Raw genomic sequence first — 72,089 nt, forward strand, 5'->3', positions numbered from 1 at the left:
GCTAAGGATTGATTTGTCCAGAGCGTCCATGTGGTATAGTTGATGCAATTCTTTGAAACTAATATGTAAGATGTCATCGCCACGGAAGTAATGATGGTCTCTAAATCTGACAAAGATCCACACCTCACCCCTGCCACACGCCTGCATGTACCACTTGTTGAGCAAGTACATTTACGTACCCAATTCATTCAGAGCCGCAGGGTTGTACAGACTTTTGCCAAATTTATAAGCCTTCCAGGTATCAACTTCTAGGTTCTGGATTGGAGCTTTCCCTGTCAATTGATCCAAGGTTAAACCAGTATCTTCAAAAAAGCATTAAGGTCTTGAACCGACACTTCTCCAGAGTTGTCTGGTCGATAGACTTCTATGTTGGAACCATATTCATTTGCAACAACAAGATTTTGCATTGGTTGCTTCTGTTGTCCGAGCTGTGGGACATCCTTCCCTGATGCTCTTTTCCTTTTCTTATCTGCATCATGTGATTTTACGAGGGAGCGGTCATATTCTGATAGTGGCGAAGGCTTACGAATTTCAAGCATCTTTTTCTTGTGAGCTTCGACCTTCTGCCTCAGCTGATCTCGTGGTATGTAAAAGTATGGCTTCTCCTTAAGCTTCGCTTGTCTCTGCTTTTTTATATCTATAAAAAAATCTTTCACTTTTTTGTCTTCTTCAGCTGCTATTTGCTCATCAATCTTTTCAGGAAGTATTTCTTGAGAAATAACTCTTTTCCCAGGGTCTTCTTTGCCGCCGAGACCTTAGACATCTCTATAGTGCGTCGCTGTGGAGGGGGTGGGGGTGGTGTTGGAGATCGGCGTGGAGGCGATGAGGCCGGTGTTGGTGGAGACCGGCGTGGAGGCATTGGAGATCGTTGTGGAGGCGGTGGGGTCGGTGTAGGAGTTAGAGATCGTTGTGGAGGTGATGGGGCCGGTGTAGGAGTTGGAGATCGCCATGGGGATGAAGTCGTCTCGCCCCCCGCGACGCTGTGATGAGATGGGGAATGAATGATTGGGCTAGGCTGGGGGGAGACCCTGCTACAAAAACAAGTTGTGAGTCAATTATTTTTGAAGCCAATAGAAAATTAATGGAAAATAATATTTCATTCACTTTCATTCGTACCTAGGGTGAGGTAGGGGAAGCGGTGGCGCCCTAGGAATGATGATGAAGCGTTTGCGCCATTGAATAAATGTCTTCTCTCCTTCTCCTAGTGTCTTCTCCCCATCACTGCCTTCAATGTCAAGAGGAACATTGCTGTAACCTTTGAGCACTCTATCGACCGAGACGCTAGCATATCCAGGTTGAATAACTCACCCATGGATTCTTGGTGTCTTCGTTTGGTCTATTGGAGATACAACCCTGACAGCCACCATGATTGATGTATTATTACCATCTGGAATGTGCAGCTCACATGTTGTTAGAGGCTCGGTAATGTCATCAATAGGGAAGCGCAACCCAGCATCACCTTGAATAACTGGCAGCTCCATGGAAGCACAACTGCTTTTCATCTGACCAACGAGGCTAATGGTGACTCCCGGTGTTGATTGCGATTGCATTTGACTCATTGCTAGCTGCACTTGCCTCTTGATCTCCTCCTGCATTCTTGCCTCAAGAGATTTTTCCCGTTCATGTGATTCAAGCAATGCTTGTCGTGACTCATTAACAAATTGCTCCAATACACGGATTTAGTCTACCTCCTCATCCTTCTTTCTCTGGCGGCTTCTGTAGGTATCCCTGTCTGCTGGGAATGCTTGTAGCCACGGAACCGCCCCATAGCCTCTTGTTTGACCACCGTGTTCGGGATTTTTTAGGGCATATGTCAATTCATCCTTTTCCCTGTTGGGCTTGAAAACACCACTATCAGCTTCTTCCCTAGCACGAGCTAGTCTCTGTGTTGCTCTCTCAATTTTTTGGCCAAAAATTAGCTTGCCAGTGTCTGGGTCTAGGCTTCCCCCATGAGCGTAGAACCAATTCTTTACGCATTGAGGCCAGTTCTTCTCTATTATTTCAGGTATGATTCCCTTGGCAGTAATCTCTGCTTCTAGGTTCTGCCACTTGGGAATAGCACTCCTATAACCACCTGATCCCATGCGATGATGGTATTGCTTCTATCGGGCATTCTGCTGATTCCTCATCATACGTTCCTCACTCTCTCGAGATGTCTTGTATTGTACGAAGTCATCCCAATGGGACTCCAACTTGACAAACGCCTTAGCATTGAAATTCGGCGTTTCATTCTTCAAGATAAACTTTTTATACAATGTCTTCTTCATTCTCTGGAACAATGTTGCCATCTTCTTCATTGTCCAATCCCTCACTAGCTCCTTCAAAGCATCATCTGCTTGTAATGTGAAATGTTGAGTGATATCTCTCCAAGCTAGGTTCTTGTCACGATCAGATACAAAACTAACATTAGGAGCGGATATCTTCTACTTCCATTCACGAGCACTAACTGGGATCCTATCCCTTACAATGAACCCACATTGATTGACATATGTCTGAGCATGTGGTCCCAATGGTTTACCGATGTCGGTGTCGAATTCTGATATTATGAAACGGCCCTCTAATGGCTTTTTTGGCCCTCAGACTTTCCTACTCTTGCCGGTGGTTGATGTAGATCCAGAGACTGGCTACATGAGTAGAAACACAACGATTAACAACAAATATACGTACGCATGCATCTATAAGAGATGATAGATAATCGAATATACCTCGCCAGTATTTTCTTGCGCGATAATTTGTTGATCTTCAACCACCGGCATATTCAGGATATCCTCATAATCTGCAAAGTACTGACTCATGTCATCTACATCCACATTGGTGCCGGCGTTGATAATATTCGTCATTATGTCATCATTCAAGTTATCATCCAGAGCAGCCATTTGTATCTTCAAGATAACACATAGATAGAATTACTATAGCACATAACATAAGTACAAGTGATAACACATATAGAATTACTAAATCCAATTAAATATAATAACACATATATACATAGATAGAGTTACTAAATGAAAATTAAATCTAACACATATAGAGAGAGAGAGATAGAATAATAATTACTAAATATATCAAAAACTATAATAAAAACTATCTAAATAAACTATCTAAATAAAGTACTAATTAAATTTTAATACATTTAAATCTAATTAACATATATCAAAAACTATCTAAAAACTAAGAATAAACTACTAATTAAATTTTAATATATTTTAATCTAACATATATATCAAACACTACCTAAAAAACTATCTAAAAAAGTATCTAAAAAAATATGGCCGAGCGCTATATAGCTAGCAACAGGCTATGGATGGCCATGGCGGCTGGGCGTGCTGGCCGGCCACGGGGCCGAGCAGAGCCGCGCGAGGACGACGTACGGTGGAGACTCGACGGCCGCCGGGCGGGGCTCGACGACGACGGCGGCGCGGGCGCGGCAGAGACGACGAGATCGAGGTCGGGCGGGGCTCGACGACAACAACGGTGCGGGCGCGGTAGAGACGACGAGATCAAGGCCGGGCGGGGGTAGACGACGATGGCGGCGCGGGCGCGGCAGAGACGACAAGATCGACGTTGTAGATCAAAAAGTATAAGTTGAACATAGGAACCGTTCGATATATATAGGCCGGGACCCTTTAGTCCTGACTTGTAACACCAACCGGGACTAAAGATCCTTTAGTCCCGGCTGGTAAGCCGAGCCGGGACTAAAGGGTTGGACCTTTAGTCCGGCTCGACTTACCAGCCAGGACTAAAGGATCTTTTGTTCCGGTTGGTGTTACAAGCTAGGACTAAAGGTATTTTTGGGCAGGCAATTCCACCCACCCTTTAGTCCTGGTTCCTGGCCTGGGCTGGGACTGAAGGCCTGAAATTTTTGCAGCCCGCCAAAGTGTTGTTTTTTCATTAAGGATTGCAGATCTTGATGAGCTGCTCAAATGAGACACTAAATGACCTCAGATGAAAAATCTCTGAATACCAAGTTTGATCATCTCAGTAAGATCTACAATTGTTACATAGCTCATTTTCCCATTTGAGAAAGTTTTATCAAACACTAGTCACAAATTCTTGAATCTCATATAGACTTTCTAAAACTATGTCACACACTTGTGAAATTTGAACTACATTTTGTTCAAACTTTCTCAAATAAAAATGACCTATATAAGGATTGTAGATCTTGATGAGCTGAACAAACTTGGTATTCAAAACTTTTCAATTTGAGACAATCTAGGGTTCCGAAAACTAGTTTGTAGGCGTCGAAATTTAAAAATCACAAATTTGAACCGTCCAAACTATCTCAAATGGAAAGTTGACCAAAACAACAATTGTAGATCTTGATGATTTTAACAAACTTGGTATTCAAAACTTTTCAATTTGAAGTCATTTAGAGTTCATAATACTAGAGTCAAAGTGTTGTTTTTTCATTTGACCAAATTTGACTTGGTCAAACTTGCTCAAATGAGACACTAAATGACCTCAGATGAAAAATATCTGAATACCAAGTTTGATCATCTCAGCAAGATCTACAATTGTTACATAGCTCATTTTCCCATTTGAGAAAGTTTTATCAAACACTGGTCACAAATTCTTGAATCTCATATAGACTTTCTAAAACTATGTCACACACTTGTGAAATTTAAACTACATTTTGTTCAGACTTTCTCAAATAAAAATGACCTATATAAGGATTGTAGATCTTGATGAGCTGAACAAACTTGGTATTCAAAACTTTTCAATTTAAGACAATCTAGGGTTCCGAAAACTAGTTTGTAGGCGTTGAAATTTAAAAATCACAAATTTGAACCATCCAAACTATCTCAAATGGAAAGTTGACCAAAACAACAATTGTAGATCTTGATGATTTTAACAAACTTGGTATTCAAAACTTTTCAATTTGAAGTCATTTAGAGTTCATAATACTAGAGTCAAAGTGTTGTTTTTTTATTTGACCAAATTTGACTTGGTCAAACTTGCTCAAATGAGACACTAAATGACCTCAGATGAAAAATCTCTGAATACCAAGTTTGATCATCTCAGCAAGATCTACAATTGTTACATAGCTTATTTTCCCATTTGAGAAAGTTTTATCAAACACTAGTCACAAATTCTTGAATCTCATATAGACTTTCTAAAACTATGTCACACACTTGTGAAATTTGAACTACATTTTGTTCAAACTTTCTCAAATGAAAAAATGGCCTATATAAGGATTGTAGATCTTGAAGATCTGAACAAACTTGGTATTCAAAACTTTTCAATTGGAGACAATCTAGGGTTCTGAAAACTAGTTTGTAGGCATCGAAATTTAAAAATCACAAATTTGAACCATCCAAACTATCTCAAATGGAAAGTTGACAAAAACAACAATTGTAGATATTGATGATTTTAACAAACTTGGTATTCAAAACTTTTCAATTTGATGTCATTTAGAGTTCATAATACTAGAGTCAAAGTGTTGTTTTTTCATTTGACCAAATTTGACTTGGTCAAACTTGCTCAAATGAGACACTAAATGACCTCAAATGAAAAATCTCTGAATACCAAGTTTTATCATATCAGCAAGATCTACAATTGTTACATAGCTCATTTTCCCATTTGAGAAAGTTTTTGTCAAACACTAGTCACAAATTCTTGAATCTCATATAGACTTTCTAAAACTATGTCACACACTTGTGAAATTTGAACTACATTTTGTTCAAACTTTCTCAAATGAAAAAATGGCCTATATAAGGATTGTATATCTTGAAGAGCTGAACAAACTTGGTATTCAAAACTTTTCAATTGGAGTCAATCTAGGGTTCCGAAAACAAGTTTGCAGGCATCGAAATTTAAAAATCACAAATTTGAACCGTCCAAACTATCTCCAATGGAAAGTTGACTAAAACAACAATTGTAGATATTGATTATTTTAACAAACTTGGTATTCAATACTTTTCAATTTGAAGTCATTTAGAGTTCATAATACTAGAGTCAAAGTGTTGTTTTTTCATTTGACCAAATTTGACTTGGTCAAACTTGCTCAAATGAGACACTAAATGACCTCAGATGAAAAATCTCTGAATACCAAGTTTGATCATCTCAGCAAGATCTACAATTGTTACATATCTTATTTTCCCATTTGAGAAAGTTTTATCAAACACTAGTCATAAATTCTTGAATCTCATATAGACTTTCTAAAACTATGTCACACACTTCTGAAATTTGAACTATATTTTGTTCAAACTTTCTCAAATGAAAAATGGCCTATATAAGTATTGTAGATCTTGAAGAGCTGAACAAACTTGGTATTCAAAACTTTTCAATTGGAGACAATCTATGGTTCCGAAAACTAGTTTATAGGCGTCAAAATTTAAAAATCACAAATTTGAACCATCCAAACTATCTCAAATGGAAAGTTGACCAAAACAACAATTGTAGATCTTGATGATTTTAACAAACTTGGTATTCAAAACTTTTCAATTTGAAGTCATTTAGAGTTCATAATACTAGAGTCAAAGTGTTGTTTTTTTATTTGACCAAATTTGAATTGGTCAAACTTGCTCAAATGAGACACTAAATGACCTCAGATGAAAAATCTCTGAATACCAAGTTTGATCATCTCAGCAAGATCTACAATTGTTACATAGCTCATTTTCCCATTTGAGAAAGTTTTATCAAACACTAGTCATAATAGTGAATTTTTTCTTGACGTATGACCCTTGGTTATGATCTTGTCGTAACCATGGAGTGTCTTCATCATTTAACATGATGCTTGGATCTTTCTTCACTATGAAGGGTGGAATTCAGGCATTTCTTTCATAATCTTCTGACATGTCTGACTTGTCTTCAATTTCCACTATATTTGTTTTCCTAGAAAGAACTATGTGGCGCTTTGGCTCATTGATCATTGAGTTGATGTCTTTGTTTTTTCCTCTCTTTGATTTTGTAGACATGTCTTTCACATAGAATATCTGACTCACATCGGCAGCAAGGACGAATGGTTCGTCTTTGTACCCAATATTGTTGAGATTCACTGTTGTCATTCCATACTCTTTATCGACTGTTACCCCTCCTCCGGTCAGCTTCACCCATTGGCACCGAAACAAAGGGACTTTAAAATTAGGTGCGTAGTCTAGTTTCCATATATCTTCTATGCGGTCATAATATGTTTGTATATTCCCATTTGGATCTGTGCCATCTATGCGAACACCACTATTTTGATTGGTGCTCCTTTTATCTTGGGCAACTGTGTAAAATGTATTCCTATTTATCTCATACCCTTGGTACGTAAGGATATGCCATGATGGTTGCCTAGCCAACAAATACAATTGCTCATCAATATTGTCATCGCCTTGACATTCTTTTTGCAACCAACCACTGAAACTTTCCATGTGCTGACGCCTAATCTAAGCTTCAGTCTTTCCTGGAAATTTGGATCGTAAGAACTCCTTATGTATCTCGATGTACGGATGCACCAATGATGAGTTCTAAAGAACTGTGTAGTGTGCTTTATTGAAATAATCGTCTTCCATGCCAATATATGTTTTCTTCCCTAAAGTTCCTTTACCACTGAGTCTCCCCTCGTGTCGCGATTCGGGAACGCCAATCGGGGCAAGGTCAGGAATAAAGTCAACACAGAACTCAATGACCTCCTCTGTTCCAAAGCCTTGGGCGATGCTTCCTTCAGGCTTAGAACGGACTTTCACATATTTCTTCAAGACTCTCATAAACCTCTCGAAGGGGAACATGTTATGTAAGAACACAGGTCCAAGAATACTAATCTCCTTCACCAAATGAACTAGGAGGTGTGTCATGATATTAAAGAAGGATGGAGGGAACACCAACTCAAAGCTGACAAGACATTGAACCACATCATTCTGTAGAGTAGCTAGTTCCACTGGATTGATTGCCTTCTGAGAAATTGCATTGAGAAATGCACATAGTTTCACGGTGGCTAGACGTACATGTGGAGGTAGAATTCCTCTTAAAGCAACTAGAAGCAATTGCGTCATAAGCATGTGGCAGTTGTGGGACTTTAAGTTTAGGAATTTCTTCTCTAGCATATTTATTATACCCTTTATATTGGAGGAGAATCCCAATGGGACCTTGATGCTGCTTAGACATTCGAACATGCTGTCCCTCTTTTCTTTGCTAAGCGTGTAGCTAGCAGGACTTAAGTAATGATGTCCATCATATGTCTTCTCTGGATGAAGGTTGTCTCATTCTTTCATGCCTTGCAAGTCCTGGTGTGCTTTAAGTGAATTCTTTGGCTTCTCGTACACACCCATGAATCCTAATAGGTTCACACAAAGATTCTTTATCAGGTACATCACGTCGATTGCGTTGTGGACCTCTAGGACTTGCCAATAGGGTAGCTCTCAAAAGATGGACTTCTTCTTCCACATGGGTGCGTGTCCCTTAGCATCTTTGGGAACAGATTCGTTGCCTTGTCCCTTTCTAAATACTACTTTCACATCCTTGACCATTGTAAGTACATCTTTCCCGGTTCGATTATGGGGCTTCTTCCGGTAGTCTGGCTTACCTTTAAAATGCTTACCTTTCTTTCTTACTTGGTGATTTAAAGGAAGGAATCGACGATGGCCAAGGTACATGACCTTTCGATATCTTTTCAAATATATACTGTCAAGGTCATCAAAATAATGTGTGCATGCATTATATCCTTTGTTTGTCTGACCTGAAAGATTACTTAAAGCAGGCCAATCATTGATTGTTACGAACAACATTGCTCGTAGGTCAAAGTGTTCTTGTTTGTACTCATCCCAGACACGTACACTTGGTTTGTTCCATAAAACTAGAAGTTCTTCAACTAATGGCTTCAGATAGACATTAATATCTTGGCCAGGTTGCCTCGGACCTTGGATGAGGATCGGCATCATAATGAACTTCCGCTTCATGCATAACCATGGAGAAAGGTTGTAGATACATAGAGTAACTGGCCAAGTGCTATGACTAGTGCTCTGCTCCCTAAAAGGATTCATACCATCTGTACTTATGGCGAACCTTAAGTTTCTAGCCTTATTTGCAAACTCTGGAAATTCCCTGTCTATCGCTCTCCACTGGGACCCATCAGTTGGGTGTCTCAGCATATTATCTATCTTACGGTCTTCTTTATGCCACCGCAACAATTTTGCATGGTCTTTATTTCTGAACAAACGTTTTAAGCGTGGTATTATAGGAGCATACCACATAATCTTGGCAGAGATTTTCTTTCTAGGACGTTGTTCACCCACGACGTCACCAGGATCATCGCGCCTGATCTTATACCGCGCTGCTTTACATACCAGGCATTCATCCAAATTCTCGTATTCATTGCCATGGTAGAGGATGCAGTCATTAGGACATGCATGTATCTTCTAGATTTTTAATCCCAAAGGGCAGACAACCTTTTTTGCTTCGTACATAGTGGTGGGCAATTCATTTGGCTTCGGAAGCATCTTCTTTATGAGGTTCAATAAATTCCTAAATGCCTTGTCGGATACACCATTCTTTGCCTTCCACTGTAGCAATTCCAGTGTTGTACCCAGCTTTTTTTGCCCCTCTTCGGCCGTCGGGTATAGCAACTTCCTATGATCCTCAAGCATGCGCTCGAACTTAACTTTCTCTTTTTCACTTTCGCATTCTTGTTGTGCATCACGAATGGCATCGCCAAGAGCATCACTGAGATCATCTTCTGCCGCTACCTCTTCTTCATCTCTCCCCATTGTAGTATCATCAAAGGCACCATACTGAGCAATAATGTCATCAATGTCTAAATCTTCTCCTTCACCTTCTTCCATCATGACCCCGCTTTCTCCATGCTTAGTCCAACTTATATAGTTTGACATGAAACCTGACTTAAGAAAATATGAATGAAGACTCATTGAGCTTGAATATTTCTTTAAATTCTTACATGTGGCACATGGACAGCACATGAAACCATCCCACTTATTTGCCTCGGCCACACCTAAGAAATAGTGCACGCTCTCAATAAAGTCTTGGGAGCGGCGATCGGCATTGTACATCCAATGGCATGACATAATCTGCATTACACGACAAATTATGAAAACCTTGAACATAATTAAGTATTTTATTACACAACATAGATGACACACACGGTTGATTAATTAACTAAGCCTGGCTACAACGTAAGCAATCCCAACTATCACTAAACAAACTAAAACTACAATGCACTTCAGTAACATAATTATTTCATGATTGTACGCAACTAAAACAGATAAATCATTCTTCTGTTGAATATCAATAAGCTTCTCCTGCTGGCTCACTGCCTCATCAGCAGCAGCCGCTACCTCAAGCGCACCCGAATTCTACACGTATGTAGCATAATCTTCCTCCCAGTACTAACCATCGCATCCATTGCCCTCCCACTGAAATTAAAGCCAAAAAATATTTAGTCAAAAATATTCAAGAAAAACAGATCAATTAGCCATAATAATTAAATGCGTAAGAAACTCACATCGCGATCCGGGCACTTGTAGAAAACACGACCCTTGTTGGGTCCCTGTCTCTTGACTCGGTACTCCATCACAATCTTCTGCTTACACTTGCCGCAGATAATGAGAGGGAGTTCTGGCCTCAGTCGTTTTGCAACCGAACGAGAGACCGAGGATCCGGTACCAGTTGTCATCTACTTTCTATACTTATTTTTACAAACTAGTGTAAATTTCACATTTTTTAAAATAATATATTTAAACAAAACTAAAATTATTTATTTATCTAACTAAACCATGAAATATGTACTATATATAATAGTAAAATACCAAACTATCAAGTGATTTTACTATTGTAAATCATCATGTGATTTTGAGCTAAAAATGACATAGAAATCACATAGCTCAAAAACATGTTTCAATAAATAACCATCCATACTAGTTGACCTTGCTTACGTGATCATCTCGGCGAGTATTTCTCCACCGGACGACACCGTACTTGGCCAAGGAAGAGCTCCGATTCTACGAGAAAGGGAACACGGTCTTCCACGACCGTTGCCGCTCTCCCTCGTAGAATCAAAGCTCTTCCTTGACGTCCGTTACCGCTCGGCAGAGAACATGCTCGCCGAGATGATCACGGTCCGCAAGTTCAACTAGTACGGATTTTCTACAATTTTCTAACTATTTTCTAAGTTTTTCATTTCATGAAAAATTTAATTCTAAAAAATAAAAGGCATGATTTCTAAGTATTTCATTTCATGGAAAAAATAATTCTAAGTGGCCTGCTCGATATCGGCGAGCTCGCGGACGTTTAGGTTGTCAAGGATAGTAACATTTGTAGATGACATTTGTAGGTATGAAGTTATCAAATATCCATCAAATTATAGCTCAAAAACATGTTTCAATAAATAACCATCCGTACTAGTTGACCTTGCTTACGTGATCATCTCGGCGAGCAGTTCTCCACCGGACGACACCGTACTTGGCCAAGGAAGAGCTCCGATTCTACGAGGAAGGGAACACGGTCTTCCACGACCGTTGCCGCTCTCCCTCGTAGAATCAAAGCTCCTCCTTAACGTCCGTTACCGCTCGGCAGAGAACATACTCGCCGACATGATCATGGTCCGCAAGTTCAACTAGTACGGATTTTCTACAATTTTCTAACTATTTTCTAAGGTTTTCATTTCATGTAAAAATTAATTCTAAGATCACGTAAGCCGCTGGGGACGAGGATGGCGCGTGCTCCAGCGAGGACGAGCGAGGCGTGATTTTGATGAACTAATTTAACTTTTGTTTATCCAAACATATATGCAAATCATCATGTGATTTTGAGCTAAAAATGACATATAAAATCATAATAAAGTCCAACATATAAAGTTACACATGCATCTACATCGCAAAATGAGATAAGCTACTGATAAAACATAAGAGGATTAAGTTTGTTACCTCCAAAATCGAAAAGCAACACCAATGGAGGGGAAGAGAGCAAGAACAACAGCAAGCTGAAGAACAGAGGCAGTGAGTTTGAATGGAATGGCTCGGGCTCGGGGAGGAAGAAATGAGCCGGTGTATAAGTCGGCATAATTAGTCCCGATTAGGTGGCCAAACCGAGACTAAAGATTAATATTTATTCCCGGGGTATCACCCAAACCAGGACTAAAAGCTTTAGTCTCGGCTGGTATTACCAACCGGGACTAAAGGTAAACCTTTAGTCCCGGTTGGTAATACCAGCCGGGACTAAAGATCCCTGCCCCACGGACGACCGTTGGGCAGGGACCTTTAGTCCCGGTTGGTATTACGAACCGGGGGCATTGCCGAGGCTAATGTTAAATTAGGATATCGTTATAAGTCTGTTCTCTAATAGTGATTACTTCTAGATATAGATAGATGTCTGAATCTGCTTGAGCTTACTTATAGCAAGTACAATAATGATATTATAGCCGTCCTTTCCCTAATCTCCCTCGCTCCACTCCACATGCGTGCAGAGAGGGTCGTGCCATCGTCACACCTTTCTGCACACACACACACACAAACAAGCTAGCCATGATGATATATCCTTCTGCCGGCAAATGCCTCGAAGCTAGTAGCTGAGACATGCACGCACGTACGCAGGCACGCAATGCACCGTACCCGCTGTATACCACCACCAGGTTGTCTGCGTACGTGCGTGTGGTAGATTAGTATATAATTAGGTACCGTTTAGTTGGCAAAATTTTTGGCGAAATAGCACTGTAGCATTTTTTGTTGTTATTTGGCAATTAGGGTCCAATCATAATCTAATTAGGCTTAAAAGATTCGTCTCGTAAATTTCGTCTAAATTGTGTAATTAGTTTTATTTTTTATTTATATTATAATACTTCATGCATACGTCTAAAGATTCGATGTGACGGAGAATCTTGAAAAAATTAACATTTTGGAGTGGAACTAAACAGAGCCTTAGTGATGATCGATGGGGTTAATGTCTCTAACAACATCTGGGAGCTAGCCTAGCTAGGACTGGCTGGGAGACCAGGAGAAGCAGAGGAGGAAAAACAAGCGACGCGCTGTCTGTCCCTCGCACGGCCCCGCAGCTAGCTAGCTAGTGCAGGAACAGCTCTGTTCCCTTCTGTTCTGCTGTGTCGTCTCCCCGGTCCGAACAGCAGCCTGTTCGGCAGGCCGTAAACGATCGTGGATTATTTACTGCTAGCTGATTTGATGTGAGAGAAAAATATTATTCTGGCTAGAAATTTACGATCGTTTACGACCAAACGAACAGGCTGCAGGTACACGAGGCCCTTTTCAGACATCAACCAAGATCTATCTAGCTAGCCCTAACCCCAGTTCGTCGTAAACGTCACTCCCGGCCAGGTCCCCAACACCATGCACCTTTCATCGGCGCATGTGTACGCTAAACCCTAGCTAATTAAGGCCCTGTTTGTTTCAGCTTTTCTGAGTCTCGCTTATAAGCTGAGTAGGCTTATCTGATAAGCCACGATCTGGAGAATCTGCTGTCTAAATAAGCTGGGCGTTTGGCTGTCCTGATTATTTCTGGTAGATTATCTGTCCTGGATGTAAATTGACCTATGTACCCCTGTGGCTGATTATACCTCTTTTGGTTCGTCACAATGATGTGAAGATAATGGTGGGAATATTTGTAAAGTTTCAGATAGCAATATGGCTCCATTAAGTTGCAATGTACAATAATAGTCGAAAATAACATCCATTTGGGTAATGTAATTGCTACAAAATACTCAAGTTTCTAACAATGAATCACCCAACCAACGCATTAGCAATAGCATCACGGAAAGCACACATATTCATATCATCCGCCGAACCACCACCATCAGCTGAAGGAACTTGGGACCCAACACCACTACTGTCTTCCACATATGTTTCAAAATGTTCGTCATATATGGCATTGTCTCTAATGAAATTATGAAGAGCCATGCAAGCAACGATAATCTTTGATTGCTTCTCAATTGGATAGCTAGGTAACTGCAAGAGAGTGCGCCACTTCATCTTGAGAACTCCAAATGACCACTCAATCACATTTCGAAGGGATGCATGAGCATAGTTGAACACCTCCTTCGATCCCACTGCATGACGACCATGTTGCCATTCGGGCACATGATACCTTTGTCCCTTGTAAGGTGCTAGATATCCTTTTCTATTAGGATACCCAGAATCAACAAGGTAATACTTGCCTTCAGGAGGATGTGGAAATTTATCCTTGTAGGTGACTAAAGTATCCAAAAATACCCGAGTGTCATGAGCAGATCCAGGCCAACCCGTGACAACAAATGTGAACCGCATATCGAAGTCACAAACCGCCATGACATTTTGTGAAGCATAACCATGTCGTCCAATGTATTTTGCCTGTTCACTTTTTGATACAGTTACAGGTATGTGTGAACCATCAATGGCGCCTATGCAATCGTTGAAATGAGGCCAGAACCTAGCTTGCTGCAGTTTTGGATGAACTGTACCAAAGTGTGGATCCTTAGGTCTTATGATGTCAATAGACAGTCTACAAATTGAGTAAAGTACCTCACTAAACTTTCTACTGATAGTTTCTAAAGAATGACCAAACCTATTTGCAACTTGTCTAAACGATTGAGGTGCACCACATGTCCACAAAAACAAGCCTAAGGCTTCCTTGGTACAAATATCATTAGTTGATGTCAAGCCATAATTCTGAACCAAAGTCCGATGAAGGCGATGGAACACTGACCTTGTCATTCTAAACATGTTATAGCACTGCACTCTATCATTTAGTTGGATTTCAACCCATTGTATCCCTGTCATGACTGGTACATCTGGAACCACCTCCTTGTTCTTTGCAACACTGCTTGTTGACCCCATCAATTCCATTGCAATATATGCAACCATGAAATCCTCATCAGTACCCGATTCATCCTGACTTGCATCCTCATCACTGGAGATGCTCATATTGATTTCAGCACCTAAAATAGGTACACATTATGAAGCATGAGCAAAGGAACAGAGGAAGCATATACACAAAAATAATTATTCGCACAAGCAAAGTCATGACATAAATCATCAAATAATGTACCCATTACAACACTAAATTTTCATCAAATAATGTCTGGAACTGAACAATTTATTTTACTACTACATAACAACACTAAATTTTCCGGTCCTCCCATGCCCGCCTCAGCCAATTAAGCCTCCCATTCGGTGTCTTCAAAGTAACGAACACATCACGGTTTTCCTTTTTCTTAAGCAATTGGGTGGCATAGTAGTGTTCATCACTCCCTTCTTCAGCACCATCGTTAATGACTTGCTCCAACATAGCCCCAATCTCATCTCTAACATGATCAACCGCATGAGAAGTTGCTGAATTTTTACTACTTTGGGCCTTCTTCTCATATGTGTCGACCAACCTCTTCATAAGTTGATCTCTATATGTCTTCTTTTTCTTTCCAGAGGGGGAACCTTCAGCTGGCCTTTTGTTAGCATTTGGTGTGACATGTGGTGAACCTCTCCCTTCGACTCTCTCACTATCACCATCACCATGACCGGCCTCATGGTCCTCACCCTCTCCATCGTCAGGACCACTTCCAGGAACATAGGATGTCTCATTAGTCACACTAATAGCATCAAACATTATCCGCATCATTTCCTCGTGCTCAAGAACTGCAGTTTTGAAACTTATACATCCTGGCATAGCCTGAAACATTAAATGATAACAATTAGAGGATGACATGCCGATGAGTACTAAAATACAAAAGACGACATCTCAACTACTCACCGCATTTTGTTCTGTCCACCATTCATCACTAGCAGAAATACATCCGGTCACAGGATCCCTTCCCAACCCAGTGGCTCTCATGTTCAACGTCTTCCACTGTGCATATTTCTTCTTCAGTACATCCCATCTGTTCTTCATTTGCTCTTTGTCATATGGCCCCTTTGTTCGCTCAAAGAACTTCTTCACCAAATTAGCATAACCCACACTATTCAAGCAATTGTGTGGCCTGTTATGGGCAAGCACTTCTTCTACGCATATTTCATTGAAAACTTTGGCGACAAAAGTATCCCATTTTGCTTGAGGTTTTGATGCTTTTTCCATCTATTCAAGCAAACTGGGATGTCTATGTACATGAAAGAAAAAAAAAACAGCAGTGTCACCAATTGTACTGAGCCACATATTCGGAACAAGTGGAGTCCTCAATTCTACTGAACAGAAGCACTTAAAGTTGACGTAGATTTATGAAATGTCATGTAAGATCATGCCACAGATTCCTTAACATACATCATTCAAGATACGGCAAGCAACAGAAAAAAGCAACCCTTAAAGAGTATGCACAGAAAATGCCTCTGAATAGGATAGCAGACAAAAATATTCATCGGATATCATGTGTTTCAATGTTACAAATATTGCAGCCATTTAAGAAAATTAAGACAGTACAAGAACTACTTATAAATTCTATAGAAACAATAAAAAAGGTCTAGCTTCACTATGAAGTCATCGTTAATAGTTTTAAAGAAAATCCCCTTGTCTTGCCAGCTAGAAGAATATGAAGTTATGAACAAAGTAGTAATTGCCAAAGAGAAATAAATTTACCAAGCAGTGGATTAACAATTGAACTAGACTCAAGATGTACTCATTGACATGCATCAAATGACTTGATTTCTAAAATTAGAAAGTTCAACCTAGCACAAGTGGGAAATATGTAGCTGGTAAGGATTTGCAGCTTTTATGATGTTTTTGAAGGCATTAAGGGTGTGGAAGGTAGATTGGGCAGGCTAAGCAACCATTAAGCAATAGTGGGAAGTCATTTCGCCATAGGCATCAAAGCAATGTTGTCATCAACTTCAGCTAGGGGTGATGCTGGACAAAATAAAGAATACCCCACAGCCGCAACATTTTTATTTTGACCCAATTTCGGCTGATGAAAGTGACTCTCAACAAATGACTCGACAATTTCAGCTGATGAAAGTGACTCCCACCAGATGACTCGTCTCTTTCAACTCTAGATTTTATGTAATGTTGTCAACAAGCAAAACACGATGAGAGGCTGGATAAAGAGCCACATCTTTATTTGGAACCAATTTGGGCTAATAGAAGTGACTCCAGCCAAAAAAAAATGCATTTCATTCAGGTCTAGATTGGAATTCCCTAGAAACTTGAGGTTTCCAAATCCTGATAACACTGCAGTTGAGCCAATGATTCCACCCTTTTGAGAAATGCAAGTTACCAGTGCAAGGAAAGAATTTGAAGCAAAGCTAGCTTCTAAACTTTTCCTCTTGGTCCTCCCTTGTCCAGTACAGATCGCTAGCACTAGCACATGGATGGGCCTTGGCACAGCAACGAAATGGATCTTCATTGATTCCTGAGGCACAGGTGTCCTAAACTACACGCAAATGATAAATTGTATGAAGAATAAACAGGCCAAGCTAATGCTTTATTAGATCAGAACTGCTTGGCTATCTTCATCAGGATAAAGCCTAAAACTAGATACTAATTCATAACCACAAGCGCCTAAACTTCGACTGGAGCGGCAAAATTTCCACGGAAAGGATCAATTGTGTGACACCACACAAGCAACCAATGAAACAGCGCCCGAATCACAAGGGGAACACCCAAATTTCATCGAAGGCAAGCCAGTTCCTGCCCACCCACGGCCAAAACACGGCCAGGATCCCAAGCAAAGTCATGACATAAATCAGACAAGTGAAAGCAAGGACACCAGTGTTGCGTGCTCACCTTGCTGGACAGCAGCCGGTGGTGGGGATGGAGCGGCAGCAGGCAGTGGAGGTCGTCGAGGACGTCGAGGTCGGAGATCCGGAGCGGCAGCCGGCAGTGGGGATGGAGCCCTTGCTGGATCCGGAGCAGGCTGGCGCACCGGTGGATCCGGAGCAGGGAAGGCCGCGCCTGGGGAGGAGCACCGACGTCTAGAGCAGGCTGGAGCTCCGGCGGAAGGGGAGGGAAGGCCGCGCCTGAGGAGGAGCACCGACGCCCAGACTGGTCCTCTGCGGAGGGGGAGGGGAGGGATGACGGCGCCCTGCTGGAGATTCGGCGGAGGCGGAGGGGAGGGATGACGGCGCCCTGGCTGGAGCACCGGTGGACGTGGATGGGAGGCCCTTCCTTCAGATCCGGCCGAGGGGAGGGAATGGGAGGCGAGCAGGGGTTGGGGAAAGGGAGGCGGCGGCGGATCTGGAGAGAGGAGGGAGGGTCGGGCGAGCAGGCGTTGGGGGATGGCAGGCGGCGCCGGATCTGGAGGAGAAGGGAGGGCCGGCCGAGCAGGCGTTGGGGGATGGCAGCGGTGTCGGGAGGGAGGAGGGAGGGGCATGGAGAGGAAAAGCCGACGCGATTTCGGAAACGCGGGGTAAGGCTCGCTTTTTCGGATACGCTGCGGGCGACGAGTGATCGCGGAAGCGCGTTCGCGACTGGACACTGATCGCGGGCCGTTTGTGCGGGATTACTTGCTTATTCCGCTCAGAAGCTGAGCATACGCGGCCCCAAACAGGGCCTAAACGGATCGATTAAGTTGCTATAGTTAGGTGGGTGTTTGATCATTAGTGTAAGGAGTAAAGTTTAGCCCCTAAAGTTTAGTCTTGCTAGGCTGTTTGGATTCGTGGGTTAAACTTTAGTCCTCTAATCTACTATAACTGATTTATTCTCATTTAATTATCCATGCACAACCATGTATACGAGCGGCAAGGGGTATAGAGCGTCCAGCGCCCGCCCGGAGAGAGTTTAGCCCAGTTTAGGACATCTTTAGGAGCAAAAGATTTTAGCCCAATTTTTAGCCATTTACTTATTTTTAGCCCCCTGTTTGGATCCCTATGGAAAAAAAATTAAAAATATAGGGCTAAAGTTTTGCCATGTGATTTAAACACGGCTTTAGTGGTACTGAATGATGATTGATGAATGGATGAACGAAGAAGCATGCACTGCTCCGACTCCGATAGATCGATGGCGATGGACAGGAGATAATGGGCATGGGTCCAAACGCATCCATGGCTATGGATTATCAGTAGACGACGACGACGACGGAACACGCCGCCCGTACGTATGTACACGGCGCTTCACCGGCTGGCTTCGGCATTTCGGCTCGATCGGTCGGTCGGTATCATGCATGCACGCACGACACGAGGGTAAGAGTAAGTATGGTCCGTTCGGCTTACCCCATATTTGATTTGTTCGGCTTTTTTTTCTAGTCGAAATAATATTTTTCGCTCACAACAATTTAGTCTGAATTTTTCAACCAAAATTAGTCAAAATTCTGCCAGCCGAACGGGGCCTATAATAGCAAGTTGTAAGCAGGCTGAATACTGACGTGAGGAGAGAGGAGAGGAGAGAGAAGAGAAGTGAGCTATAAGCTTACAGCCGACTAAGATACATGAACTGAGAAATTCTGTAAAAGAGACAGGTGGGTCACGTATTAATGCTAAAGAGCTGACTTATCAGTCATGGTACATTATTTTTCTCTCTCAATAAATTAGCCATACAAATCAGCATAAACGGTACGTCCATAAATAGACTGAGAGGTACTAGGCTGCAAGATTGAAAGATCCTTGCAGACACCCGCCGAACACGCCCATAGATTAGGTAGTGTTTAGTTCTTAAAATTTTGCAAAATTTTTTAAGATTCTGTCACATCGAATCTTTGGACGCATGTATGAAACATTAAATATAAATAAAAAATAAAACTAATTACACAGTTCAGACGAAATTCACGAGACGAATCTTTTAAGCCTAATTAGACTATGATTGAACACTAATTGCCAAATAACAACGAAAGTGCTACAGTATCCTTTCCCAAAAAGTTTCGCCAACTAAGGCCCCGTTTAGTTGTACTTTATTTTGCAAAATTTTTCAAGATTCCTCGTCACATCGAATCTTTGGACGCATGCATGAAGCATTAAATATAAATAAAAAAATAAAACTAATTACACAGTTTAGACGAAATCCCCGAGACGAATCTTTTAAGCCTAATTAGATTATGATTGAACACTAATTACCAAATAACAATGACTAGCCTTTCTCCGACCGAGGGGGAGGCAGATGAGGTGGAGTAAATGCGCGTTCGTCTGGGGCTCTCGGCAAAGCCCTTGTTTAGTTGGAGAAATTTGGATTTTGGGGCTACTGTAGCACGTTCGTTTTTATTTGACAAATAGTGTTCAAACATGGACTAATTATGCTCAAAACGTTCGTCTCGCAATTTCCCACCAAACTGTGCAATTAGTTTTTCTTTTCGTCTATATTTAATGCTCCATGCACGGACCACAAACATTCGATGTGACAGGTACTGTAGCAACCTTTTGGAATCTGGGTTCCAACTAAACAAGGACAAAGAGTGTGGTAGCAGTAGTGCACAGCGCACTGGTTGTACTGGAACAGTGACAGTCCAGTAGCTGCCGCAGCTAGCTTAGCTAAAGGAAGGAAGTCGTCCTCTCCTCGAGGGGGCACAGCACAGGGAGGGCACGGCATCTGCATCTGCATCCGCATGCAGAGAGAACGAACGAGCGAGCGAGACCGGCGCGCGCGCAGGCAGTAGTCAGGGACGGATGGAGGAGAAAGACGGATAGGAGTCGGAGGAGTAAATACTGCCACTTACCCCGCCTGTCTCCCTCGGCTGGACCTGGAGAGGTCGCGTTCGCGTGGTCATCCATCCGTGGTGGCACTGGCGCTGCCATGGCAGATTGCGCCAACATACAGGCTGGGCGCTGGTCGTCAGGTCAGGTACGTCACCGCTGTAGCGACAAGAACGAAGCAAAAGAAACTCTCCAGCTGCGGCATGCGAATTTATTAATGGCTACTGGCCGGCAAACGGCGAGTAGACGATCCATGTGCAGTGCGCAGCAGATCGGCGACGACGAGAAGAGAGAGAGAGCAAGGATAGGATTCGTTCGAGCGAGGTCTCGTCCGGGCCGGGAAAGAAGAGAAAAGCTGACAGCAACCAGCTTAGGCCTGGTTTAATTCCCAAAAATTTTCAAACCAAACTATCATATCGAATCTTGTGGCACATACATAGAGTATTAAATATAGACGAAAAAACTAATTGCACAATTTGGTTGGAAATCGCGAGACGAATGTTTTAAGACTAATTAGTCCATGATCAGCCATAAGTGCTACAGTAACTAACATGCGCTAATGATGGATTAATTAGGCTTAATAAATTCGTCTCGTAGTTTCCAGACGAGCTATGTATTTAGTTTTTTTTATTAGTATCCGAAAACCCCTTCCGACATCCCCGAAACCTCCAAGGTGACATCAAAAAATTTTATTTCGCGAAAACACACCCCGCCTCAGCTCCATCGGAGTGGCTTGTGCGTGAGAGTGCATGCAAGGAAGCGTGTGCATGCGCTGCAGGCCCATCCCGGGCACTGCCGACTGTTCCCGCTGGTGGCCGGCCGGCCGGCTGGCTGCTTCAATTCCCTCCGATCCCCGGCCATGCAGAATCCAGATCGCAACGCAGATTTGGGGCTGGCGCAGCATATGGGATACTCTCTGCTAACTAACTGCATTTCTAATTCACTGATACGACCGGTCGAGCAGATCTTTGGACCACCATGGCCACCATGCATGGAGCATGGAGCATGATCATCCGGCCCGGCTGCCGCCTAGCTCGCTCGTTTATTCTGCACTAATAAATGCACTTGCTGCTTCTTAATGCTCGATCGCTCATCATCACAGGACAGTAGGACATGCACTGTAAGCAAACAGTTTGGAGTGTCGCGTGCAGCAGCTCGATCGATCGCAGGAATTATTATATTGTTCATATCGTTTATTATGTTTGCAACAGCAGCTACCCAAGAAGATCGTAATCCTGTGAAATTCTCGGGCTCCATCGGTGCAGGCGTGCACCCGTGTTGTATGTGAAAGTCGCTTTCAGATTCTACCGCGATGAGTTTGTGAATTGTGACTTGCAGCTGCGGCGCATGCTGTACTGGACTGGATCAGCCCAAGGTAGAACCCCATCCAGATAAGGACTTCGTTTAGCCCAGTAGCCCAAACGCTGTACTGGCACTGGTCGGTGCAATTTCAAAAACAATCTCATGTAAAATATTCCTCGAGCCATAAGCATAACCATAATTTTGATTAAAAAAACATGTAAAATAAATTTTGAACCTTAACTTATCTCACAGTATGTTTTCATTTCTAAAAATCATTAACATCTCAGAGGTACGTTGAAAACAAACCTATTGATTCAAGTTTTTATTCAACTTGACTAACTAATTGTTGATTGATGATAAAATAAAGTTTATAAATTTGACGTTTCTCTCTTCTGAGATTTCTGCTGAACCTATGGCGGATTTGGGCCTAGGAAATCCTAGTCTGAGTTCCTTCCTTCCTCCGAGCAACAAGCTTCATCCGCCGGCCCACCAACCTACCAGCCCATTAAGCACAAGCCAGCCAGCGAAGGTGCTAGCGCCGTCGGAGGCGGCCTGCTTGTGCTTCGCCCTTCCCTGTTGCGGACTCGCCTGGTCGGTGGTTGCCGCCGGCGGCGCTGGCGAATCGAGGGGCGGGGCGGCGAATCGGCTCGGGGGGGTGGGCAATCGAGCACCGCCGTGCCTCGTGCCTTCGTTCGGCTGCCGCCTGTCGGCCGGCGTTGCCCAGGCGGACAGGCCACAACCGGCAGCGGGAGTCCGGCGGTCTGGGCTTCTGGCAGGAGCAACACAGCAGGTATTTGGCATTTGAGAAATCGAGTGCTATTTCGTATTTTTTTCATTTAAATCAATTGCAACACAGTAGTATGTAACCTGTGCATATGATTTACACGCGTAAATAGTGGACCTAAGCGGAGAAATTCACCAGCTCCGCCAACTGCGCAATGAATTTTCACCTTGCTGCAATATATTTGCAGTTACAGCATAGCATAGCATACCATCCTCTCTCTCTTTTGAATGAATCGGCGAAGGCAGGTGCCCATGTCATAAAATAGAGAAGGGGGTATCATTATATCACCCTGATCCACCAATAGTTTGTAGCCACAAATTGCAGTCCTGACAGAGAGACTTTCATACTGTTAAGGCATTGGAAAAGTGTTCTCTTGCTGAATCTCGGGGTCACAGAGGGTATTGACGATGTGCAGCCTTTCTTGTTTAACCTTGTTGCAGATCTAGTTACTTAAAGGTTTTCTGAGGCCTAACCCACGATTTCTGAAGACTAATTAGTACATCAGGTTGTGATGCATCTTTAGGTTCAGAATTAATTTGTTCTGCTGTCTTAGGGGAATTTGCCTTGTGTTGTGACTATATAGTTCAAGATAAGTTAGCAATTTTTTGGGTGATTATGCATCTCTTCTCTGGTTTTCACTACTAAAATTGCAGAACTAATTGAAGGAACCAAGTTTGAGATAAATATGCGTTTTACCTGAAGCTTCTGAGCTCTAGACTGGTCCTCCTATTTTTAGCTGAAGTGAGTTATATTAGCTTCTCTTCCTCTAATGGAGGTGCTAGCTAGTTTGCATTTTCCTTACATATGCTTAGATGCCTAGCTTCCATTTGATCTGACTCTGACATGAGCACACCTGCCTAAGTGGCAAGTCATCCTTGTCAATTATGTTGCCCAATCAGTAGGTTTCCCTTGTGACATGCTTAACTTAAAAAAAAAACAAATTGACATGTTATTGCTCAGTTACAGGTTAGGCAGGCCTTATAAGAATGAATCAGTTAGAATGAACGTGTTTAGTTTTAGTTCCTTCTGTCTTGTAATGTAAACCATAGTACTTCCTTGGATTCAATTGTAATTTTCTAATGGTTCCTCTGATCTTGTGTTGAACTATATTTTGTTGTAATTTTCTTGTGTTGTTATTTCTTCTGATCTAGGCGGCGACTTCCATTGGACCTCAAGCCGCCATCTCGCTACATGAACTGATTGCGGCCTTGCAGGCACAGCACAAGAGCATGGTTGCGCCACCTCTCTGAGTGCCATCTGGTGCATAGGCGCGCGCACACACACACAGGCAGCCATGGCATCGCATAAGCTTCTCATGGGCCTCACAGCCAAGAGGCGGCTACAATCCCGCACTCAGCAACTATTCTGGGCCACCAGTCTCCCTGAAGCTACCACCTCTCGGTCCCTCATGGTGGCCGCTGCAATGGCGCGGCTATCGGGAAGGTCTCCAGCTGCTCTTCTCTTATCTTCAAGGACCATCTCATCGACGCAGCCCGTGACACAGTCCGCAGGAGATGTATCTGGCTCTGGCTCATCTGCAGTGGATCACAAGTTTGTTTCTCGACCTTGCAGTCTTAGCACGTTGATCCATTAATGCATTCTTGTGTAATTTGGATTGCTTTCAAGTATGAATGAGAGCAATGGAGAGGAACAGAGCATATGTGTAGGATGTTTGATAGAGCAATTTTTGTTGAGATTTAAGTCATTTGACATTCTCTACAAATCCCAACTTGCTTGGGACTAAGAATGTTTGTTGTTATATTTGTCCTCTCCACCTGTGTCAATCAGGTAACCCTAAATTAGGTACGCCGAACATTCTGTAATTTGCCAAATAGTGACAATGGACAATAGGTCGTTAGAAGAGACTACAGTTGCTTGAATCAACAAACTGAAATGTAGAAAGTTGGGCTAGCTACTGGTATTAGTTGATTGCAACAATGTATAGAATAAAATTTGATCTTCAGTATGTTTGACTGTTTTTTACTTTATAATTTGGTTATTTGAACTTCTGTTATTATATAATCTTTTGCTGCATGGGGTAGTTGGTGATTATGATTGTGTACATTGAACAGGTTGGCAATGCAAGAGGATGAGTTTCACAAATTAGCAGATGAGACGATTCATGATTTGCTTGAAAAACTTGAGGTAGTGAATCCTCTTTGTTATGGCCTTCAGATATCTCGAACATGTTAGAGTCAGCATACTTCTGACTAATGCTATTCTTCATGTCTTTTTTAGGAGTATGGTGACTCCATTCAGATGGATGGTTTCGACATAGAGTACGGGGTTAGTTGCAACACGTGATCGAGAATCATGCAATCCTTGCTAGTATGTGTTTTCTTTTTCATGTATTTGATTATTGATGCATCCTTCTTTTCTTGGACATTTTAGAATCAGGTTTTGACACTAAGGCTTGGGGATTTGGGGACATATGTTATAAACAAGCAAACGCCAAACAAACAAATCTGGCTATCTTCACCTGTGAGGTACAATAATGCTATCTTAGTATCTCAGTTGTTTTTTGTTTCATTATACGTAATAGACACCTGAATTTGATTGCCATCGTCTTGTCTGCCATGTTGTATTATCCTCCTTTCTCAAGGTAGATGCATATTGTATTACACTAATAGTTAATTTTACTAGTATCACGAACCTGTCACTGTGTAAGGACTTAAGAGTACTGAGTACATGTCATTTTTCTACTATTGTTTTGTGATAGGTGGTTCAGTTTATTCAATATGGTTATTTGTCTTATGATGTTGCTGTGAAACTTATTCATACTTTGATTTCCAATCAAATAGACCCACGCTTGGGTATTTTGTACAATACCCAAAAGCGCTTTGCTGAACTTGTATGCCATTTTTATCTTATACAAAGATGCTATCTGGATATGAATGCAGTGGGCCTTCTAGGTTTGATTGGGATGCAACAACTAATGGTTGGATATACAAGAGGACTGGAGTGAACCTTGTGCAGCTTCTGGAGGAGGAGATTGGTGAGCTCTGTGGTACTCCAGTAGAACTTTCATAAGAGTACAGGAAATGCCACACAGCTAGTTTGGATGGAGAGTAGTGCACTTGAGGGAATGGGACACTCGTGTAATGTGGTTTATCACAAAACTTTTTTTTTGTTCTACGTATTTGCACACAGTTTGGAATAACTAACTTCCCCTCGCTGGTAACGGGACACAGTATTATTCATCAGGTAACTGCAAAGTGAATGCTCGTGGCACTTTGTAGTCCAGTTTTCCGCTTTTGTTAGTATCATAATCTGAGCAATGTCAGCATGTCCACATTAATATTTCTGAATGCAATATCACATTGGAGTTGAACTAGCAAAATGACAAAATATGACCTATATTCTGTTGTACCAAGTAACAAGGATCAAACTACATCAATGCTGAAACATCCTGTGTGCCTCTTCTTCCATCAGCTCAGGGCTCAGTCTGACCATGAGGATGCACTCCATCTGATCCAGCGCCCCATCCCCGTCCAGGTCGCCTTCCTTCATCATCTCCAGGAGCTCATCATCCCGGAGCTGGCCAAGCCCGAGCCTGGCCACGTTCTGCTTCAGGCTCCGGAAGGTGATCTTTCCTGCCCTGGGCTCCATGAGCAGCTGGAACCCCTTGCAGAGCTCCTGGATCAGGCCCTCCACGCCGAGCTTCCTCGCCATCAATGGCAGGAAGTCCTGGAACTGCACGGAGGCGCCCTTGTCTGAGTCCATGCTGGAATTATCCCGCGAGATCATAGCAAAGATTGAAGACCTGGCAACGGTTGGCAAGATTTATGCGTGGTGTTGTGGACTTGTGGTTCGTAGTGGGTTATGGAGGAGGTGGGTGTTTATATAAGGGGAATGATGGGGATGGTGGTGGCAGGAGAAGGAGAGTCCATGAGGTTCTTGGAATTGGGAGCAGTCTCCCCATGCATGCCAACCGAAGTGCAGGCATGCTCTCCTTGCTCCTGCCTGTCTCAAGACAGGATGTTTGCTGCGTCCGGCAGTTTGTTTCTGCGAAATAGCAGTAGTAGCACAAAGGGCTGGCTTCTGAAAGACTGGTTGCTTGACATGTCCGGCTTCTTCCCTTTCTTTTTCGCAGTACACTTTTGTGCCCGTTTAGTTTCCAAAATTTTACAAATTTTTTCAAGATTCCCCGTCACATCGAATCTTTGGACGCATGTATGAAGTATTAAATATAAATAAAAAATAAAACTAATTACACAGTTTAGACGAAATTCACGAGACGAATCTTTTAAGCCTAATTAGACTATGATGGGACACTAATTGCCAAATAACAACGAAAGTGCTACAGTACCATTTTTTAAAAAAAAATCGCCAACTAAACAAACCCTTTGGAACGAGGGGCTTGACTACATAAGAAAATGGACAAGTGTAGTGATTGGAAGTGTTTGTATGAACACAAGCAGGTCAAGGTGGCTGATGATATGATAAGGCAAACAAGAATTAGAGTTGATTATTAAGAGTCTGCTGGCGTTGGTTTCTCGCCGTCTTGTGATTGCACCAAGAGTCCAAGATATTATTGGACGGCTCCTGGGCCCAATACGTCAGTCTTCCTGGTGCGCTGTGCACAGGAAGCATCTGTGCTGGATATTTGTTCTTGCTGCCTAAGACAAGTTTAGTTGAACGATTCAACGTGGCAAGTATGAACCGTTGAGGCTGCATTCTGCATAGGGCCACGTTTAGTTGGCCGAATTTGGCGCCGCCGGATGCACTCTGCGTCACTGTAGGACGTTGTAGTATTTCGTTTGTATTTGGTAATAATTGTCCAATCGTTAACTAATTAGGCTCAAAACGTTCGTCTCGCAAAGTACAACCTAACTGTGCAATTAGTTTTCAATTTCATTTATATTTAGTACTCCATGTATGTACCACAAGTTTGATGTGATAGAGAATCTTTTTTTTTTATAGTGTGAAAGTTGGGAGCTGGGAGCAACTAAATAAGGCCTAGGTCTTCGGGACGTGATCGGCAGGAAATTTCGTCCCAGGTTCCAGCCTTACGTTCGACTCGAGATTTTGCTTGCCGTTCCTTGTGAATTGCAGCACATTTGCCTTGCACGTACGAAACGTAGAGAGCTGACGCTAAGAGCGTCTCCAAAGAGTTCCTTGAATCAATTCATATTTTTTTTCCAGAAATGTTACATGTCGTGCGTTCAATGGACCGTACAAATATCGGACGGCTTTTTCACCCCCACCACTGGCTCCCGTCCAAATGTATATTAAAAAAACATTATCCCTTCACTTTCTTTTTTTCTATCCTTACCCTTTCCACGCTCCTCATCTCCGCATCAACGTCCGACGTCCTCCCTCTCACCAGGAGCCCCCAATGCCCGTAGATCCGACAGTCCTATCCCCCGCCCCAGCGAGATCCATGGAGCACAAGCAAGATCCACTAGCCTCCGACGAGATCCATAGAGGTGGCGCAACAGTGTTACAGGGGAGTGGGCGACTCTCCCCACCTCGGCGCGGCGCCCTCCCCACCCCTGCGGCGCCATCTCTCACTCGGCGACCGAGCTCCCCCACCCTGGCACCCATGGCGCTCTCTGCCCCCATTCCCCACCGTCGTCGTCGAGCCAAGCCTGATTCCGGTGGCGCTGGTGGTGGTGGTGCTCCCGCGCGCCGCTGGTGGTGGTGCTGGGTGGTGCTCATGTAGTCGCTCGCCAATGGCTCCCCAACCCCATCGGTCGGAATCGACCAGCCCAGGGCTCTCTCCCTCTATGTTGCAAATGTATGTTTCAATTGTTTCATACGTTTCAGAGGCATGTTATAATTGTTTGATATGGAAGTTGCACAAGTAGATTGGGGGATATTGCACATGTTGCATATGTTGCATGTGTTTTAGAGGCATGTTGCAAGCGTTTATTCAAACTGTTTCCAGACGTATGTTGCAAGCGTTTTGATCTAGATGTTGCATATGTTTTCACAAATATGTTGCAACAGTATGTTCCAAAATGTTTCATCTGTTTCAGTCTTATATTGCGGCAAGTGTTTTCATGTTGCAAGTTGCAAGCGTTCTATCTGGATGTTGCATATATTTTCACTCATATGTTGTAAGTGTATATTCAGATGTTTTATATGTTTCAGATGTATGTTGCATTCAAGTGTTTCGTGTTGCACGTGTTTCCTGTTGTTCGGACAGTTAGGGGGCGCCGGGGAATGGGGCGTGGCGAGCCGTGGCCGGCGAACGTGGCGTGCGGCGCGCTAGGGGCCGATGGTCAGGGGCACGACGTGGTGGGGTGCGCCCGCGGGGGCGAGGGTGTGACTGCGGGGGCATGGCGAACTGATGGTGATAGGGGCGAGGCACGCCTATGGGGGCGGGGGCGAACGAATGGGGATGGGGGCCGGGGGTGTGGATGGGGGCGGGTCAGGCGTCGGGACGGGCTTGTCAGGCGTGCGGGCGTCCGATGAAATTCATCCCCATCGGACATCCGTGAGCTAGCATTTCTTTTTTTTTTTGGTCGCTGGTTAAAAACCTGCTCTCAAACAACTTATCGGCCCCGTTCGGCTTACCCCATATTCGGCTTTGTTCGGTTTGTTTTTTCAGCCGGAACAATGTTTTTCTTTCACAACAATTCAGCAAAAACAGTGTTTTCAGCCAGTTTCAGCCAAGTTTCACACCAGCGAACGGGGCCATCAACTCTACAATCAATTTTATTTTTAAATAGGCTATATCAAATCAATTTTTTATTTAAAAGGACTATAAAAAGTTGTCAACCTCAGGTTCTAGACTAAACGAAATTAGGGCCGCCACGCGCCACAGCTCGCCACGCCGCAACCGTGGCGGGATGTGGCAGCGTTTGGTCGGCGCCGCACTTTTGGCGTGCCGCAGCTGCGCCACAAGCCCACAGGCTATTTCGGCCGCCAAGCCATGCCAAAACTGTGGCGGACATTTCGTCCGCCGCACTTTAGGCGCAGCTGCTGCAGGGCGTGTTTTGACGGCGGCCAAACAGGTTAGCTACTGAAATACTCCCTCCATCCATTTAGGCCTTGTTTAGTTGTTGGAAATTTAGAAATTTTGCTACTGTAGCACTTTTATTTTTATTTGGCAATTAGTATTCAATAATGGACTAATTAGGCTCAAAACGTTCGTCTCGCGATTTCCAACCAAACTATACAAATAGTTTTTTTCGTCTACATTTAATACTCCATGCACGTATCGCAAGATTCGATGTGATGGCCACTTTAGCACTTTTTGGGAAAACTTTTTGAAATTAAACAAGGCCTTATAGGGATCGTTTGAGCAAAAATGCAAATTCCAGGAGTCGGCGTCGTCTAAGGTGGACCGTCCCGTTTTTTTCTCGGGCTGCTGCGCGCGAGACTCATCGTATCCCATGCGGAGTTAATACGACGCCGCCCTCCCGTTATCCTCATCTACGACTCCGTCCGTTCCGTTTTCTCGTCGCACCGAAGCGCTGCAAGTCACTCCACCTCGCGTCGCTACGTACGACGCCGCCGCGCCGCCGATTAGCTCACGCTGCCGTGCCGCCGCCACGCCATGCTGCTACGCGCTGCAAGTCGTTCCACCTCGCGTCGCTACACAACGCCACGCCGTCGAGTTGTTCCACGCCGCTGCGCTGCCGAGTCGGTCCACGGCGGCGCCGCGCTACGCAGCTGCATCTGCATGCGATGGACTGCCAGGACGCTGTTGATGAGGTGTGCTCCGTGCGTGGTGTCAATTGGGCACCTGATTCCTGCGACGAAGATGAAGAGCCCATGGCCACGCGAGAGGCAAGGAATCGATCGCCATGTCCGACGCGAGAGGCAAGGAATCGATCGCCATGGCCGACGCGAGAGGCAAGTGAACATGATTACTGCAACTAAGAAAACTAACACCAGCATGACTAGAAAAGACTAAAAGAACCTCCTTTTCTAAAAAAAAAAAGACTGAAAGAACCTGATCACTGCAACTAAGAAAGCTAACATCAGTTACCTGAAGACACATGCATCGTTGATGAACTACAACATGAATCAGAGACAAGGGCCAGACTACGCACGGAGGAAATAAGGAGACGATCTAAGGAAACTTTCACGCGGCAAAACAAAGGAAATAAGGAGACGATCTAAGGAAATTTTCAGGCGCAAAACAGAAAAGAAAAAGGTATATGTTGTAAAGGAGAAAATCCAAAATCATTTTGAAAGCATTGAGCACATAAGTACCGAGTAAGTACTTGTGGATCCGCTTACCTAAGGCTAACCAACCAGTGCGTTCAGAGAACACACAATCGATATGGGTTTATGGAAAAGCCTATGATTTCTGGATACTAAGGTCCTAGTTGAGTATCTGTTTCAAAACAGATATGTGTATTGTAGCTGTTAAATCTAATGACAACTGACCGTGACGATGAAGTACGCTCTATGCACTGATATATGATGGAATGGGAAAAAGATAAAGAAAGTTGAGTTTAAGTATGAGGTGAGATCAAGGGAGAGATTGTTAGTGTTTATCTCATCCGACTCGACTCAACGGTTGAGTCGGGCCTTGATCCAGTGCCCTGATCTTGGGCATCCAACCAAACCAGGTTGGTGGGCCCCGTCGCGCAGCACCATATAGAAGGAGGTGGGGGCCAGGGCACATAACACGAGGTTCCCCTAAGCAGCTAGAGATTCCACCGACTTCTTAACCCTAGACAGATCAAGAGGGGTGCTGTCAGCGACAGGAAGACCCACTGCCTTCACCGTAGCCACTAGACCGCGTCTCTACCGCACGACGTTTGACTACGACGCTGCACCACCGGTGGCCACGTCACTACGGCGCTATGGCCGCAACTGCCTTAGGGCGAGGTATATGACCAAGCTTCCCCATCTAAGTCTAGTTTATCCCATGATCTATGATTTTAGAGGTACTATATCCTATCACGGATGCTCCCCGACGAGTGACGACACACGCCGAGCTCCGAGCCTCGAGCACAACCGCCTGCCACAGCCGCCAAGCATGCGCCGACCCTGGCCATAGCCGTCGCCCACCACCCTTGGCCACATCAGCCACCCGCCGCCCCTGACCGCAGGCTTGGTTGGGCCTCCGACCATGGTGCACAGCGCGTACGAAGGCTTCCCCTAGGGCTCCTGCTGCTCCCTACACATCTACTCTGCTCCTTCCCCCTCCTCCGACGGCGGCGGCGAGATCCGGTGGGACGGGCCCTACAGCTCATCGCCGGTGGGACGTGTAACACCCTCGGTGTTAAGCATGCACTTAACCTTGACATTGCATGATCACAATCATCATTGAGCATTCATGATCATAAGCATATCATGTATTCCATCTTTGTTGGCTTATATTGCATATGATATTACTTAATTGCCGTACTTAGATTAGTGTTTATATGCAACCAATGTATGAAATGTGTGTGGAACCTTGTGAATGCTTTAAACATGTTTATAATAGCATAAGGTGAAAGGATCAAGATGCCCAAGAGGGGAGGTGAATTGGGCTAATTCTAAAATTTCTTGCAATAATTAAATCCTACGGTTAGCCCAATTAACCCCTTGTGCCTAGAAAAGTGTTTCTATCAATCTAACGCACAACGGACTTGCAACCTATGTTCCAAACTTACTCTAGCATGACAATTCTATGAATGTAAAGACAAGTATTGAATTGCTCAAAGTAAATGCTCAAAGTAAATAGAGAGAGAGGAACGCGATGATGTTTTGCCGATGTATCGGAGAGTCGCAACTCTCCACTAGTCCTCGTTGGAGCACCCGCGCAAGGGTGTAGCTCCCCCTTGATCCGCTCAAGGATCAAGTGCTCTCTACGGATTGATTCTTCGACACTCCATCGCGGCGAATCACCCAAAACCGCTCACAACTTGAGTTGGGTCACCCACAAGCTCCGCCGGGTGATCACCAAGCTCCCAATCACCACCAAGCCGTCTAGGTGATGGCGATCACCAAGAGTAACAAGCATAAACTCTCACTTAACCACACGAAGCCTAATGAGAACGGTGGATGCACACTTTGCTACTCTTGATTCACTAATGAGGCTACTCTCTTGGATTCTCAAATCTCAATCACCTCACTAGGACCTTGCTCTTCTTGGCACTCACAAACGTGTTTCTCAGCTGTTGGAATGAGCAAAATTAACTCCACACACGAGTGGAGCTTCTATTTATAAGGCAGCCTAAAAAACGAACCGTTATGTGCTTCTACGGGGTGACCAGACACTCCGGTCATGTTGACCGGACGCTCCGGTCAGTTCAACCCGCACACCAATGTTTAAGTGTTGACCGGACGCTGGCAGGGTTCGATCACCACTGACCGGACGCGTTCGATCGCATTAAACCCTCACTGGATGCTTACTGTACTCGACCGAACGCTAGATCCTCAGGGTCCGGTCAGTATTGACCGGACGCGTTCGGTCATAGATTTCCTTCTCTGGAACCTTACTGGAGTCGACCGGATGCTGCCTCTCAGCGTTCGATCACTTGACCACTCCAGCGTTCGGTCGCACCGAACGCAATCACCTTGATCAAATGTACTGACTGGACCCTGCGGCCAGCGTCCGGTCGCACCGGAGCCAGCATCCAGGTCAATATTTGACCCTCCATTCACTTCCAACTCTCGAATATATGTGAATGAAGTTTGCTCCATAGGATCATAGGGCTGTTGTGGAGCTACCTAAGTGCTAGTTTTAACAAGTGTGCACCACACCTAACTCACTAGACTCATCTAGGTCAAGCTACCCGTCCATACCCCTCTTAATAGTACGGCCAAAGGAAAAACAAAGTCCTAAACTACTCTAAGTGTCACTCCAACTCCAATCGACACTTAGAACTAGTCATCCTTAACCTTGTCGTCCATCCTTTGAAAACCAAAATGATTTCCATCATAGGGGCATGACCACCTTGATTGCCCAATTGATCTCCATTACCATGACCTAACTTAATTGCCTCTACAAAACACACGTTAGTCATAGTAATCTTGTATTGTCATTAATCACCGAAACCCCAATAAGGGGCCTAGATGCTTTCAATCTCCCCCTTTTTGGTGATTGATGACAATACCACCTCGAGTATGTGAAAGAGTGAGGTTTTTGTTATGCTTGGTTCATATAAGCTTTTGTCAATAAGAACAAAAGAGTTAGGCAAGCTTATATGACCTAAGCAAACACGATGTACTCAAAAGATATGAAATAAGCATGAGTACAAGTAATAAAGCTCATTTGCATCGGAGTATAAACTGTGGAAGCAAAGCAAATGAGCACTGCACAAGTGATATGACATATAAAGGAATTCAAAGTAGAGAGCACACATGTCATATATCACAATCACTTAGATATCACTAACACATATATATAATAGTATGCATGAAAGTAAACACACGAATGCATAATAGTAATAGTGTATCACACAAATAAAACTCCAAATGTATATAATAAGCTAATAATAGATAACTAGCTCCCCCTGAGTCTACATACTCGAACCCTCTCCCCCTTTGGCATCAAACACCAAAACCTAAGAGTCGGTCGACAGGGCTACAGCGGATGAGCCGGGCGCTGAGGTACGAGGAGCAAGATGAAACTAGGCGCCATCATCATCGGACCCTGAGCTCTGTACTGACTGACCCTCTATGGCTGGAAGTGTCTCTGAAGCGGTCTGGGTCTGAGCTGGGGAAGGTGCGGCATGTGATGCTGCTGGTATATCTGTCGTAGGATCAGAAGATGCGACAGACGAAGGGAGCCTCTGAGTAGTTACCACGATAGGAGCTGCTGTAGAAGGACCGGTGGTATGCATATGTGGCGGTATAGGCATGCCTATCAACTCGATGAAGGATGCTCTAAGACTCCTGGAGACTGACGTGTCAGGCACAAATAGTAAGGATGACTGATCCGGTGAGAAGCCCGTATGATATGGTGTGAACTGCGGGGCTACCACTGGCGAGGATAACCATTGGGACACCTGTACTGTGGGAGAAGCAAACGGAGCTAGAGGCTGTCCCTGACTCTGAAGCCCACTGGGCTGTACTACTAGAGTCATCGAAGTGGTGGCAGGCTGTGCAAGCTGGGGTGAAGGCTGAGGCTGTGGAGCCCCAAGTGCTGTTACTACATGCTGCATAAATCCCATAAGCTACTGCTGCATGAGTAACTGCTGCTGATGCATCTGCTGCTGCTGCTGCTGGAGGATCTGTTGCTATCGCTGGAACTCGTCCTAACGAGCCTGAAACTGTGCAAAGTTGGCAGCTGTCTCCTAAGCCAGTCATGCCTGATCCTGCTGCATCCGCTCAAGAATAGCAATCAAAGCGAGGTCCGTCTATGGTGCAGGTGGAGCTAAGCTAGAACTGCCGGCCTCTGCATCGTGTCTGCATGGAGGCATCTGAGGTATAGGCCGGTAGTCGTCATCTGAACTGTCATTAGACTCGGTCCTCTCCTCCTGAGCCTCAAGCTCCTCTTCCTCAGTAGCGGCTATGCCTCTGATAATCTCGTCTTGCTGAGCTATGGACTCTGGTACCTCTAGACGACGGCGAGGCTGAGTGGATGCCTATGGTGTGCTATGCCTGATCCTCTGTGCCATGTTATAAGCTGGAAACTCTGTGGTGGCACCTTTGTACTCTACAACCATCTCAGGAGTCCTAACCTGCATAGCCTTGAGCATAAAGAATGTGATCCAATGTGCTTATGGAAGCTGCCTGCGACCCTTGAAGCCCTCAGCTATAGTATCCTCCATCTCTGATAGAAGGAGGTCCCAAATATCGAACACTGTCTGCTGCATCAGGGCATTGAGGAGCCAAAGCTGTAGGCGAGTCAGACCCTCTCTGTATCCCAACCTGGGAAGTAGTGTCCTCCTGATGATAGCCTCTAGCACTCGAGCTGTAGGAGTAAGGTCACTGGGGTTCCTCCTCGACCCCTCACCAAAGGGCTCCTTGAAGCAATGTCGCACAAGATCAGTAGGGGGCACCAAACCTCCATGAGGACGCCTGGGAGGCTCTTGCTGTCCATAACACACCTTATGTAACCTGACAGGCTGCTCCTATAGCCTCAGTATCTCCCTGGCCCTAAAACTCATCATCCTATAGTCTCTGCCTCTGAATGCAAAGTATATGAAGTTATGATGCGGGTCAACGTAGAGCGAAGCATAGAACTGCCGAACCCAAGATGGTACATACAATCCTATCCGGCCAATCAGATCTATCAGCCCTGGCAAATATGATAAGTAGGGGCGGATATGCTCTCTGGCTGTTGCCATAATAGCCTCAATACTGTAGACTCTTTGAGACTGGAAGACTGCCTCACTGTTCAAATATGCATTGTAGAAGTCTTCCTGGAGTGGTGTATAGAAACCCTCTGCTGCTTTCTCATCCCTCCTCGGAGGAAACCACACCTCAAACTCTACAAACCTCAGCTGCTGAACCTGCTTGGCCATGGTGGCCCTCAAGTCAAGATGTACCACTAGAGGCAGACCCTATGGTCTAGGCGGTGGACGCGATCCCCTCCGCTGTGTCGGCGGCCTCGGTGAGACTAGACCATGGGTACGACCAGAGCAGCATAGCTATGGCTGGGGTGCCTACTCGATCTCCTCGACCTCCTCGGCCTGCTGGCCCTCCTGAGTCTCCTGAGCTGGCTGAGGCTCTGCTGGTGGGGGCTCCTGCTGTGGCTCCTGCTGGGACTCTCCCTGAGGCTAAGGCTCCTCAATAGCCAGACGACGTCCTGCCATCATGACAGTCCTAGGTGGACCACCATGAAGATGCTCAGCCTCCTCAACTGCTGCCCTCTGTGCTGGTGTAAGCTGCTGATCTACAATGACAACACCACTGTGAGCACCTCCTCTCTCAGCACGCTCTGTGGCCTCAGCGACTACTGCTGCTCTCATTGTCTCTACATCAAGATACTTGCGCTTCTTTGATGTAACCTGCTTCGTCGCCTTGCCTTTGGTTCCTGCAGGCAATCGAGGCTGGGGCCTCCGATCATCATCTCCTAGACACCACCAACGTTCTTGGTGCGAGCCATCTAATCTGACAAGAGAAAAACTGTTGCTGACAAGATCAATAGACCACTGACATTTTTGAGGCTTGGCCTCGATTCGTACTCGCGAGCTTGGCTCTGAGTTAACTGACAACTGCACCTGTCACCTCAACGGCACCGACTCGCTGCACGATGGAATAGATGGATATACAAGTAAATACGATATATCTAAAAGATGCGAAACCCTATGAGAGCAAGCAATGTAGGTACAAAATCGAAGCGACTGGCATGCTACCTGACGAAATGGCAATCTGATGAAAAGAGAAGTGACATGCAGGGGGAACACCGGGACCGCTAGGGTTAGGGTTCGCGATGAATCGATGGCCTTGGTTGCAATTTAGGTCAAAGCATTGAAAACGATCTACATCAAGCAAAGAGGATGCTAGGGCATGGCCTTACCGAAGAGCAGCGGGCACAGCGACGGCTCTGGACAGGGCGCTGGCGGCGCGGGAACAGCTGGCGGCGTGAGCACTAGGACTTGGCTCGGAGGTGCTGGCAAGGCGGCTATGGTGGCGCACGAGAGAGTCCTAGGAGCCCGGGGAATAGGTTGCGGCGACGAGCTAGGGCTACGCGATAGGCAGAGCGTGGCGGCACAGTGAGGCTGGCTCACTGGCTGGCGGCGGCGGGCGTGCTGGCTGCTAGAGACGGCGACTGCAGGGCTCGGCGGCTATGGCGTCGGCGGTGGAATAGATAAAAAAATGGTATGGCTCGGTTAAATAGGATCCCCCCGATGTGACAAGAAAGAAAATGGATAAAGAGTCCTAAAGCCGCACAAGATCTACTGACCGGACGCTCCAATGGTAGCGACCGGACGCTACCACCCAGCATCCGGTCGATTCCAGAGAGGTCCAATTCCTCTGGAATCACGATCGGACGCGTCTGGTGGTCCATGACTAGACGCAGGTAGGGTCCGATCAGTTGCCTTGAACGCCATGTAGATCGACCGGACGCTGGAACCCTTCCTGACCGGACGCTCAAACGTAGAGTCCGGTCACCCCTTTAGCTTCGGTTCACCTCCTGTGAACTGACCGGACGCTGGACAGCAGAGTCCGGTGCAGCATCTGGTCACCCTTTTCCAGCAAATCTTCAATGTTCCTCCACGCTGCCTGTTCCCAATCAAGTTCCAACTCAAATAAGATCCAAATAAACACTAATTGGGACTGATGTGAGTGACCTCTCTCAAACCCTCAAGTTTTTTTCAAAATATTTTGCCTTAGGCTATAATTCTTTTTAAGAAAATAGGCAATAAGAGGGCAAATAGAACAAAACGACAAAACAACATTCATGCATATGCAATACTTGTAAGTAAATCTAGTTGCTTGTCAAGTTTGATCCAAGGTTAAGCTTCTTCACACGCTTTTCGGCGGTTATCTTAACCATGTTAGACAAGCCCTATATGCATTATCAAAAATTAAACATGTTGTATATTACAATGAATGCAAGGGACAACACAAGCTCAATTTTTAGTGAAGTTACTAAAATCAAGTACATTGAGCTCATTCTGCAATCTACAAAATGTAGCCTCATCTAGCGGTTTAGTGAAGATATCCGCTAATTGATCTTCGGTTCTTACACCTTCTAGTGATATATCATTTTTAGCAACATGATCTCTTAGAAAGTGATGGTGGATATCTATGTGCTTGGTGCGAGAGTGTTGAACCAGATTATTTGCAAGTTTTACCGCACTTTCATTGTCGCACAAAAGAGGTACCTTTTCTAGAACTACACCATAGTCTAGCAAAGTTTGTTTCATGTATAATATTTGTGCACAACAAGCACCCGCGGCAATGTATTCCGCTTCGAGGGTGGACAAAGCCACACTATTTTGTTTCTTGGAGGACCAAGACACAAGTGATCTACCAAGCAAATGGCACCCTCCGGATGTGCTCTTTCTATCAACTTTGCAACCAGGCATAATCCGAATCGGAATAGCCCACTAATTCAAATATAGCTCCTTTGGGATACCAAAGGCCAATGCTTGGTGTGTGCTTAAGATACCTAAGGATTCTTTTTACGGCAATTAAATGTGTTTCCTTAGGATTAGCTTGAAATCTAGCACACATACACACACTAAACATGATGTCGGGCCTAGATGCGGTTAAATATAACAAGCTACCAATCATGGAACGGTAGAGAGTTTGATCAACCGGGTTACCTCCCTCATCTAGGTCGAGATGTCCATTGGTAGGCATTGGTGTCTTGATTGGCTTACATTCATCCATCTTGAATCTCTTGAGAAGATCTTTTGTGTATTTCTCTTGAGAGATGAAGATGCCTTCTTTCATTTGCTTGACTTGAAAACCAAGAAAGAATGTAAGCTCACCAATCATGGACATCTCGAACTCCTTCGACATCAATTCACCAAATTCTTTGCATGAGTCTTCATTTGATGATCCAAAGATGATATCATCAACATATACTTGACAAATGAAGATATGCCCATCAAGCTTCTTGGTGAATAGTGTGGTGTCGACCTTCCCAATGGTGAAGCCCTTCTCAATGAGGAAGTCCCGAAGGCGCTCATACCAAGCTCTTGGGGCTTGCTTAAGCCCATATAGTGCCTTGGACAACCTATAAACATGATTAGGATATCTAGGGTCTTCAAACCCGGGAGGTTGATCAACATAGACTAGTTCATTAATAAAGCCATTTAAAAATGCACTTTTCACATCCATTTGATATAGTTTCATTTCATGATGTGATGCATATGCAAGTAGGATACGGATGGCTTCTAATCTTGCAACCGGTGCAAAGGTCTCTCCAAAATCCAAACCTTCAACTTAGGGAGAACCCCTTTGCAACTAGTCTTGCCTTGTTCCTCACAACAACACCTTGATCATCTTGCTTGTTGCGGAACACCCACTTTGTTCCAATGACTCTTGCACCTTTTGGTCGCTCTTCAAGAGTCCAAACTTCATTGCGAGTGAAGTTGTTCAACTCTTCATGCATGGCATTGATCCAATCCAGATCTTTAAGAGCTTCTTCTACCTTGGTAGGCTCATAGCAAGAGACAAAAGAGTGATGAGCAATAAATGAAGTAAGTTTTTGAGATCGAGTCATTACACCCTTTGATGGACTCCCTATGATGAGATCTTGTGGATGATCTTGTAGGAGAGGTGTATTTCTTCTATTGACCACTTGAGGAGGAGGTTGTGGAGCATCAACATCTTGTGCTTGTACCACCATTTGCTCATGGGAGATATGAGTGTCTTCATTTTCTACTCTCCCATCTTTTTCACCATCTTGTGGCACACTTGATGAAGAAGGTTGATCAATGACTTGTACATCATCTTCATCATCTTTTGGCTTGATGTCTCCCACCGGAATATTCTTCATAGCCTCCCTCAATGGTTCATCACCTACATCATCAAGATTCTCATGTGCTCCTTGGGAGCTGTTAGATTCATCAAATTCCACATCATATGTTTCTTCAACCAAGCCAGTGGCATGATTAAATACTCTATATGCTTTGGACTTTGATGAGTAACCAACAAGAAAACCAATATCACAACGTCTTTGGAACTTCCCTAGGTGTTGCTGCTTCTTGTAGATATAGCATTTGCAACTAAACACCCTAAAGAAGGAGACGTCCGGCTTCTTCCCATTCAGCAACTCATAAGGTGTCTTGCCAAGGAACTTTTGAAGGAATAGGCGGTTTGATGCATAGCATGCGGTGTTGATTGCTTCCGCCCATAGAGCTTCAGAGGGTGTTGTACTCATCTAACATTGTCCTTGCAAGAGTGATCAAAGTCCGGTTCTTCCTCTCAACTACACCATTTTGTTGAGGAGTATAAGTTGCGGAGACTTCATGCTTGATCCCAACTTCATCACAATAAGCTTCAATGTTTGTGTTGTCAAATTCTTTTCCATTGTCACTTCTTATCTTCTTGAGCTTCACTTCAAATTCATTTTGAGCTCTCTTGGCAAACTTCTTGAAGCAAGATGCAACTTTGGATTTGTCATGAAGGAAGAATACCCATGTATACCTTGAATAGTCATCAACAATCACAAGACAATAGAGATTTCCTCCCAAACTTTGTATGTTGTTGGTCCAAATAAATCCATGTGTAGGAGTTCTAGTACTCTTGTGGTTGACATAAAAGCTTTTGTTGGATGTGTATCTATAACTTGCTTGTCGGCTTGACATGCACTACAAAGCTTGTCCTTCTCAAACTTCACATCCTTCAACCCTCTCACCAAATCATTCTTCATTAGCTTCTTGAGTGAACTCATACCAACATGAGCAAGTCTTCTATGCTATAGCCACCCAAGTGTTGTTTTGGTGAATAGGCAAGTCCTTCAAATTTGCATCTTCGGAGGTGAAGTCCACTAGATATAAGTTGTTGTATCTAAATCCATTGAATATCACTTGATTATCATCTACCTTGGATACAACAACCTCCTTCTCGGTGAACAAGCATTGGAAGCCAAGATCACACAATTGTCCAACGGATAGCAAGTTGAAAGCTCAATGAAGCAACATAAAGCACTATTGGAGATGGAATGATCATTTGATATTGCCACTTTGCCCAATCCTTGAACCTTGCCCTTTGAGTTATCTCCAAATGTTATTTTCTCTTGTCCATCTACCTCTTCATCTAGTGAGGTGAACATATGAGGATCACCGGTCATATGTTGAGTGCAACCACTATCAATAATCCAATGACTTCCACCGGTCTTGTAGTTCACCTACACACAAGAGATTCAAGCTTTAGGAACCTAAACTTGTTGAGGGCCCTTCACCTTCTCAACAAGTGACTTAGCCACCCAAATCTTCTTAGGCCTATTCTTGTTAGGGGGTCCTAAGAACATGACTTTCATCTTTCCACTAGAATCCTTTCTAAGCATGTAGTGAGCATTGAAGGCAAAGGGTCTAGCATGCTTGGGCAAGGGTTGTGGTGGTGGAGTTTGGCACTCATGAGCAAAGTGGCCTTCTTGTCCACACTCAAAACACCTCTTTGGCTTTGGCTTCGGCTTTGATTATTGTTGTTGAACTTGAGCCTTCTTCTTCTCTACACTTGCCACATATCCAATGCCACTTCTATCCATCTTCATGATGGTGTTCATGAGAAGCTCACTTTGGAGATGCTTGCCTCTTGCAAACTTGCTCAATCCCAATCTTGAGATGCTCTTTCTCCAACTTGAGCTTCCTATTTTCCTTCCTTTAGAGCATCATCTTTCTTCTCTTCTTTGAGCTTCTTGTTTTCTTCTTTGAGCTTCTCATTCTCAAGGATCAACTCTTTGTCATGATCAAGAGTTTCTAGCACAATGGTGTTGTGGCTTTTCATCTCTTCAAGATCTTTCATGAGCTTTTCATTTGTGTTCTTGAGCTTGACATATTCATCATAGTCATTGCACTCAACCACTTGCTTGCCTTTGCCACTAGATCCTTGCTCAATGCTATCATCAATTAAATCATCACATGATGTAGCTATATCAATCTTAACAACATGGTTAGTAGCATCATGTGGCTCATTTGGTAAAAATTCTTGAGCAATAATAAGAGTATCATGATTGATCTTAAGAGTTATATATTCATCTTTTAGCTTGTTGTGGCTAGTGATGAACTCATTGTGCACCCACTCAAGTTTATCATGTTTATCTTAAAGCTCTTTCTTAGAAGATTTGAGCTCCTTGAGTTTGGATGATATAGCATCATTTGTTTCTCTAAGCTCATCATTAGCCTTTTCCAATGTATCACATTTTGCTAAGAGTGAATCATTTTTAGCATCAAGCTTTTCGTTTTTAGCTCTACTCTTTCTAATGATCTTAGTGTATTTTCTTAGTATTTTGACAAGATCATCATATGAAGGTGAATCATCATCATCGCTATCACTATCATCATCACTAGCTTGCTCATCATCACTACTATCATCATTATTAGTTACCTTACGTTCACCCTTGACCATAAGGCATAGGTGTGTAGAGGATGATGGCGATGGTGGCGGTGAAGATGGAAGATCAATAGCAATGGCAGCCACCTTCTCATTGTCACTATCATCATCGGATGATCCACTAGATGAATCAATGTCCGTGAGCCAATCACCAACGATGTAGGCCTTTCCACTCTTCTTCTTCTTGTGGAAGTCCCTCTTTTTGCCATCTCTCTTCTTGTATGGCTTGTTCTTCTTCTTCTCATCTTCATCTTTATTACTTGAGTCATCTTTCTTGCCCTTGTTCTTGTTCTTGAACTTGTCTTTCTTGGGCTTGGGGCATTGATGTGCTAGATGACCAAGTTCACCACAATTGAAGCAATCCATTTCGAAGATTGGCTTTCTTCTAGAGCTTGTGAAGAACTTCTTCTTCTTGCCGTCGAACTTGATGCCACTCTTGTTTAGCTTCTTTAGCATCTTGGCGGCTTTCTTCACCATGAGAGCAAGATTTTCATCTTCATCTTCTTCATCACTTGAGCTCTCATACTCAAGTCTTGCTTTGCCCTTGTCTTAGCTAGCTTTGAATGCTATGTCCTTCTCTTTCTTCTTGGTAGAGGATGAGCCATCTTGTGGCGTGATGTGCATGTACATCTCATGAGCATTGATCTTTCCCAAGATTTGTGTCGGTGTAGCGGCGGAAAGATCACCTTGATGTAGCACGGTCACAATATGCCCGTATTTGTCAATGGGAAGGACACTCAAGATCTTTCTCACAACGTCAGATGGTGACATTTGAGTAAGTCCAAGCCCATTGACTTCCTCTACAAGAACATTTAAACGTGAATACATTTCATTAGCACATTCTTTAGGAAGCATCTCAAAAGAATTTAGCTTTTTAATTACAAGATGATAGCGTTCCTCACGCTCACTCTTGGTTCCCTCATAGAGCGCACAAATGTCCGACCATAGTGCATGGGTGTCTTTGTGGTTCCTTATACGGTTGAACACATCTTTGCAAAGGCCTCTAAAGATGGTGTTTCGAGCCTTTGCATTCCATTTTTCATAATTAACCTCATCGCCTTGTAAATTAGTAGCATCCCGAGGTTTTCGGAAGCCTTGTGAGGCGGCTCTAAGAATACCAACGTCAAGAGCTTCTAAGTATGCCTCCATGTGGATTTTCTAATATGGAAAGTCATGTCCCTCAAAGATAGGAGGAGGTCCATCCCCGTGAGACATCTTGCTCTAAGCGATTAAGCTTAAAAATGTGAGCACGAGGCTCTGATACCAATTGAAAGGATCAAGATGCCCAAGAGGGGGGGTGAATTGGGCTAATTCTAAAATTTCCTGCAATAATTAAATCCTACGGTTAGCCTAATTAACCCCTTGTGCCTAGAAAAGTGTTTCTATCAATCTAACGCACAACGGACTTGCAACCTATGTTCCAAACTTACTCTAGCATGACAATTCTATAAATGTAAAGACAAGTATTGAATTGCTCAAAGTAAATGCTCAAAGTAAATACTCAAAGTAAATAGAGAGAGAGGAACGTGGCGATGTTTTGCCAAGGTATCGGAGAGTCGCCACACCCCACTAGTCCTCGTTGGAGCACCCGTGCAAGGGTGTAGCTCCCCCTTGATCCGCGCAAGGATCAAGTGCTCTCTACGGGTTGATTCTTCGACACTCTATCGCGGCGAATCACTCAAAACCGCTCACAACTTGAGTTGGGTCACCCACAAGCTCCGTTGGGTGATCACCAAGCTCCCAATCACCACCAATCCATCTAGGTGATGGCGATCACTAAGAGTAACAAGCATGAACTCTCACTTGACCACACGAAGCCTAATGAGAACGGTGGATGCACACTTTGCTACTCTTGATTCACTAATGAGGCTACTCTCTTGGATTCTCAAATCTCAATCACCTCACTAGGACCTTGCTCTTCTTAGCACTCACAAACATGTTTCTCAGCTGTTGGAATGAGCAAAAGTAACTCCACATACGAGTGGAGCTTCTATTTATAAGGCAGCCTAAAAAACGAACCGTTATGTGCCTCTGCGGGGTGACCAGACGCTCCGGTCATATTGACCGAACGCTCCGGTCAGTTCAACCCGCACACCAGTGTTTAAGTGTTGACCGGACGCTGGCAGGGTCCGATCACCACTGACCGGACGCGTCTGGTCGCATTAAACCCTCACTGGATGCTTACTGTACTCGACCGGACGCTGGATCCTCAGGGTCCGGTCAGTATTGACCGGACGCGTCCGGTCGCAGATTTCCTTCTCTAGAACCTTACTGGAGTCAACTGGACACTGCCTCTCAGCGTCCGATCACTTGACCACTCCAGCGTTCGGTCGCACCGAACGCAATCACCTTGATCAAATGTACTGACCGGACCCTGCGGCCAGCGTCCGGTCGCATCGGAGCCCGCGTCCGGTCAGCATTTGACCCTCCATTCACTTCCAACTCTCGAATATATGTGAATGAAGTTTGCTCCATAGGATCATAGGGCTGTTGTGGAGCTACCTAGTGCTAGTTTTAACAAGTGTGCACCACACCTAACTCACTAGACTCATCTAGGTCAAGCTACCCGTCCATACCCCCCCTTAATAGTACGGCCAAAGGAAAAACAAAGTCCTAAACTACTCTAAATGTCACTCCAACTCCAATCGACACTTAGAACTAGTCATCCTTAACCTTGCCGTTCATCCTTTGAAAACCGAAACGATTTCCATCGTAGGGGCATGGCCACCTTGATTGCCCAATTGATCTCCATTACCATGACCTAACTTAATTGCCTCCGCAAAACACACGTTAGTCATAGTAATCTTATATTATCATTAATCATCGAAACCCAATAAGGGGCCTAGATGCTTTCATAAGGAACAACTTTGGTATTCGTGACTAAGTCTAGTTTAGTCTCTAAGTCATTGGTATTGTGTATGGCATCATATTTAAGTTGTATGTTTGACCTAGTTTGAATTATGTCATAGAGACTTTACATGGCAGTGAACCTTTAAGCAAAGTTGTAGTATTTGAGTAGAGAAACAACTTTTATGTTTGGGTCTTGAGCTAATTCAGTGCGTAGCTTAGTCATTTTGTGCTCACAAAAATCCATATTTCACTGTTTTGCGACACTTAGAATTTTTCTAAGTCAAAACTGGTTTCCAGTGTTATTTGCTCAATTTTGGCATGATATTACTCCGTGTTGACTGAGAATTGGAACTCGATCCTTTAATAGAAGTTGAAGATGGTATATAGGGCTTCAACTTTGATTTAGGAAGTTTGCGCTAATGATCAACGGATTAGGAGATTTATCGTCGCCTAGTATCGCTGTCAGGCTGGAATCGTGGCTCTGATGACGTGCTACAGTACCTGACTGTTTTTAGAGCTTCAACGCCGCATGGCGCCGCGCGTCGACATTTCGCTGCTCGCCCAGGCCACGATGGGCTGTCGTGCGCCACATCAAGCCCCAGCGCGCGCCCGTGAGCCTCCCAGCGTCGCATTTGGTTTTTTGTTTCTCCTTCGCCTCCGCACTCGCCCGCAGCAAGCACAGTAGCAGCACCGCAGCGCCCCCGGCGCCATTGACGGCACCAAGCTCGCCCGCGTCATGAAATCACCCCGTAGCAGCTTCACCGTACCCCTACCGCACCACCGCAACCGCCTTGCTCCCTCGCCGCGCTTGGTAAGGCTGCAGCGCCGCGCACGGACCTCGCTAGTGTCCGCCGCCGAGCTCCGCCACCGTGGCCGCATCGTCTTCGTCCGCCATTCGCCGAAATAGTGGATGCGCTAGCTTCGTAGTCGTGTGTAGATGCACGGAGTAGCCCTAGCTTGCGCTTCCATGGCCAGCTCCGGCGTATCGCCATCGTCCCGGCCACCGCGCGGTGCTCGTTGCTCTGTTTTCGGTTTGCTACAGTGACTCAGTTCATAAAGCTAGCTCATTTATTTTCTGATTGAATGCAACTTTGGAAAATCATAAGTGGAGTTATTTAGGTCCAATTTTGGTGAGTCAAATTTTGTTGTGTTCCTAATGAAGTGTAGTTTTTATAAAAATATGAAATATACAGTTTATTGTATTTTTCTTGGTGATTAAAATGTATTTAAATAAATGCTTTTTGAATGTTAGTAAACTTGTAAATTAGATATCTTGAGCTAGAAAAGTGATAAAATTTTGATTCCAAGTTTGTTGGTCTTGTGTTGACATGCTCTAGCTAGAAAAAAATTATAATATGTTGTTTGACACTTTTCTATAGGGTTTATTATTTTCACTAAAATCAACCTTACTAGCTTGTCATTTTTTAAAGAATATTTTACTTGGTAAAATGGCATGAAACTTTTACAGTAGTCTTGTGGTAGCACTTGGAGGTCACTATAATTTTCTGAGAATTTATTATGCACATTTGGTATAGGTTTATTATTTAACCTAATTATCTAAATAAATTAATAAATGCAATTAAATAAATAGTTTGGGCTTTGCCATTATGTTTTCTTGAGTGTATTTGATGCCCTTGAACTGTTGGTGTATTTGCCTATTTGGTGGTGTCAAATTTTGAATGCTTACATGTAGTAGAAATATTGTTGCTTTATAATTCGATTTAACATGTTTTCGGACAGATTTTGTTGCTTGTTATGTTGCATAGTCAAAATGATGTTTTCTGTAGAAATGGTTAATAAAAAAGTTATAGGTAACTTCTTCATCTATCTTGTGTTAAAATTTCAGGTTAATAGGCCAAAGGGTTTAGGAGTTCTATCTGTTTAAAGTTAGTTTTCCGAATTGCTTGTTCTCTGGAATTTTTGGACAGCACTGCATAGATTTACTATTTTGTCTAGGATAGATTGTGATTCAGCTTTTGGTGATTAAATAAGAGTTGTAGACAATTTTATAAGCTTTCTAGAAAGTCTAAGATCACAGCATTTGGATAAGTATAACTTCAGTTATGATATAAACTTGTAACTGTCATGTGTAACTTAGATATTGCTTTGTGTGAAATTTGTAAATAACTAGAGAAGAGATATGCACCTACTAGGCAAATAAGGAGTTAGCATTGTTATCATTTTGCTACTTAACATCATTGTTGCAGCATGTACATTCTGTTATCACATCCTCCGTAATCCATCTTATGCATTCATGGTACTTACTTATGCATATGCATGCAATAGGTGCAACCGAAGGGATCACGCTTGTGGAGCTCGACGCCGAGCCGCAGGAGGAGAATCAGGAAGTTCAGCACCTGGAGGTTCTCGGAGAAGGAGAGCCTAAAGTCGATCACCTTTCCGAGTGCCCCGATCACCAACCTTCAACGTTTGTGAAAGGCAAGCCCCGGAGCATTATAAGCCTCCCTATTTTATTAATATCACTTAAAGTTATTCGTATTGCTGCATTACATGACAGGAGTTGTTTGGAAACCATTGTTGCATATTACCTTCCTTGACCAGAAATATCTACCATGAATCCTATTTAAGTCCAGGAACGTTTATCATGCTTAGCTATGCTTAGACCGGTAGAAGTCGGGTGATTTCCTGTCACCTGCGAGCTATAGGTGATAACTTAATCACGGTTGGCTATATTGTGCTATCGTGGAACATAACCTGGTAATGTGGAGTAAATGGAGATCGGGCGGAGTCTTATATGTGGTATTGTAGTGATTCCGTCTGTGTCGTTTAAGGACCGGACGTTGGAGGTCATCTTGTCATGTTGAACGCAGCCTCTCACATAGTTGGCCAGATAAGTCATTCCAACCATGAAGCCGAGTAGTTCAATTCAGGCTGGGACCACGAGCAGTAAAAGTGTGCACTCTGGATGGTAGTAAGGATGTGCAGAGAGCCATTGGCGTAAGCCCAAGGGCGGGTTAGAGTCCCAATCACCCTTGGCAGAGTGGTTCTCTGATTGTGCGGCGCTGGCCGTACCCGCGAATTTGGTTCCTGAGTTGTACCAAAGGTGACCTTAGGCTACCTTCGCGAGGTATGCTTGGGTGTGTGTTAGGAATATTTCCCCAGCTGGGTAAGAATTGATTCGAGTCGCCGTCTCTCCCGGGTAGTAAGAACTTGACTTGAGTTCCTTTCATCATAGTAAATTATGGAAATGATGGTTATGAGATTATGCAAGAACTCAACTAGATATGATTATTATTGTGATGACTTAATGGTACCAAGGGCATAGGATAGTTGCTGATCTAGTATGAGATAGGATTAATAACTGGTGATTCATAATTAAAGAGATGTTGGATAAATTATGCTTTTTCTGCAAATAATGTTTACCAGCTCTACTTATAAAGCCTTGCATACTCCTTGGTGTCTTAGTATATTAGTTGGACGGGTAAGTCTCACTGAGTACCTTCTCGTACTCAGGGTTTTATTCCCATTGTTGCAGATAACGTTATTTATCATGGCTACTGCAAGAACTATCTTGCTCCTGCTGTGGATGAGGACTAGGACCATGGGCAATGGTCATTCTGTATTTCATCTCACCTTTGTGCTTTTGGTTGGAGATGACTATGACACTGGCTTTGTATTAAACTACGTGTGATGTTGATGTTAAACTACTTTGCTTCCACTACTTTCAAACTTGGTTTGTAATAATTATTCGAACTCTGATGTATGAGACCTATTTGTGAACTATGATGTAACATGTGACTGATTGTGTTGAATCTCTACGATCTTGGTTTGTATGTTGGTTGTTTGAGATCCTTCGCGATTTCGTTGGACTACCAGGTTTATATGGGCTCAAGTATGATGGTTTGATCGCTTCGGTGATTGCTATTGTACTTGTGCTCTTATAAATTGGATGGTTCTGTGATAGGACGGGTTGCCCGTGCCTCGCCGCCTTGCCTCGTCGGTGGGTTTCCCGCGCCTGGCAGAAGAGCGGCTGGATGAGGTGGTGCCGAGCCTGGAGACCCTCCGCGTGCGAGACCTGATCCGCGTGGGCGGCAGCGATGATGAGACGGTGCTCTGTTTCATCGCCCACAATGCTGAGGCCATGCGGGCATCGTTGTCCCATGCCGAACACGTTTGAGGGCACCGAGGGCGCGGAGCTGGCCAAGATCCAACACGAGTTGTCCTGCCGCCTGGCCTTCGCAGTGGGGCCGCTGCACCTGGCATTACCGCCGCCCCCAGACCCAGCAGCCGTGGGGGCTAGGTGAGGGCAATTCTAGCATGCGCCGGACCACAGCTGCCTGGCATAGCTAGACGTGCGGCCGCTGCGCTCCGTGCTGTACGTCAGTATGGGCATCGTGGCGCGCGTGGACCACGCCGTGTTCGAGGAGACGGCGTGGGCGCTGGCAGGCAGCGGCATGCCGGTGGGTCCTCCGCCGTAGCTCTGTCCGTGGTGGTGCCGGTGCGGACGTAGTGGGGGAGGAGGAGGTGCCGCCGGTCCTAGAGGAGCTCCGTGAGCTAGGAGGCAGCCGCCGGGTCAAGGTGTCCGCACGGAAACAGTCACGAGCGAGAGAGGCCGCCGCCGGGTCAAGGCGTCCATATTTGGGGGCGAAGGGGACTGACAGCTGGGCCCCGCCACCAGTGTGTCTTTCGCTGCCAGGTTGGAGTGCCACGTAGGCAAAACCGGTGCCAAAACCACTCTAGGGGGTTAATTAAATAGTCTGGGTGTTTTTGGTAGACGGTTTTAAAGTTCAGGGGGTGGAGTAGCCCCGGTTTAAAAGGTGTGGGGTTATGTAGACTTTTTTATTTTCATATAGTTGTAATAATTTTTTGAATAAGACGAGCGGTCACCGGTGTCATACATTTAAATACGGAGGGAGTATAACATTACAACTTGGTTGTAGTAGCTTCCAAGCATACCGACATATGCTAATTACAACTTGGCTGTATCTATTGTCATGTTAACATGACAATAGATACTTGATTGTTAAAAAAAGAGTTACATACACTGGCGGCCCTTAAATTTGCGGCTCCGTGTTGCTTAGCTCCACGAACTCTCAAACTCGAAATACGGTCCCTTAAACTTGTTAAGTCGTGTACCACAGGTCCATACCCCTTTATGTAGCTGCTGACTAGATAAAATTTTATAAAAAACACCCTAACATTGTCATCTCATATCTTCAACTGAGATGGGCACGCATGAGCACGATGAGCTCAGGGCCAACGTCGAGAACGACACCTACGCCAAGCTCATCCGCATGCAGGAGCAGGCGCATGAGGCGGCGCTCGTCAACACCCACAGTAGCAGCGCCAGGACCTCCAGCGCCCACAACTCCGTCATCCTGCTGCTGGACGAGGTCACCAGCGCACTTGACTCCGACTCGGAGAAGCTCAGGCAGGAGGCACTGGACCGCTTCATGATCGGGTGCACCACCCTAGTGATCGCGCACAGGCTTGTGGTCCTTGAGCCCCAGGTAGTTGCTGGCAAATGCCTTGAATGCCACGAAGTCGCAGAGTGTGAACTGCATGTGGACGTCCAGCTAGCCCGGGCGCAGCACCACGGCGTCGATGGCGTCCTTGCCCCCGCGCATGGTGAACACCCATGATGCGCTCCTCGCCGCAGCACGACACGTTGACGAGGACGAGCGAGCGTGGGGTGGTGTGCAGGAGCGGCGTGCGGAGTTCCTCATCGATGCGTGACAGGTCGATGTCGTAGCCTAGGAACCTCGCCATGGCCGCCGCGAACGTGGACTTGCCGGTGCCTAGCGGGCCATGGAGGAGGTAGCTCCCATGCCAGATGCGACCGAGGCGGTGGTAGTAGGCGCGGCCCTTGAGGAAGCCGACGCCTAGCGCGTCGCGCCCGTGGCCGCGTCCACGTCGGCGTTGGCGAACTGTCGTAGATCGCGGCGATGCTGCTCCATCTCATCGGCTACGGACTCCACGTGCTGCAGGTAAGGCCGCAGCACGCGGGGCAGCGTGGCGGCGCACGCGCAGCACCAGGCACTCGCCGCACCCTCCGCCGGCACCGCCGCCGCCCGCTCTGGTCCGTGCGACTTCACAAGGCGAGTGCCGAGGATGTTGCTCCCTCTATCGCACGCGCTCGCGGCGTCACTCGTGGAGCGCCTTGGCCGAGCTGCTCCGGCGCATCTCTGGTGGCCTAAGCACCTCCAAGTTGAGCTGCTGGTGCTTCTGCTTGCGCGCGGAGGAGTGGTGGAGCCAACCACCGGAGACAGTGGTGGAGCCCGACGACGTGGACGTGGCGCCGGTGCTGGAGCGTCCCAGGTTCACACGCTGCGCCTCCAGCAGCGCTGTGTTCGCATCTAGGATGTGCGTCCCCGCCGTGAGGATGTACTTGCCCGCGTAGCTCCACGCGAAGGGGTTGCGCGAGAGGGAGACGCCATCAGGGTTCAGGGGCTGAGCTTGAAGTTGCCTAGGAGGCCAGAGCAGCTGGGCCCGCCCTGCAGCTAGAGGAGCAGCGGCCTGGAGGCCGGCGGCGTGACCGGGTCTGTGGCCTCGTAGAAGGGGAAGAAGAGGGAGGTGTTTTTTATAAAATTTATCCTAGTCAGCCCCTACATGAAGGGGCATAGACCTGCGATGCACGACTTAACAAGTTCATAGAGCTGGATTTCGAGTTTGAGAGTTCGTGGACCTAAGTGGTACAAAGCTACAAGTTTAAGGGCCGCCGATGTATTTACCAGTGTCATGGGTAGTTCTTACTGCGTATCGCTGGGTGCAAGGTGACCTCGCCGGTGGCAATCCAGCGCAGGTACCCAGGGGACATGGCCTTGTAGGCGCGCCAGGCAGCGCGGTCCTCCTCGGAGAAGCCGGGGACGTCGTCCGCCATGTTCTCTAGCTCCTCCGCCTGCTTCAGCATCTCCTGCTTCCCCCTCTCCCTCGCCTCCTCCCACTCCCTCGACCCCACTGTCGCCACCACCAGCCCCGGATGAACGGTGTCCACCAGAAGCAGATGCGGTGGCGGCACCGCCGGGGCGCGGGATCCTCCTCCATCGCCCGGGCGTCCTCCGCCTCGCCGTGGTCGTCGCTACGGAGGTGGTGTCGCGGGAGGGCCCAGTCCCGGAGGATCCCCTCGGGGTTGAGGCCGCCGCCACGCCATCGGAGCGTCCCGATCGTGCAGCAACGTCGGCGTGGTCGAAAGAATCCATGTTTCTGGTGGATGGGGAGAGACGGCCGGTTCTCTCCTTCTCTTTGTACACGTGGGCATCTAATATAAACTAGTAAACTTGGGCGCGCCCAAGCGCGCGTAGGTTCAATGCGACTTGTATCTAGGGCGGGCGATAACGATATCTTTATACGATAGCGATTCTCGGTAAGTCAGTATTTTATCATATTTCTTAATTTTACTATTCTTTGCCGACCATAATACGGTGCTGAAAGAAATTTTAAAATCAAAACTTTGTAAACGGCATTAGTTAAAAACGGTAATAAAACGATATCACTTTTACTAAAACGATTCCCGGTAAACGAGAATTTCCATTTCCGTTTTCATCCCTACTTGTATCATTTGGTGGTATGTAGTTGCTAAAATACTACAAGACGGATTATATGCTGCACATGGATAGATGTGCTATTAAATACGGAGCGGTCAAACGTTGAGTTAAAAGTCAATGGCGTCATACATTTAAATGCGGAGGGAGTATTATTATTTAAGCGATATAGAAGTTGCAACTTCTGCTGTGTTGATTATACACTGCACATGGACGTGCTATCATGCATGGACAGGTCGCTATGTCTGACAGGTCGTACAGGGACAACTCTTTTTTCTAAAAATTATACGTATATTAAAGCAGTCCACCCAATTAATTAAATAAATATTTTCTAATTATTATCCATCTAGGTCCCATATGGACCCGGCCCTTCCAAGCCCAGACCGTACCTAGCGCATATCCAGTCCATTTGTTTTTGTCCTCGAGATTTCCTCGATCTTCACGGTGGCGGACCTTCACTGAGGGAGATGTAGATCAGATCAACTTGGGCTGGAGAGATTGTGCGTGGAGCTCTGCCGCCGTGGATACCTGGTCCACTCTAAGACGGACGCGCTAGGAAAGAACTCCGAACAAAGGGGATCGGGACTGGAGGACGAAAACAAATGGACAGGATTTGGTCTGGGCTTGGAAGGGATCCATGCGGGATACAGATGGATAATATAAAAGAAGATTATATTTAATTAATTTTGATGGGATGCTTTGAGATTCGTGTGATTTTTAGAAAGAGGAGTATCGGAGCAGATAAGCGATTGGTAGCAGAACTTTGATGCTAACTTATATTATATGGGGCACTGGATGAGCAAGGAAGTTTATCGACTGTCCGATAGGCCAAGATCTGATAAGCCGATGTCTTTAGTTGTAGATGCACTTGTGCTTGATGGAATTGTTTTTGATGAATACAGGAGGGGTTGCCCCCTACTGGCTCTTATTAACAAACAAAACAACGGGACTTTACAAAGGGTGTCACGAAACAAAGAAGGAAATAAAGAAAATAAGCAAAATTACACATTGCCTTCTAGCCATTGACTAATATGTGGCTCATATCCAGCTTTTGCTCTAAGAATAACTTGAGCAAATTCTCTCTTGAAGATGGCTTTGCAACGCTGAAGGGATGGTTGGATGGCCCTGAAGATAAGATCATTTCTTACCGACCAAATACTCCAACACATTGTGATCAAAATCTCCAAAGCAAACGGACATTGAAGCTAGGCTCTGAACATGACAATTGTGGCATATTGATCATCAGACTGAGGGACCAACGGACCCAAACTTGCCCGACAAGTCTGTGCAAAGGGATAGGTGAGAAACAGATGGGTATTATAGTCCTCTAAGAACATATTCCTCCTTCTCGAAAGCTGTCTAGTACTCAATCTGTCCCGAAGAAGGAGCCAAAAGAAAATCTTACGCTTGTTCTGACAGCTAGTCTTCCATAGCCATCTAAACACCGGATGAACTTGAGGTGAGCCTGTAAGATGTTTGTAAGTCTTCTTAGGAGAGAAGATTGGAGAACCCCAGATATATATCCACTGATCTGGTTCGGTTTGGAGATGAAGATCATTTAGCACTAGAAGGAGATCTTGAAATTCGTGATAGGCTTCATCAGAGAGGGGAAAATGAAAGAGATCAAGAGGGTTTGAAGTATGAACAACTTGCAGCACAGTGAGCTTCTGATTTCTGACAAAAGAGAAAAGGTGTGGAAAATGGTGGGAGAAGAGGTGGTTGTTCCAAACATCCAACCAAAAAAGGCAAGATGAACCACTACGAACCAAGGCTGAAGCCATTCCTTTGAACTGATCAAGCAGTTTGAGGGAATCACGCCCCAGAATGAGCCTTTTCTTACATGTGTCATAGGTAGGTTACCATTAGAATAATAACATGCCCACAAAAGATGGACCCAAGGGATATTGACTTGATTATAGAACTTATGCAAGTTCTTCAGAATAAGGCTCTCATTATGTGTCTGGAGATTGAGAACTCCTAGACCCCCATTGTCTTTAGAAGTACATACCATTTGCCAAGCTGCTTTAGATGGCTTCTTGTTTAATAACTGTCTTTGGTAAAAGAAATGTACTCATAGAAAATATAGGCAGAGCACTGAAGACTGCATTTACCAAATCTAGCCTTCCTACTTGACTTAGGAAAACTGAGGTACTCACCAATCTTCTTTCATAACGAGGCCAAGGGCCAGAAATCAGCAACCGAGGACTTGGTTAAACTGAGTGGTAAACCCAGATAGGTAAAAGGGAGGGAACATTTAGAGCAACCAAAAGTGCTGGCTAAAATGTTAAATCTGTCATCAGAAATATTTATAGGGACCATCATAGATTTGGAGTAATTAACCTTTAGCCCTGTAAACTCAGCAAAGGAGTTAAGGAAAGCCTTTAAGAAGAAAATCTGTCTTGCATTTCCATTCAGGAAAACTAAAGTATCATCTGCATACTGTAGAATTGGGAACGCTTGGCTGTGAGGCAAATCAATTGGCAATGAAATCAGACCCTGGGCCTTTGCATAGTTGAGAATATTCTGCAGAAAATCAACTGCTAAAACAAAGAGTAAAGGAGATAGTGGATCTCCTTGTCTGACCTCTCTTCTGCAATGAAATGCTTTGCCTGGGACCCCATTAAGGAGAACTGCAGAGGTGCCTGATGAAAAAATCAACTTCATTCAATTTAACCATCTCATAGGTAGGCCTTTAGATTCCATAATGTTCAGTATCCATTGGTGTTCCACTTTATCAAAAGCTTTTTCAAAATCAAGCTTGAGGATTAAAATTTCTTTCTTAGATTGATGACATAAATGCAGGTATTCAAGAGACCAAGCAATGCAATCCTGGATGGATCTATGCTTAATAAAACCATACTGATTTCTGTGCACCAAATCAGACATCAACGACTGCAATCTATTGGCCAGCAGCTTAGTGAGAATCTTTACTGAAGTATTTAGCAAAGAAATGGACCTGAAGTCTGAGATTTTAATAGCATTATCAGACTTTGGGACCAAAGTGATATGTGAACCAATAATACTTTGTAAGCAAACAATGCCACCGTAAAAAGCATCACAGAGATTGTGAAAATCCTGTTTAACAATTGGCCAACATTTCTTAATAAAGTCTGTATTAAATCCATCTGGGCCAGGGGCTCTGTCAGAGGGCAAAGACTTAACTACTGTATCAATCTCATCAGTAGAAAAAGGCTCAGTTAAGACAGCAGACTCCACATGAGGTTGGAAGAAAAGACCCAAATCCAAATTTATATCAGTAAAGGAAGAGACCCCTAGTCTTTCTTTAAAAGCTATCCAAATGAGATCAGCTTTTGCCTGATGACCCACAATATTAGAACCAGCCTCATCTTCCAGCATAGTGATGAGATTTCTTCTATTTTTAATTCTGGCATTTGCATAAAAAAACTTTGTAGAAGCATCACCCATAGTAACCCATTTAATTGTTCCCCTTTGCTTCCAGTATAGTCTCTGATGGTACAAAAGAGTCTGCAGTTTAGTCTCCAAAATAGCTTTGAAATTCCACTTAGATCCCTGAATTCCTCCATAAGACAAAAGAAACCCAGAATAAGCTTAACATTAGCAATGGTAGTCTTTAAGCTGGAGAGTGATCTTTTCTAGTTTTTGAGGGTCACTCTTTAAGTTCTTGAACTTGGCTGAGACTACCTTGGCTACATCAGAAACATTAGTGGGTGCAGACCACGACTGCTCTACAACAGAATAAAAATCACGGTGCTCCAACCAATAATTCTCAAAACGAAAGAGAAAATGTTTAGGAATAGAAGTGGAAATATTAATGACACAGGGAACATGATCAGATGTTTCATTGATTAGAGGGTAGACAACAGTGTTCGGATAAGATAAAGTCCAACATGCTGAGGTGAGAAACCAATCAAGACGTTCCAGAAGAGGTGATTGTTGCTTATTAGACCATGTGAAGCGTCTACCTTTGGCCCTGTTTGGGGCCGCGTATGCTCAGCTTCTGAGCGGAATAAGCAAGTAATCCCGCACAAACGGCCCGCGATCAGTGTCCAGTCGCGAACGCGCTTCCGCGATCACCCGTCGCCCGCAGCGTATCCGAAAAAGCGAGCCTTACCCCGCGTTTCCGAAATCGCGTCGGCTTTTCCTCTCCATGCCCCTCCCTCCTCCCTCCCGACACCGCTGCCATCCCCCAACGCCTGCTCGGCCGGCCCTCCCTCCTCCTCCAGATCCGGCGCCGCCTGCCATCCCCCAACGCCTGCTCGCCCAACCCTCCCTCCTCTCTCCAGATCCGCCGCCGCCTCCCTTTCCCCAACCCCTGCTCGCCTCCCATTCCCTCCCCTCGGCCGGATCTGAAGGAAGGGCCTCCCATCCACGTCCACCGGTGCTCCAGCCAGGGCGCCGTCATCCCTCCCCTCCGCCTCCGCCGAATCTCCAGCAGGGCGCCGTCATCCCTCCCCTCCCCCTCCGCAGAGGACCAGTCTGGGCGTCGGTGCTCCTCCTCAGGCGCGGCCTTCCCTCCCCTTCCGCCGGAGCTCCAGCCTGCTCTAGACGTCGGTGCTCCTCCCCAGGCGCGGCCTTCCCTGCTCCGGATCCAGCAAGGGCTCCATCCCCACTGCCGGCTGCCGCTCCGGATCTCCGACCTCGACGTCCTCGACGACCTCCACTGCCTGCTGCCGCTCCATCCCCACCACCGGCTGCTGTCCAGCAAGGTGAGCACGCAACACTGGTGTCCTTGCTTTCACTTGTCTGATTTATGTCATGACTTTGCTTGGGATCCTGGCCGTGTTTTGGCCGTGGGTGGGCAGGAACTGGCTTGCCTTCGATGAAATTTGGGTGTTCCCCTTGTGATTCGGGCGCTGTTTCATTGGTTGCTTGTGTGGTGTCACACAATTGATCCTTTCCGTGGAAATTTTGCCGCTCCAGTCGAAGTTTAGGCGCTTGTGGTTATGAATTAGTATCTAGTTTTAGGCTTTATCCTGATGAAGATAGCCAAGCAGTTCTGATCTAATAAAGCATTAGCTTGGCCTGTTTATTCTTCATACAATTTATCATTTGCGTGTAGTTTAGGACACCTGTGCCTCAGGAAGCAATGAAGATCCATTTCGTTGCTGTGCCAAGGCCCATCCATGTGCTAGTGCTAGCGATCTGTACTGGACAAGGGAGGACCAAGAGGAAAAGTTTAGAAGCTAGCTTTGCTTCAAATTCTTTCCTTGCACTGGTAACTTGCATTTCTCAAAAGGGTGGAATCATTGGCTCAACTGCAGTGTTATCAGGATTTGGAAACCTCAAGTTTCTAGGGAATTCCAATCTAGACCTGAATGAAATGCATTTTTTTTTGGCTGGAGTCACTTCTATTAGCCCAAATTGGTTCCAAATAAAGATGTGGCTCTTTATCCAGCCTCTCATCGTGTTTTGCTTGTTGACAACATTACATAAAATCTAGAGTTGAAAGAGACGAGTCATCTGGTGGGAGTCACTTTCATCAGCTGAAATTGTCGAGTCATTTGTTGAGAGTCACTTTCATCAGCCGAAATTGGGTCAAAATAAAAATGTTGCGGCTGTGGGGTATTCTTTATTTTGTCCAGCATCACCCCTAGCTGAAGTTGATGACAACATTGCTTTGATGCCTATGGCGAAATGACTTCCCACTATTGCTTAATGGTTGCTTAGCCTGCCCAATCTACCTTCCACACCCTTAATGCCTTCAAAAACATCATAAAAGCTGCAAATCCTTACCAGCTACATATTTCCCACTTGTGCTAGGTTGAACTTTCTAATTTTAGAAATCAAGTCATTTGATGCATGTCAATGAGTACATCTTGAGTCTAGTTCAATTGTTAATCCACTGCTTGGTAAATTTATTTCTCTTTGGCAATTACTACTTTGTTCATAACTTCATATTCTTCTAGCTGGCAAGACAAGGGGATTTTCTTTAAAACTATTAACGATGACTTCATAGTGAAGCTAGACCTTTTTTATTGTTTCTATAGAATTTATAAGTAGTTCTTGTACTGTCTTAATTTTCTTAAATGGCTGCAATATTTGTAACATTGAAACACATGATATCCGATGAATATTTTTGTCTGCTATCCTATTCAGAGGCATTTTCTGTGCATACTCTTTAAGGGTTGCTTTTTTCTGTTGCTTGCCGTATCTTGAATGATGTATGTTAAGGAATCTGTGGCATGATCTTACATGACATTTCATAAATCTACGTCAACTTTAAGTGCTTCTGTTCAGTAGAATTGAGGACTCCACTTGTTCCGAATATGTGGCTCAGTACAATTGGTGACACTGCTGTTTTTTTTTTCTTTCATGTACATAGACATCCCAGTTTGCTTGAATAGATGGAAAAAGCATCAAAACCTCAAGCAAAATGGGATACTTTTGTCGCCAAAGTTTTCAATGAAATATGCGTAGAAGAAGTGCTTGCCCATAACAGGCCACACAATTGCTTGAATAGTGTGGGTTATGCTAATTTGGTGAAGAAGTTCTTTGAGCGAACAAAGGGGCCATATGACAAAGAGCAAATGAAGAACAGATGGGATGTACTGAAGAAGAAATATGCACAGTGGAAGACGTTGAACATGAGAGCCACTGGGTTGGGAAGGGATCCTGTGACCGGATGTATTTCTGCTAGTGATGAATGGTGGACAGAACAAAATGCGGTGAGTAGTTGAGATGTCGTCTTTTGTATTTTAGTACTCATCGGCATGTCATCCTCTAATTGTTATCATTTAATGTTTCAGGCTATGCCAGGATGTATAAGTTTCAAAACTGCAGTTCTTGAGCACGAGGAAATGATGCGGATAATGTTTGATGCTATTAGTGTGACTAATGAGACATCCTATGTTCCTGGAAGTGGTCCTGACGATGGAGAGGGTGAGGACCATGAGGCCGGTCATGGTGATGGTGATAGTGAGAGAGTCGAAGGGAGAGGTTCACCACATGTCACACCAAATGCTAACAAAAGGCCAGCTGAAGGTTCCCCCTCTGGAAAGAAAAAGAAGACATATAGAGATCAACTTATGAAGAGGTTGGTCGACACATATGAGAAGAAGGCCCAAAGTAGTAAAAATTCAGCAACTTCTCATGCGGTTGATCATGTTAGAGATGAGATTGGGGCTATGTTGGAGCAAGTCATTAACGATGGTGCTGAAGAAGGGAGTGATGAACACTACTATGCCACCCAATTGCTTAAGAAAAAGGAAAACCGTGATGTGTTCGTTACTTTGAAGACACCGAATGGGAGGCTTAATTGGCTGAGGCGGGCATGGGAGGACCGGAAAATTTAGTGTTGTTATGTAGTAGTAAAATAAATTGTTCAGTTCCAGACATTATTTGATGAAAATTTAGTGTTGTAATGGGTACATTATTTGATGATTTATGTCATGACTTTGCTTGTGCGAATAATTATTTTTGTGTATATGCTTCCTCTGTTCCTTTGCTCATGCTTCATAATGTGTACCTATTTTAGGTGCTGAAATCAATATGAGCATCTCCAGTGATGAGGATGCAAGTCAGGATGAATCGGGTACTGATGAGGATTTCATGGTTGCATATATTGCAATGGAATTGATGGGGTCAACAAGCAGTGTTGCAAAGAACAAGGAGGTGGTTCCAGATGTACCAGTCATGACAGGGATACAATGGGTTGAAATCCAACTAAATGATAGAGTGCAGTGCTATAACATGTTTAGAATGACAAGGTCAGTGTTCCATCGCCTTCATCGGACTTTGGTTCAGAATTATGGCTTGACATCAACTAATGATATTTGTACCAAGGAAGCCTTAGGCTTGTTTTTGTGGACATGTGGTGCACCTCAATCGTTTAGACAAGTTGCAAATAGGTTTGGTCATTCTTTAGAAACTATCAGTAGAAAGTTTAGTGAGGTACTTTACTCAATTTGTAGACTGTCTATTGACATCATAAGACCTAAGGATCCACACTTTGGTACAGTTCATCCAAAACTGCAGCAAGCTAGGTTCTGGCCTCATTTCAACGATTGCATAGGCGCCATTGATGGTTCACACATACCTGTAACTGTATCAAAAAGTGAACAGGCAAAATACATTGGACGACATGGTTATGCTTCACAAAATGTCATGGCGGTTTGTGACTTCGATATGCGGTTCACATTTGTTGTCACGGGTTGGCCTGGATCTGCTCATGACACTCGGGTATTTTTGGATACTTTAGTCACCTACAAGGATAAATTTCCACATCCTCCTGAAGGCAAGTATTACCTTGTTGATTCTGGGTATCCTAATAGAAAAGGATATCTAGCACCTTACAAGGGACAAAGGTATCATGTGCCCGAATGGCAACATGGTCGTCATGCAGTGGGATCGAAGGAGGTGTTCAACTATGCTCATGCATCCCTCCGAAATGTGATTGAGCGGTCATTTGGAGTTCTCAAGATGAAGTGGCGCACTCTCTTGCAGTTACCTAGCTATCCAATTGAGAAGCAATCAAAGATTATCATTGCTTGCATGGCTCTTCATAATTTCATTAGAGACAATGCCATATATCCCTCCGAAATTGAGAAGCGGTTACCTAGATATCATGTGGAAGACAGTAGTGGTGTTGGGTCCCAAGTTCCTTCAGCTGATGGTGGTGGTTCGGCGGATATATGGCATTGTCTCTAATGAAATTATGAAGAGCCATGCAAGCAACGATAATCTTTGATTGCTTCTCAATTGGATAGCTAGGTAACTGCAAGAGAGTGCGCCACTTCATCTTGAGAACTCCAAATGACCGCTCAATCACATTTCGGAGGGATGCATGAGCATAGTTGAACACCTCCTTCGATCCCACTGCATGACGACCATGTTGCCATTCGGGCACATGATACCTTTGTCCCTTGTAAGGTGCTAGATATCCTTTTCTATTAGGATACCCAGAATCAACAAGGTAATACTTGCCTTCAGGAGGATGTGGAAATTTATCCTTGTAGGTGACTAAAGTATCCAAAAATACCCGAGTGTCATGAGCAGATCCAGGCCAACCCGTGACAACAAATGTGAACCGCATATCGAAGTCACAAACCGCCATGACATTTTGTGAAGCATAACCATGTCGTCCAATGTATTTTGCCTGTTCACTTTTTGATACAGTTACAGGTATGTGTGAACCATCAATGGCTCCTATGCAATCGTTGAAATGAGGCCAGAACCTAGCTTGCTGCAGTTTTGGATGAACTGTACCAAAGTGTGGATCCTTAGGTCTTATGATGTCAATAGACAGTCTACAAATTGAGTAAAGTACCTCACTAAACTTTCTACTGATAGTTTCTAAAGAATGACCAAACCTATTTGCAACTTGTCTAAACGATTGAGGTGCACCACATGTCCACAAAAACAAGCCTAAGGCTTCCTTGGTACAAATATCATTAGTTGATGTCAAGCCATAATTCTGAACCAAAGTCCGATGAAGGCGATGGAACACTGACCTTGTCATTCTAAACATGTTATAGCACTGCACTCTATCATTTAGTTGGATTTCAACCCATTGTATCCCTGTCATGACTGGTACATCTGGAACCACCTCCTTGTTCTTTGCAACACTGCTTGTTGACCCCATCAATTCCATTGCAATATATGCAACCATGAAATCCTCATCAGTACCCGATTCATCCTGACTTGCATCCTCATCACTGGAGATGCTCATATTGATTTCAGCACCTAAAATAGGTACACATTATGAAGCATGAGCAAAGGAACAGAGGAAGCATATACACAAAAATAATTATTCGCACAAGCAAAGTCATGACATAAATCATCAAATAATGTACCCATTACAACACTAAATTTTCATCAAATAATGTCTGGAACTAAACAATTTATTTTACTACTACATAACAACACTAAATTTTCCGGTCCTCCCATGCCCGCCTCAGCCAATTAAGCCTCCCATTCGGTGTCTTCAAAGTAACGAACACATCACGGTTTTCCTTTTTCTTAAGCAATTGGGTGGCATAGTAGTGTTCATCACTCCCTTCTTCAGCACCATCATTAATGACTTGCTCCAACATAGCCCCAATCTCATCTCTAACATGATCAACCGCATGAGAAGTTGCTGAATTTTTACTACTTTGGGCCTTCTTCTCATATGTGTCGACCAACCTCTTCATAAGTTGATCTCTATATGTCTTCTTTTTCTTTCCAGAGGGGGAACCTTTAGCTGGCCTTTTGTTAGCATTTGGTGTGACATGTGGTGAACCTCTCCCTTCGACTCTCTCACTATCACCATCACCATGACCGGCCTCATGGTCCTCACCCTCTCCATCGTCAGGACCACTTCCAGGAACATAGGATGTCTCATTAGTCACACTAATAGCATCAAACATTATCCGCATCATTTCCTCGTGCTCAAGAACTGCAGTTTTGAAACTTATACATCCTGGCATAGCCTGAAACATTAAATGATAACAATTAGAGGATGACATGCCGATGAGTACTAAAATACAAAAGACGACATCTCAACTACTCACCGCATTTTGTTCTGTCCACCATTCATCACTAGCAGAAATACATCCGGTCACAGGATCCCTTCCCAACCCAGTGGCTCTCATGTTCAACGTCTTCCACTGTGCATATTTCTTCTTCAGTACATCCCATCTGTTCTTCATTTGCTCTTTGTCATATGGCCCCTTTGTTCGCTCAAAGAACTTCTTCACCAAATTAGCATAACCCACACTATTCAAGCAATTGTGTGGCCTGTTATGGGCAAGCACTTCTTCTACGCATATTTCATTGAAAACTTTGGCGACAAAAGTATCCCATTTTGCTTGAGGTTTTGATGCTTTTTCCATCTATTCAAGCAAACTGGGATGTCTATGTACATGAAAGAAAAAAAAAACAGCAGTGTCACCAATTGTACTGAGCCACATATTCGGAACAAGTGGAGTCCTCAATTCTACTGAACAGAAGCACTTAAAGTTGACGTAGATTTATGAAATGTCATGTAAGATCATGCCACAGATTCCTTAACATACATCATTCAAGATACGGCAAGCAACAGAAAAAAGCAACCCTTAAAGAGTATGCACAGAAAATGCCTCTGAATAGGATAGCAGACAAAAATATTCATCGGATATCATGTGTTTCAATGTTACAAATATTGCAGCCATTTAAGAAAATTAAGACAGTACAAGAACTACTTATAAATTCTATAGAAACAATAAAAAAGGTCTAGCTTCACTATGAAGTCATCGTTAATAGTTTTAAAGAAAATCCCCTTGTCTTGCCAGCTAGAAGAATATGAAGTTATGAACAAAGTAGTAATTGCCAAAGAGAAATAAATTTACCAAGCAGTGGATTAACAATTGAACTAGACTCAAGATGTACTCATTGACATGCATCAAATGACTTGATTTCTAAAATTAGAAAGTTCAACCTAGCACAAGTGGGAAATATGTAGCTGGTAAGGATTTGCAGCTTTTATGATGTTTTTGAAGGCATTAAGGGTGTGGAAGGTAGATTGGGCAGGCTAAGCAACCATTAAGCAATAGTGGGAAGTCATTTCGCCATAGGCATCAAAGCAATGTTGTCATCAACTTCAGCTAGGGGTGATGCTGGACAAAATAAAGAATACCCCACAGCCGCAACATTTTTATTTTGACCCAATTTCGGCTGATGAAAGTGACTCTCAACAAATGACTCGACAATTTCAGCTGATGAAAGTGACTCCCACCAGATGACTCGTCTCTTTCAACTCTAGATTTTATGTAATGTTGTCAACAAGCAAAACACGATGAGAGGCTGGATAAAGAGCCACATCTTTATTTGGAACCAATTTGGGCTAATAGAAGTGACTCCAGCCAAAAAAAATGCATTTCATTCAGGTCTAGATTGGAATTCCCTAGAAACTTGAGGTTTCCAAATCCTGATAACACTGCAGTTGAGCCAATGATTCCACCCTTTTGAGAAATGCAAGTTACCAGTGCAAGGAAAGAATTTGAAGCAAAGCTAGCTTCTAAACTTTTCCTCTTGGTCCTCCCTTGTCCAGTACAGATCGCTAGCACTAGCACATGGATGGGCCTTGGCACAGCAACGAAATGGATCTTCATTGCTTCCTGAGGCACAGGTGTCCTAAACTACACGCAAATGATAAATTGTATGAAGAATAAACAGGCCAAGCTAATGCTTTATTAGATCAGAACTGCTTGGCTATCTTCATCAGGATAAAGCCTAAAACTAGATACTAATTCATAACCACAAGCGCCTAAACTTCGACTGGAGCGGCAAAATTTCCACGGAAAGGATCAATTGTGTGACACCACACAAGCAACCAATGAAACAGCGCCCGAATCACAAGGGGAACACCCAAATTTCATCGAAGGCAAGCCAGTTCCTGCCCACCCACGGCCAAAACACGGCCAGGATCCCAAGCAAAGTCATGACATAAATCAGACAAGTGAAAGCAAGGACACCAGTGTTGCGTGCTCACCTTGCTGGACAGCAGCCGGTGGTGGGGATGGAGCGGCAGCAGGCAGTGGAGGTCGTCGAGGACGTCGAGGTCGGAGATCCGGAGCGGCAGCCGGCAGTGGGGATGGAGCCCTTGCTGGATCCGGAGCAGGCTGGCGCACCGGTGGATCCGGAGCAGGGAAGGCCGCGCCTGGGGAGGAGCACCGACGTCTAGAGCAGGCTGGAGCTCCGGCGGAAGGGGAGGGAAGGCCGCGCCTGAGGAGGAGCACCGACGCCCAGACTGGTCCTCTGCGGAGGGGGAGGGGAGGGATGATGGCGCCCTGCTGGAGATTCGGCGGAGGCGGAGGGGAGGGATGACGGCGCCCTGGCTGGAGCACCGGTGGACGTGGATGGGAGGCCCTTCCTTCAGATCCGGCCGAGGGGAGGGAATGGGAGGCGAGCAGGGGTTGGGGAAAGGGAGGCGGCGGCGGATCTGGAGAGAGGAGGGAGGGTCGGGCGAGCAGGCGTTGGGGGATGGCAGGCGGCGCCGGATCTGGAGGAGGAGGGAGGGCCGGCCGAGCAGGCGTTGGGGGATGGCAGCGGTGTCGGGAGGGAGGAGGGAGGGGCATGGAGAGGAAAAGCCGACGCGATTTCGGAAACGCGGGGTAAGGCTCGCTTTTTCGGATACGCTGCGGGCGACGGGTGATCGCGGAAGCGCGTTCGCGACTGGACACTGATCGCGGGCCGTTTGTGCGGGATTACTTGCTTATTCCGCTCAGAAGCTGAGCATACGCGGCCCCAAACAGGGCCCCAGTATCCTCGAAAACGCCAGATGAACAGTACATGTCCGGTACTGTTGCCCTGCAGTGTTCTGTGTCTGCGAAAACACGGGATGAACAGTTCGTGATAATGTGAAAGGCCTCAAATTTAAAGTTCTTACTAGCGTGGGTGCCCACGCTTCGCGTGGGAAGGAGGTGGGGAAAAAAAATAGGAACATTTTTTATCGGGCTGACACTGTTTCTTGTTTGGATAAAAAACTTATCGGGTTGGTACTGTTCACCGGTTCCTAGCGATGTTGAGCCGTCGGATGAACAGTACGCGACCCGTTACCGTCGGTTCCCAGTGATGTTCACCGGTTCCCAGTGATGTTCCCAGTGTTCTGTGTCTGTGAAAAAGTTGTATGAGCAGTGCGCGATGATGTGAAAGGCCTCAAATTTAAAGTTCTTATATATATATATATATATATATATATATATATATATATATATATATATATATATATATATATATATATATATATATATATATATATATACTTCCTTCGGTCTCTAAAGCAAGTCGTTTTGAACATTGACACGGTCTTTAAGAAACAATTTTGACCGTTATTTTTTGCTATAAAATATTTATAAAATATAGTCAATATATACTTTTATGAAACTACATTTCGAGATGAATCTACTTGCATCAGTTTCATATTTTCAAATTCAACCCAAAAGAAGTTATTTGTAGTTAAAGTTTAAAATGTTTGACTTAAGACAACCTCAAAACGACTTGCTTTAGAGAACCGGAGGAAGTATATATATAGGGAGAGTATATTCAGTAGCCAGCTACAAAATAAGTTATTCTGTAGCCACCTCCATTTACGATAATTTTATATACTAATTTACGATAATGCCAATACATATTTACGATAGTTGGGTTACTATAACACATAGGGATATTTACCATAACGTTATAGTAAACCACTTAGTAAGGAGTTACTATAATCTCGTAAATTAATATAGCAATTATCGTAACTCAAAGTGGCTACAGAATAAGTTATTTTGTAGCCAGCTACAGAGTAGTAGTTATATATATATATATATATATATATATATATATATATATATATATATATATATATATATATATATATAATTGTGAGCAATCCTGCACTGATCTTGGTAGGCATAATGCTCCTGAAGGACATCTGGGTCAATGTTTTTTTCATAAGCTGTTAAAGGTGAAATCTTTTGAACCCGGTATTTGTTAGGTATAGTAAGGCGTAAAGTTAATCGAATATTGTAAGACTAAAAGAAATTAAGACACATGTTGTAGTTTAGTACCTTCTCTGTAGGAATTAAGATAGTGTGGAGGTAAGTTCATATCAATGCCATTGACTACTAACCAATCCAGCAATTGCTTATCTAGGGAATTTTGAGTACTTGTGTTGCCAGGAGCAATGTGGCCAGATGCGTTTGTGTTAATAGAGGCGCTAGCCATAAAATTTTAGTTTAGTTCGTTTCTGTCCATGGTGTGAATGCGGATTGAGTTATACTGGATAATTGTGAAGACATTGTATGGGATTTATCCATGGACATAGAACAAGCGTACAGGACGACACTTGCAGTGTTTTATGAGATACTCCCTCCGTCCCATAAAAGAGTCGCTATAGGACTCGTGCTAGATTTGTAGAAAATATTAGTAACATTTGTATCTCCAAACAAGTTTATTATAAAAATATATTCAAAGATCTATCTAATGATACTAATTATGTAACATAAATATTAATATTTTGTTATATATATTTGGTCAAAGTTAAAGATAATTACGAAGTGAGAATGACTGTTTCTATGGGACGGATGGAGTATGGGACAAGGTCACGCTGCTGTGGTGTCGGGAATTGCATCGTCCAGCCTGAGAGGCAAGCAGTAATGCTTTTAAGCTGGGCTGTTGAGTCAAATTGGTTTTCGATTGCAAGCTGGATGTCTGTGATCAGTGGTTTTGGTAGTTACAGATATCATGCACCGACAACGAACATTGCAGCTGAACCTGACCTCAACAGAGAAGGGGGGGAAAGGGAGTTTTTTTTTTTCAGCAGGTGGTGAAACATAAAGGGAAAAGACACTGGGAGCCTGGGGTGTAGAATTGAAATGCGAGAATACCAAAGTAGAGGATCCACCAGTACATGTCGTGCAGTGCAGAAAGACGTCAAGCATCCACCTGTAGAGAAACAGAGCTGAGCTTATTTCAATATGATGACACCTTATGTAGAGGAAAATTACAATGCACCAATGGAGACATATATCTGCAAAATGTAAGAATAAACGTTATAAATAAACAACAGAGGAAGGTCGTAACAAGCTCACCAAGATGCTGCTATAGAATCTCCACCGGGCGTCAAGACTCAACGGACCAAGAGAAATTTCACAGCGGAATCAAATCTGTTAATGGAACCTTCATATGATCAGGTAAGGAACTAAAAAGAAAAGAAAAAACAGAAGGTGGGCATGCGATGTCGTTTCAGTAATAAGAAAAAAAAAAGAAAAGAAAAATAAGCTAACCTGTAACCGATTTTGGCCTAGTTGCGGCGTTTCCACACTCACATTCAGTGTTTCAACACGAGTGCCTTTCACGCCGTGACCCGTGAATAAAGTCGTTAAAATAAAGAAAAAAAGTCTACTCTGCCCCTCTAAACTATCGTAAAAGTTAGTTTTCTCTCTCTGAACTAGAAAACCAGACATAACTCCCCCCCATCTTTTGACATATGACCTCCCTGACTGTTTCTCTATGTGGTTTTTTTCCTTTTTTTCTTTTATATTTATTTCGGCCGAATCTTTGAAAATTATAGTAAATTATAGAAAAATTATAGTAAATTATAGAAAATCATAAAATAGAAAATTTAATTTTGTTGGACTCCACGTGAGTAGATCTACACAGTAAACATATGATATGGTATGATTTAGTATAAAATTTTTGCTCTAGCTTTAAATCTATGTTTTTTCTGTGATTAATTCATAGCTGCAGTTTCTGTGGTCCTATTGTGGTGAATTTTTTATGGTGAACTAATCATTGTATGCTTGAGTTGTAGTAAAAATTTCATGCTCGTTGGATCATGTATGATTGAGTTATAGATTTATTCAGGTTTATGCTTATTAAATAGTTAAAAGTGTGTAAAAATAAAAAAATATGTGTTCTCTATGTAATATTACTATTGTTATATCTTATGAACACTTAGCATAATCATGTTGTCACAGAGAAAATTACACAGAGAACATACATTTTATATTTTTACACATTTTTAATTATTTTAAAATTATTTAATAAGCATAAACCTGAATAAGTCTATAACTCAGTAATGCATGATCCAACGAGCATGAAATTTTTACATCTCAAGCATACAATGATTAGTCCACCATAAAAATTTCACCACAATAGGACCATAGAAACTGCATCTACGAATTAATCACAAAAAAGCATAGATCTAAAGCTAAAGCAAAAAAATTGTACTAAAGCATACCATATCATATGTTTACTGTGTAGATCTACTCACGTGGAGTCCAACAAAATTGAATTTTCTATTTTATGATTTTTCTGTAATTTACTATGATTTTTCAAATATTCAACCAAAATAAATATAAAAGAAAAGGAGAAAAACTACCTAGAGAAATAGCTAGGGAGGTCATATGTCCGGTTTAAAAAGATAGAGGAGGACTTATGTCCGGTTTTCTAGTACAGGAAGGAAAAGCTGACTTTTATGATAACTTAGGGAGGTAAAGTAGACTTTTTTTCTAAAATAAAAGAAGTCACACCAGAGTCTATTTCTTATGGAAGGTATGAGTCTTTTGGGTGATGGTTCTAATCCTAGCTAGGTTATAAACATAAGCGTTGTACAATGAAATATGCCTTTCCCGTCGTGACTAGTGAATAAAGTCATTAAAATAAAAGAAGTCACACCTGGGTTTCTATTTTTTATGGAAGGAATGAGTATTTTGGGTGATGGTTCTAATCCTAGCTAGGTTAAACGTAAGCGTCGTACAATACTGCTAGGCTAATCCTAGTTAATCACATCCGAGAATTTGTCCTAGTCCTAAATATGGCTCAGTCTCACTCGGGCGGACGCACTCGCATCAACTCTGCTTACATTTTCGTCGTCGCTTCGCGTAAAAGGGTTTACCCGAGGGTTGAAAATGCACTTGGTACTTTGGCTTACATGTTGGTGAACCCTATCCTATATTAGCAATGTGAGACTATATTATTCCACACACTTGTTATGCCCGGCATAAGGTCAGTCTCAGTAGAGAGTTTCATCACATATTTATCAAGACTGCCACATCAGCTTGTGTGTTGGTAACTATGCTAGCAGGTTTTATCTGGATAAAACTCTCTCTATCTTTCTCTTCATAAATAAGCTACCAAGTCAGCAGATTTGTTGATGTGTCACTATATTAAATGAGAATGAAACTTTTTTGAAACCTATTGAGACTTGCCTAATGTCACATCTTCTCACCAGTTACCGTCTTTAATGTGACCCAACTGAAATGTACTTGAAACCCATGCCAAAATGAGAGTAAATGCATTTTGAAAGCGATTACCGGGGCCGATGTTGTCAGATTGAAGAATTTATCACGAAAAAGGGACTGAAAAGCAAGTGGCTATTGACCGAAGACCTCGCAATGCAAGTTTTTCAAGACTAGTCCTGTTTTTTCCTCGAGAGTACCACGAGAGGTACGTATTTCATTAAGAAGAAGAAGAGTCGTTAAAGTACAAAGCTAGCGGAAATCCTAGGACTACCGCACCCAACAAACGGTCCAAAGAACGCACGCAGCACAAGGAAGCAACGAATGTAAAGAGACACGCTCCTGCAGTACAGATTACTTAACAGAGCTGCGACTGCACCGTGGGGTTAGCAGCATGGGACTTGCTCTTGTTGGCAAGTCGTGCACTTCGACATGGCGACGCCATGGCGGGCGTCCTTGCCTTGCGCAACCTTGGCCTGAGTCTTCAAAACAGGGGATTCCAACAGAACACAAACCAGCAACCTAAATTCAGCAGCTTTAGCTGAGGGGGATGCGAGCAGTTGCCTGTCGCTAACAACGACCTCTGCGGCCAACTCGTCCTCGCCCACAGAGCAATCGTCAGACCAACGTCGGGCACATATCGTGAAGCGTGGCCACCCATGACGACACCCAGGAGACCTGTGCGCTCCCCACCTCTAGCACAGGGTTCAGCGCCACAGCGTTCCGCCGATCCACGATCACCTTGCAAGCGAGCTGCTCCTCCGTCCACATCGGATCCCATCTTTCAGCATGGGTAGGCTCGGCGAGAGGCTCGAGCGAAGGCAGGAAGTCGATGCTATCGACCTGGCAAGAGCCTGATCGCACGTCAACAGCAACGGCAGCCAGGATCTCGGGAGGGCCCGGCGTAGGAATCCCGGCACCCGTGACCAGAGCTGATGTAGCCACGGGAACCAAGAGGATGGGCCTGACACGCCTGAACTGCCGGGAACCAACGGGGTGGCCACGAACGGCGGCGGGCGACGTCGGGGCGGTGAGAGAGAGAGCGCGCGTCAGGGAGAGAGCGAGCGCCAGGGAGAAGACGGTCCCCTGATATTTTAGGTCCTAACGGCTATCTGGAGGCCGACTAGCCTGTCGGGCCGTTAAGCTCCGCTGGGCTGTCCTATACAGCTACGGACTAGTCGGCTACTGAACGTCCGACAGGATCCTTTCAACCCTCCAAATGCCGGTAGGTCCTCAATCGCCGACAATATACAGTTTTCAAATGGTAGATTTGTAATTAATTATTAAAAAAATATTATTTAAAAAAATTCTTACCTAGAGCGTGTCCAATCACCTATTGCCCCGTTCGTTTGGCTGATAAGTCATAGCTGAAATTACTGTTGGCTGATTTGTTGTGAGAGAAAAATATTATTCATTCGCTGAAAAAGTACGGATTATAAAACAAACGAACCGGGCTATTAAATGCAAGTAGAGAGATACGTTTGATAGTTTGATCGGGCGGCTGGAGCATATACTACCTACATATTTAAATGTACGACGCTGTTGACTTTTAGTTCGACGTTTGACCACTCATCTTATTAAAAAAATTATGTAATTAATATTTATTTTGATATTGCTTACTTTATCATGGAATATATTTTAAGTATGGCTTATATGTTCGTATGGAAAAAGT

At 44.3% G+C, this 72,089-nt stretch overlaps 5 protein-coding genes across 6 annotated transcripts; 2 read left to right on the forward strand and 3 right to left on the reverse strand.

Moving 5' to 3' along the window:
• Window positions 1-13,661: 13,661 nt before the first annotated feature.
• Window positions 13,662-14,639, reverse strand: LOC136500216 (protein ALP1-like). Its single transcript, XM_066495585.1, has one exon. It carries the CDS (start codon window positions 14,637-14,639, stop codon window positions 13,662-13,664), a length of 978 nt encoding a protein of 325 aa, XP_066351682.1.
• A 7,643-nt stretch (window positions 14,640-22,282) lies between these two features.
• LOC136501872 (frataxin, mitochondrial-like) lies at window positions 22,283-25,785 on the forward strand. Of its 2 annotated transcripts, none has more exons than XM_066497402.1 (6): window positions 22,283-22,548; window positions 23,694-24,093; window positions 24,615-24,687; window positions 24,781-24,828; window positions 24,934-25,028; window positions 25,443-25,785. In XM_066497402.1, the coding sequence occupies exons 2-6, from the start codon at window positions 23,837-23,839 to the stop codon at window positions 25,570-25,572; spliced, it is 603 nt and encodes a 200-aa protein (XP_066353499.1). In that variant the 5' UTR covers window positions 22,283-22,548; window positions 23,694-23,836; the 3' UTR covers window positions 25,573-25,785. The 2 variants fall into 2 exon arrangements, with proteins under 2 accessions (XP_066353499.1, XP_066353500.1); XM_066497403.1 differs by having other exon boundaries at window positions 23,757-24,093.
• Window positions 25,786-25,917: 132 nt separating this feature from the next.
• Window positions 25,918-26,674, reverse strand: LOC136501875 (calcium-binding protein PBP1-like). The gene has a single exon (XM_066497409.1). It carries the CDS (start codon window positions 26,287-26,289, stop codon window positions 25,936-25,938), a length of 354 nt encoding a protein of 117 aa, XP_066353506.1. The 5' UTR covers window positions 26,290-26,674; the 3' UTR covers window positions 25,918-25,935.
• Window positions 26,675-60,374: 33,700 nt separating this feature from the next.
• On the forward strand, window positions 60,375-61,379 carry LOC136500217 (protein ALP1-like). The gene has a single exon (XM_066495586.1). It carries the CDS (start codon window positions 60,423-60,425, stop codon window positions 61,377-61,379), a length of 957 nt encoding a protein of 318 aa, XP_066351683.1. The 5' UTR covers window positions 60,375-60,422.
• Window positions 61,380-61,401: 22 nt separating this feature from the next.
• LOC136500218 (protein ALP1-like) lies at window positions 61,402-62,199 on the reverse strand (the record flags this gene model as incomplete). The annotated part of the gene is made up of 1 exon (XM_066495587.1): window positions 61,402-62,199. A coding segment is annotated over exon 1 (798 nt), but the record flags the coding sequence as incomplete, so codon positions are not given.
• Window positions 62,200-72,089: the final 9,890 nt, after the last annotated feature.

The sequence above is a fragment of the Miscanthus floridulus genome, chromosome 13 (assembly GCF_019320115.1).
Source record: "Miscanthus floridulus cultivar M001 chromosome 13, ASM1932011v1, whole genome shotgun sequence".
In the NCBI taxonomy this organism is placed as follows: domain Eukaryota; kingdom Viridiplantae; phylum Streptophyta; class Magnoliopsida; order Poales; family Poaceae; genus Miscanthus; species Miscanthus floridulus.

Bases quoted from the DNA above. Each gene is read 5' to 3' on its own strand.
- LOC136500217 (XM_066495586.1), top strand. From the start codon at position 60,423: ATGTTTAGAATGACAAGGTCAGTGTTCCATCGCCTTCATCGGACTTTG.
- LOC136501875 (XM_066497409.1), bottom strand. From the start codon at position 26,289: ATGATCTCGCGGGATAATTCCAGCATGGACTCAGACAAGGGCGCCTCC.
- LOC136501872 (XM_066497402.1), top strand. From the start codon at position 23,837: ATGGCATCGCATAAGCTTCTCATGGGCCTCACAGCCAAGAGGCGGCTA. The intron at 24,094-24,614 runs GTTTGTTTCTCG...TACATTGAACAG, and splicing joins TCATCTGCAGTGGATCACAA to GTTGGCAATGCAAGAGGATG. The intron at 24,688-24,780 runs GTAGTGAATCCT...TGTCTTTTTTAG, and splicing joins ATTTGCTTGAAAAACTTGAG to GAGTATGGTGACTCCATTCA.
- LOC136500216 (XM_066495585.1), bottom strand. From the start codon at position 14,639: ATGTTTAGAATGACAAGGTCAGTGTTCCATCGCCTTCATCGGACTTTG.